This window comes from Tenrec ecaudatus, chromosome 6 (genome assembly GCF_050624435.1).
Source record: "Tenrec ecaudatus isolate mTenEca1 chromosome 6, mTenEca1.hap1, whole genome shotgun sequence".
In the NCBI taxonomy this organism is placed as follows: domain Eukaryota; kingdom Metazoa; phylum Chordata; class Mammalia; order Afrosoricida; family Tenrecidae; genus Tenrec; species Tenrec ecaudatus.
The window spans coordinates 74,631,836-74,703,924 of record NC_134535.1 but is presented as its reverse complement, the minus strand read 5'-3'; the positions used below and the strand labels follow the sequence as shown (position 1 = coordinate 74,703,924).

The 72,089-nt window shown below is 44.1% G+C and overlaps 2 protein-coding genes across 3 annotated transcripts in view; both read right to left on the bottom strand.

The window, feature by feature from the left end:
* LOC142450871 (retinol dehydrogenase 16-like) overlaps nucleotides 1-6,215 on the bottom strand; it is a 9,730-nt gene extending 3,515 nt beyond the window's left edge. Inside the window, exon 1 of the mRNA XM_075552806.1 lies at nucleotides 5,903-6,215. Within this exon, the coding sequence (XP_075408921.1) occupies nucleotides 5,903-6,215 (313 nt within the window). The remainder of the gene's footprint in view (nucleotides 1-5,902) is intronic.
* Nucleotides 6,216-44,213: 37,998 nt separating this feature from the next.
* Nucleotides 44,214-51,191, bottom strand: LOC142450870 (retinol dehydrogenase 16-like). Of its 2 annotated transcripts, XM_075552804.1 has the most exons (5): nucleotides 50,879-51,191; nucleotides 48,039-48,297; nucleotides 46,040-46,203; nucleotides 45,676-45,696; nucleotides 44,214-45,581 (listed from the first exon to the last, which is right to left on the bottom strand). In XM_075552804.1, the coding sequence occupies exons 1-5, from the start codon at nucleotides 51,189-51,191 to the stop codon at nucleotides 45,364-45,366; spliced, it is 975 nt and encodes a 324-aa protein (XP_075408919.1). In that variant the 3' UTR covers nucleotides 44,214-45,363. The 2 variants fall into 2 exon arrangements, with proteins under 2 accessions (XP_075408919.1, XP_075408920.1); XM_075552805.1 differs by lacking the exon at nucleotides 45,676-45,696.
* Nucleotides 51,192-72,089: the final 20,898 nt, after the last annotated feature.

Sequence of the window (72,089 nt, the reverse complement as noted above, 5' to 3'; positions counted from 1 at the left end):
GGGAAGGTCTCTAAAGGTTTGCTCTGTCCCCTCAGTAAGGCTGACACTACTTTGAGGAGGCAGTGCTTCCCCGGTCCCATTTCAGTGTCTTTCAACCTGAAGAGCACATCTTTTGACACCCTATCCATTAATGTTCCTCTGATATCCATAAGGTTTGCATTACCTAATCCCTCAGAAATGTACTGCCCCTTGTTTCTTCCTATTTTCAGTCTGGAGGCTTCGCTGAAATGTGTTCACTAGGGTTGACTCTATTACCGTTTGACATGCCTAGCTTCCAGCATCCTAGTGGCACGTTACCCAGCATAGTATGACAACACGGACAGACATGATGGCTGACAGCCGAGTGGTGGGCTAGCAGATGAGTGGGGTTGGAGGGTAGAATGAATAACTACGTGGTGTCTGTGGGTATTACAGCTCCTGTTAGTTTTCTGAGAACAGTCACTTTGCCATTCTCCTCCTTTTGCTCTACATGGCCTCGTTCAGTGCCCGGTAGATGATGGAGAATCAATATATATATATATATATATATATATATATATATATATATATATATATATATGCAGGAAATAATGTTAAAGAAACAAAGCCTGTCCATTATCACTAGTCTAGAAACACAGATAATAAAGTTTGGGGATTTTTGCTCATTGATGACGATATACTCGTTTACAATTTCAGATAGTTATGAGTATCTTATATTGTGAATGCTCAATAATGATATACTGAAGAAAGAAGAGAAAACAGGGAGAAAGGAAGAATGAGGACCAAGGAGAGTAAGAGAACGAAGGAACAACAACAAAATTAAAGCTAGTATCTGAGCACAATTTGGTTGGAAATGATAGACTTGATGCCCCCTCAAGTCAAGAACTGTTGTATAAATTGATATTTCATGATGCTCACCTTTCTGACTCGATTGCTGAAGAAAAAATGAGTGCATAAGCAAATGTGAAGGAAGCTGATGGTGCCCGGCTATTAAAAGATATAATGTCTGGAGTCTTAAAGGCTTGAGATAAACAAGTGACTATCTAACTCAGAAGCAGCAAAGCCCACATAGAAGAAACACACCAGCCTGTGTGATCATAGGGTTTCGATACGATCAGGTATCTGGCATCAAAGAACAAAAAATCATCGCATTGTGAATGAGGGGGATTTCGGAGTGGAGACCCAAAACCAATCTGTAGGCAACTGGACATCCTCTTCCAGAAGGATCATGGGGAGGAGATGAGCCAGTCAGGTATAGCACTGATCAAACATACAACTTTCTTCTACTTCTTTAATGTTTCCTCCTCCTCACTATCAGGATACCAATCCTATGTTGCAAATCCTGCTAGACCAGAGGATGGACACTGGTAGAGGGAGGAACTGGAAACACAGGGAATACAGGACTGATAAACCCCTTAGGACCAATAATGAGAGTAGAGATACAAGGAGAATAAGGGGAAGGTAGGGGAGAAATAGGGAACCGATCACAATGATCTACATATAACGCCCTCCCTGGGGGACAGGCAACAGAAAAGTGGGTGAAGGGAGATGTTGGACAGTGTAAGACATGACAATAATAATAATAATTTATAAATTATCAAGGGTCCGTGATGGAGGGGGAAAATGAGGAGCTGATACCAAGGGCTCAAGTAGAAAGCAAATATTTTCAGAATGACGATGGCAACAATTGTACAAATATGTTTGACACAATGGATGGATGGATGGCTTGTGATGAGTTGTATGAGCCCCCAGTAACTTGATTTTAAAAAAAAAAAGAAGAAGCAAGAGAGTACTGAGGAGCTGGCTGGTGGGAATTGGAGAGCATTGTGAAGAATATAGGAATAACAGATGAAGAAAACCAAACAAACCCACTGCCGTCACAGCAGTTCCAACTCATAGCAAGCCGGCATTAGGTTTCTTGGACGGTCACTCTGCGGGCGGGGACAGCTCCATGTTTCTGCTGGGCACAGGCTGGTGGGTGTGCTGCCTAGCCCACAGCCCCACCAGGGCTGAAATATTCAACGGAAACAAATGACTATTCAATGAGGGAGGGGAGACAGACTTGAAATCCAATTTTGGCGGGAGGTTGGGGAACAATCCTGCATTTGAAAAACAGGACTGCCTTGAAGCCAATTTGCATAAAACACAGAGCACCATCTATGTAGAGAGCAAGCCTTACCTTCCACGCTGGGATGACCAGAACCAGGCATGCTCACCCCATGCCCTAGTGCCCAGACTACATCCTGAGCTCCAGAAAATGTCACGCTCTGCACCCCCCACTCCAAGCTCAGATGACCACTTTTACCACACTTTGTCCCTAGGCCAACCAGGTTTCAGAAAACCTTCTCTAGAAATTGCTTGGGAGGAAAAGTACACACCCTAAGAACACGCAGTATGACAGATTTAACCGCCAACTGACATTAGAGCAGCAGAGCAGGTACCAGCTGAGTTCGGGTTGAGGGTGGTAGCTGTTGATTTTCGAAGTACTTGACCAAAGAGATGGATGAGCCCTTCCCCTGCTCAGAGACATGCCCCGCCCATATAGAAATGAAAATGTTTTTATTTTGATGAATCTTACCAATGTACATGTTTAGAGCCATTTAGTTTAAAAATGATTTAAGATAATAAAATGTAAGAAACAATTGCAATATGAAACAAAGTGCTGTTCAAATACATAATGCCGAAGTAAAAGAATACAGTTCTGAAAAGCCAACGGAGAAGTTCTCCTCCGGAACACGTAGGGTTGCAACCATTTGCCTGGCAGTGGGATGGGACAGAAAAAAGATGTGGTAATTGTTGTCTGTGGTCAAATCAATTCCAATTCATAGCAATAGAAAATTCTAAAGTATTACGTTTCAGAAGAAGTTTTCATTATATTATAAAACTCATCACTTAAGAATATTTTTATTGGCATGTCCTTTATGTATCATATAATTTAATAGTTTAATCATATAAAGAAGAGTCTTGCAGTCATTGCCACAATCAATTTCAGAACATTTTCTTTTCATTGTTAGCTCTCCATTTACCCCATCTCTCCCTGCCATACGCCCAGGTAGTTACTAATCCAGTTGCTGTCTCTGTAGATCTACCTATCCTGGATTTCATACACAGAAAATCAGAGAAAACACAAACAGGAGCAAGCAAGCAAGTCAACAAACCAACAACAGTGATAGACAAAAAGAAAAACCTCAATCCAAGAGAACAAGAAAAATTAAAAATTTAAAAACAGAAACATTAATATGTGTCAAATGGAAGATCCAATGATAATGTATTACATCTTCCATAATAATGTTACAACACCCTTTATTTAGTTAAAAAAAAACTGTTGACCTCCCTCTACTATGGTTAGAGGGGATTCTCTGGAGGCTTAATCCATGTGAGGACCCTGTGGGTAGTTACATGCTTTCATGTCAACTTGAAGACATGTAAAGTATAGGGGTGGAGTTTAGGTTGTCAAGCAGGTCACAGCCTGATGCGGCCTCCTTGTGGGTGTGGCCTGCTCATGAGGACGATTCTGGGAATCTCCCCTCTCTCTGCATTGCCTTCAACTTCCTGCTGGCTGACCCTGATTACTGCCAGAGCCACAAGCATTAGGTCCACACAAACTTCCACCCACCAGCCTGCGATCTTCCTACATTTCGCATCATTTCTGTGTGGATTTGAAGATGTATGGACTTGTGGACTAGTGTAGGACTTAGGAACTTGAGTTGGATTGGGCTGGGATGCTTACTTGATGTATGACTGCTTCTTGACATAAATCTCCTGCTTGGACACATCAGTGTCTCTTGGTTTGTTTCTCTAGTCAACCTGGGCGAAAACACCCTGGAAATGGATTTTAGGTTTCCACTATCAACCATAGCCTTCTGTAAACCAGATGTTTACAACTTACACTCTAATAGTCTTTCTTTTGGATTTGGACTTTGTTATTTGCAATCCTTGGATCACACAGGCTGCTGTGCTTTTCCATGTGGACTTGGTTGACACCTGACATAGAAGACAGACCTTTAAGACCTTAGACACGTTTTTTTTTTTTCTGATAGCCAGGCACCATCTGGTTTCTTCAGCATACATTACTATAGCACCTATATTTTCAGTGACTTCTTTACGAAGGTGAGTATCGAGTAGGGTCATGTCCTAAGAACAATTTGTTCTTAGATTTGTTAGCTAGAATTAACTGTAGCTAGAATTAAGTGTGAGGCCAAAATCCACTGATATGTCTATGGTCTATATATGTCTATGGTTTATATGTGTCTCTGGTTCACTTTGGGGATGTCACCATCATTTATGATAGAGAATATTATAAATCATCCCCTTGGAGTATAAGGCACTTCTATGGATAATGTCATTAATTTAGGCAATGGTGTAGATTTTAAACAAAGTTGATAAGAGGAAATACAAGTATAGGCTGGCTTGCTTTTTTTACAGATTAAATTTTTAAGTGATTAGACGCTATTTACACAAACCATATAGGTTGGTGATATGGCAAACTCTCAATAACACTCATTCAGAAAGGCGATCCATATGTAACAGATTAAGACATGTCATAAGAAAGAAAGGCAGATATTAAAATAATAAATATATGGTATAAGGCAAGAGATAAAAACTAAAGTCCAAGGACCATCAATTACATAACATTGGGATAGCAGTTATCTGCTTCCTCTCACACTAAGGAGTTTCAGTCTGATGTCCAAGGGAGCGTGTTGGCTCCTTAACTCACAATAGGTGAGTTTGAGGTAAAGCCCAGTTCACTTAGTGGTTTTTCCACATCAAATCTCTCTGGTTTAGCCTATGAAGGACGTTGTGGGCCTAGAAATGAGAAAGTCTAAAGTCTCAGTAGTCCACAGCATGTGGCCTGGGTCAACAAGGGCTGAACAGAAACTAAGTCAAAAATATCCACTCAGGAATATAGTACCAGACATTCCTCATTCCGCTTTAAATGAAAAGGATACAAAATATAATCCCATACATGTCATAATATTAACAGTTGTTATCTCTTGGTGATGAAATAATGATCCAATATTGCTTTGATCTTTATCTCTTACTGTCGCTTGCACAATACTCATGTTTCAGATTTACAGTCAGATGAAGAAGTTAAAGATACCTTCACCTCTCCCTCAAAAAAGGAAGTTCCAAAGTATTCCAAAGGCTCCGGGATCCAGTTTCCAGTCGGTAATCTGGAGTCAGCAGTTAGAACTCACCACTGGACAACGATGAGCCAGTTGAATTTCACAAAGATTTACAGCATTGAAAACAATATGGAGTAGTAGACCTTGTCCTAGAAGGCCCTTCTGTCAAACCAAACTCATTGCCATTGAGTGGGTGCCGAATCCCAGTAACCCCCATAGGACAGGGTAGACTGCGTGTGTGAGTTTTCTAGACTGGAACTGTTTACAGGAGTAGAAACTCCCTTCTGTCTCCCACGGAGTGGCTGGTGGAATTCGTACCCTGCACTCCTCTGAAAATGGGCTTATCTTCATTCTCTGCATAGGTGGCTCCGGTCTTCCTGAAGAACACAGCACTGAGGATGCGAATCCGCCTCCAGTGTGGCCCCCGCAAACTCCCACTGAAAGGTTCTGACAGAAAGTCAGCCTCGATCCCCACCTCAGAGGCACAGACTCAAACAAAACAAGAACTGTAGCTCAGGGGAAGGGAAGAGAAGAGAAGAGATATTAATTGCAAAAGACCAAATTGTCATAAGCACATACTCACTAAAACTACCGAGCCTCAGAATTGAGTTGGAGAGAGAGAGGGAAAGAGAAGGAATTCGGGCTGGCAGGGTGGTGATCTGGATGAGCAAGTATGGATTCACCCTGAAGCACGGGAATTCAGCCATAGGCATCTCTCCAGGCAGCAGAAGAAAGGTCTCCCAGTCACACACAGACAAGAATCAAACTGACACAAACAACAGGAATCTGGAAGGTACCTCTGTCGCCCACACGCTCCTTCACCAACTTGGAGGCTGCTGTGATGCTCTCTGTCTGGGTGACATCCAGGATCACTGTCTCCAGTCTGTCTGACGTCTTGGCTCTCAGCTGCTCGGCTCCCTGCTCCGTCAGACACCCAGCCAGCACCCTCAAACCTCGCAGGTCCAGCTGCCTGGCCAGCTGGTTCCCGAAGCCCGAGTCACAGCCCGTGATGAAGACATACTTGTCTCGCAGGTGGCTCACCACCTGCCTCTCCCGGTACCAGCGCAGAAGGTGATACAGGCCCACGAGAACTGCCAGGTAGAGCCACATGTCTTCCTTCAGGAGACAGACAGGCTGGATCAGAAAGGGGTCCGGGACTCCCAAATCCGGAGGGCCGTGCAGTCAGCTGCTCTTCAGCCTCTTTGGCACAGGATCCTCAGCTATCTTGCTGTTTAATTCCTCTCATATGCATGACTGACCTTGGTCCAAAGTTGTGGACTCTGCTCTACTGATACCAGGTCTAATGTCATTGGATTTCCCAATGACCGCCTTCCTAGCCACCTATCTGTCTGAGAAGCCTTCCTCTTCCCAGCCAATCTCTCAGTATGTCCACTCCTCCCTACTCCCTACCTAGAAACAAACACATCCATACACATCATCATAGATACACGGACACTTGGACACACACAGGTGCACACACACAGTCACATACATTGGAGCCCCTTTGGTTTAGAACTCTGTACATTCACTTTATTTGCTGACCAAGTCCCAGATTCTGGACTCTGACCGAAGTGAACTTTTTACTGGGAGGATACAGTGTGAGTCCAGAAACACCAGGTTTAAAATCTCAGCGTTGCTATCAATTGTCTACTAGCTGTGTGGCCTGGGGCAGATTATTTCTCCTTCTGAGCCAGGGTTTCTTCATCTACCACACAGTTTTACTCTTGTGAAAATTAAGTCACTGTTACTTTCTCTGGGATTCAAAGAGAAGGCGAAAGAATGTGGAGGACATCCAAAAATTGCTGTTTTGGGAAATGTTTTGTGATACAGATTTTTCAAGTACTAATTTAAAAAAGGAAGCGGGTAAAAACACATGAGGTCATGAATGTCCTTCTGATGGTGTCGTTGAGGACAAATGTCCAGGATCGGTAGTTGGCTCTCTATTGGCATCATTCACACATTAAGACAGAGACTGGAATCTGGGCCTGTCTATGTGTCTCCTCTGCCCACTTTGCATGCCTGGTTTCCTTGGGAATCACAATGCAGCTCCTCTTTCCACAGAAAGATGTGTGGCATCACTAAGAGGGTGCTTGACCCCAAACCAAAATCATGGGAGGAGAAATAGAATGGCGCTACAGCACTTGGTAAGGAGAGTTGCCAAGGAAGGTTGAATAGGACAACTTACGCCTATTGTTGTGGGAATTTTACCATGCCCCCTATTAAAAATGCTTTATCTGGACCCCCCCGGGCCTTTGCTCCTCCTGTCTAGTCACAGGTAGAGAATCTGGCCCCTCAGCACTGACGCTCTAAAGGCAGAAACCATCACCGCAGCCTTACTTTCTAAGTAAGTCCTGATGCCACCAGGACTCTGATCATCAAGGACAACGGGCACAGTGTGTCCTAAACCCCCTTAGGCGGAGAGGAGCTCCAGCTCCAACCATCAAAAGGGACCAAGGGGCTTATGGAAAGGAATAGGGAGCTGCCCCCTAGAAAACTAAAGAGAAGACTAGTCAACAGTGTTGACTCTCTGAGTCTGAAGATGGGACCTAAGAAGATCACTTCCATTTCAGGACAGAGGATGGAGCAAAGAGGGGCCGAGAGCTGGGAGAGTGGGGCTGGGACAGGAGAAGGCACGGTTTCTGTGTCCTGGGCATCTCCCCAGTGCACACACTCATCTGAGCTCTGACCCAGGAATAAAGGAAAAGAGGAGATGCATGGCCTGGTGAAGGAGAGTTTTCTCCTGGAAACAGAGGCTCCTAGGCAGGCAGAACAGACATGCACTTTCCAGTGTTAATGGGATCAGCAGGGAGCCAACTACTGCTCCTGGAAAACTGACCTCCATGTGGGAGGCTGCAGCAGCACCGCAAAAGCTCTCAACGAGAAAAACTCATTGCTGCTGAGTCCATTCCAACTCACAGTGACCCTACAGGGCAGGGGAGAGCTAGCCCTGTGGATTTCTGAGCCTAACTCTTTAGGGGAGTAGATATGCCTCATGTTTCTCCCACGCAGCAATTGTTGGTTTCAAACAACTGGCCTTATGGTTAGTATCTCACTGGGTAACCGCTACGCCACCCACCTGGGCTGCAAATGTCACCTTTTGGGCACTTCTTGGAGTACCTGCTAGGACCCTGAGAGGGATGAGAGGAAAAAGGCGGGAGCAGGAAGAAAGGGCTGTGGAAATCCTGAGCAGGCCAGGGTGGACAGGAGCTCCTAATGGGGCAAAACCTCTCGATTTCCCAACCCTGCTAAGGGAAGGGTCATCTTACTTACTTGGAACAAATTGGATTCCCCACCTCCCCAAGAACCCCAATTGTTCTTGGCCCAGGAATGCCTAAGGAGCCCCAAGGGGTTTTGGTCGCATCTCTGACTCTCTCCTGATTGCCCTTGTCTTCGTACTGCTCCTCAACAAATGCAGGACGTTCCGTGAGTGTGCCTGGGTCCTCTGAGGAACCAGGAAAAGGAGGAGAGAAACCTGAGAACCCCCTTCACCAGGGAGCAGCAGAGGGGAGGGGACAAAGAGATACCTGGCAGAGAAGCCAAGGGCATCAGTCTCCTGCACTGGAGTCTCTTGGGCACCAGGCACTCACAATACCCGGGTTAGCACCCCAGGGTGGGCACTGGCTGCACACCTGAGTCCCAAGTGGACAGAGTGGAGGCACGCGCCTTCTGGTGGCATGACGCTCGCTGCACGGGCACGGGGCTGTGGAGACTCCCTGAGTCCCAGCATTTTCCAACAGGAGCAAGTGCTGCCAGAAACACTTGGGACTCATTACATGTTTGATTCTGAATTAATTTTTTGGTCATCCAGCATCCTCAAACTTTTCACTCTTAGTAAAACTTTGGGCTTTCCCGATATTCACACCCAATATGAGGTCATGACCTAGTTTCAGAAGCTTTCTAACAGAACCTCAACTTCACTTGAGGGTGACAGCTCCGCAGAGCCCCTCATCCTCTGTACACGCCCAAGCATAGGAAACCCGCTTGGGAAGAGATTTCAGATGGGAGTTAGCATGAAGTGTACAAATCCGTTTCTGGCACTACCCTGCACACAGCCCCCTGGAAGTCTGGACACAGGAGGGGGATGCGGAGGATGTAGAAAGGAAGGAGACATACACCACATGCCCTGCGGGAACCAAAGATGAGGGCTGTGGGAGGGGGTGAGAGCTGCCAGCGGGCACTCACAGACTCCATGGTGCTCAGAAAGGGTCAGATCAGCAAAGGAAAGGGTGGAAGGCAGCCTCCCTGGGTCTTACACCCTCTGTGGACTCTGCCTCCACTGGGCGTCAGCCCTGCCCAGATCCACCACACACCCTGGCTCCCTCCCGGGAAAGAAGGGGAGGGGCTGTAAGTGGAGGTCATAGCAGCAAGCAGAAATGCAGCCAGCCCACAGTTCTCAAACAGCCTCTGGGAAGGACATCTGTCAGTGAGGCCACATCGCTAACACTGTCTCACAAGAGGGCATAAAATGAAACAGTCATTTTGTTGCTTGCTTGTTTAGTTGGTTGGTCTCCGTGTTCATGTGCATGTGCGTGTGTGTAAGAATATCATTAAGGATGGAGAAAAGTATCTTAAGACATTTTCATTTTATGTGGAACAAAACTCAAAATCATGAGAGACCAGACTTGCTGCTCAAGTAATGACTGGTGGAGCATCCATAAGACCATGGCCTTTAGTCACCCTTCACGTCTGGAAAAGAGCTTCCCCCAGGTGAGAACAATGAGTCATTTAGAATCCATGGGGTAGCATTTACCCAAGGACAAAGGGCAAAAAATTAGAAAAGGAGAAATAGAAATAGGAAACGGAAAATTGAGAGTACACTGAAGGGATTGCACAGATGAGTTGAAACAAAATGTGTGCAAATTGTTGAATGTTGAGATAGTTTATTGTGCCAGCCTGGCCGATAAACAAACACAAGTGGGATTAATTGAAGGACAGAGAGATCAGTGGCTCTGTGAGCCTCGTCTTTCTTGTCTCTCGTTCTTTAATCGTCTAACCAGAGTGCAGCTGCCTTGCTTGTTCTGTGCCTCAATTTAAAGGGCACACTACCGGTGGGAGGCCTAGCCTGTGGACTGTGTCACTGTACGTTAAGGTCCCTTTAGAACCACACGAATGAAATTTACATCTCCAGAGCTGAGGACTGACAGTTGGTGACCTGCCTTGCTGTTTGCTGCCTGTGCTGGGATTGCCTAGCTCTCTCTCTCTCTCCAGAGGACTACAGTGGGCCTCAAGATTTGAAGGACTGCTAGTGTCTCACAACTCTCTCATGGGAGTGAGTCGCAGTGGGCCTTGTATATTGCTTTATAATTAAACTGTTCATTTCTTGTATTATAGATGAGTCTGTTTATAACTTAACTGTTCATTTCTTGTATTATATATTTGTTTATAATTTAACTATTCATTTCTTGTGCTATATATCTATCTTTATAAATATATATATTTATAAAATTTATCAGCAATCTGGTTTTATCTTTCTAGAGAACCCTGTCTAACACAAATGTAAATCATGATCTGCTCTATAACTTTGACCCAATTCACAATAAAACTTCTCCGTTTTTTTTTTTAAGTCTCAGGTGAAACTTGTAGAGCTTGCTTTTCTTTGAGTGGAAGAATATGGATTGACTTCAGTTGGGTGAAATTAGACACTGGTGGACTGAGAGTCTTGAGGACAAGGTCCTGTCATCTTTGTAAGTGTAATTCCCTCAATGCCTCACATCCAATACTCACGACAAGTTCTAGGATCAATGGCAGGATGCTATCTGACCCCAGTTACGCTGAAACCCAGGACTCTGTTGTTTCAACAGCATAGTGTTTCCTAAAGCCTTCATTTCCTAGTGTTTACAATAAAGGAGGGGAGACTAGCTGACTGGGGACGTACCTTTTAACTAGAGCTGGTGCAGTGGTTTCTGCCACTACAGTCTGCTGAGTCCATACTTAAACTAAACCCATTGCCAAGAGTGGGTTTTGACTCAGTGACCCTATATGGAAGAGAAGACATCCATATAAACTTAAAGAATAAATGTATTTCCTTTTGAATGGGAGTTAATATATCATATCATTCCATAGTTCAATCACATCAAGCAGTATTGTGTAATTGCTACCACAACTAATTTCCCAGCATTCCTTTCCTTCCTGGACCCCTTGACATCTTTCCCTTTTATACCCTTCCACCACCACTATCCCCACCCCCACCCCCACCCCTACAAAATCCTTATTCTACTTGCTGTCCCTATAGGTTCACCAGTTCTGAGTTTTATATACCAAGAAACAGAAAAATATATAACACAATTACCAGAGGGTGAGTCCCAATGAAATAACACATCTGCGATAAACCCTAATATGAACAAACAAAAATACAGAAAATGTTGAATACCTGATCAGGTCCAGCATGATCAGAGGGAGGAACCAACTGACAAGGCTTTAACTGTTCAAGTCATATAACATTGTAAAGACGACAAATCCTTATAAAAACAGACTGCCACGTCTTTTACTTGGAAAGCAGCTGGTGGGTTTGAACTGCTGACCCTTCAATTAGCAGCAAAGTGTTGTAACTGCCTGAATGGGAAATTGTGCACCTGGTGATACAGGAACAAGAGTCAGCCTGGCCAAGGCCCCCCACTGCCCCCGGATCAGCCTTCCAGGTTGAGTTCCGTGCCTCTCTCCTCCTTCAGACCATCGTCCTGAGCACAGACTGGTCAACGTCACCCGGGTTGGTGGAAACCCCGGAGTTTCTATCTTGGAAAGCCCAGGACTCAAGATCTTGAAAATGAGCATAACCTGGGAATCTTCCCAAGTAGCAGAAGAGAGTCTCCCCTCTACACAGAGAAAGAAACAAACGGGCACAGCCAGGAATGTGAGTGTGACCTCTGTCACCCCACGCACTTTCATCCGCTGAGTGGCTGAGTCCAGGCTGGATCCAGGCATATGAGGGCCCCTAACCATTGATAATCAGCTGGGCGCACCCTCTGCCCCACCTACTCTACTTATGCGTATAGTTCAAATAGATTATGTGAGATAAATAAATAAATATATATATTAAAAATATACATATAACCTTTCTATGTATGTTAATTATTCATGATGTAACTACTATGAAAATGTGACTACAATGTTAGCAATTAAATGCAAAAGTGGACTATGCAATTAAAGCAAAACGAAGGGAATTAGATCATACAATTTTAATAAAAACAACATTTTCTAGTAGTCACATTTTCTACTGTGCACAAAATAAATGTTATTATTGACAAAATTTAGGACATAACCTATGCAAAATTTTTAGATAGTTCAACGCACCTTGATTGAGTTTACTGCCATGGTTGACTGAGGCATGTCTTGTAGAGTTTTCATGGCATCTGGGCCTGGACTGTCCATTGGTTTTCACCAGAATATTCCAGGTGCAAACACTCCTGTAAGTATCATGCTAAAGGGCATTGGTAGTCTCCTGACTAGAATACATGGATCAGCAGGAGTGAAGTTACATGATGGCTTTCTCAAAGTGGACCAGAGAGTTGTGACTTAATGCAAACCATCCTGGCCCACGCATTGCTCATGGTGGGTCCGGTTACAGATTGGGTGAATGCAGCCTGAGTTCCACTCAGCAGTGCACTCCTACCGCTTGTGTACTAGAAACAAACACTGTACTCCTAAGGGACCTGCGGAGATAAGCTTCAATTACTTGAGAGGTGATGAAGGCGTAGGGACCTCATACTTAACACACTTTTGTGGGGGTGCTTTCATGATTCTGCATGGATTTCATTTCCTGGGGGCATATTCTTATGGGCTGGGGCTTTTAGCTTCTGAATTTAGCGCTTTACCTTTGCACTGTCTTTTCCTTGTGTACCATCTATTAGGCAACTATGGGTGTTTGTTTTGGACAACTGACTCCCTAAGCTTGTGTTTACCTTGCTTATTGGACTATCTGTCCCTGGCTGCCATGATGCTATTTGATATCATTGTGTCCAGGACACTGTATTTCCTTCATATTGATTCTCTCCTGGTTCTTTCAGGTGGATCTAGTTTGTGCATTTTAAGTTAGCCATCTCCCATTGTGAGGTTTGTTTCAATCTTGCAGTTTGGTGAGCCACACTTTTGCCGTTTCCCTTTCAGAAGACCAAAACCAAACAATCATATTGATACAAATGAGGGTTGTTGGAGTGGCGACACAAAGCCTATCTGTAAACAACCGGACATTCTCTTACAGAAGGGTCACAAGGAGGAGACAAATCAGCCAGAGTGTAGTATAGCATTGATGAAACACATGATTCCTGTAGTTGTTCCTTTAATCATTTTATTGGGGGCTCATACAACTCTTATCAAAATCCATCCATCCATCCATTGTGTCAAGCACATTTGTTGCCATCATCATTCTCAAAATATTTGCTTTCTGCTTGAGCCCTTGGTGTCAGCTCATTTTCCCCACTCCCTCCTTGTTCTCCCCTCCCTCATGAACCCTTGATAATTGTAAATTATTATTATTTTGTCTTATCTTACAATGTCAAACATCTTCCTTCACCCACTTTTCTGTTCTCCATCCACCAGGGAGGAGGTTATATGTAGTTCCTTGTAATTGCTTCACCTTTTTCAACCCACCCTTCTTTTACACTCCCGGTATCTCCTCTCTCACCACAGGTCCTGAAGGGATTATCTGCACTGCATTCGTGTGTTTTAAGTCCTATCTGTACCAGTGTATATACTCTGGTATAGCCAGATTTGTGAGGTAGAATTGGGATTATGATCGTGGTGGGAAGGAACCATTTAAGAACTAGAAAGTTGTATGTTTCATCATTGCTATACTGCATCCTGACTGGCTCGTCTCCTCCCAGAGACCCTTCTGTAAGGGGGTGTCCAGTTGCCTCCAGATGGGTTTTGGGTCCCCAATCTGCACTCCTCCTCATTCACAATGATATGATTTTTTTGTTCTGTGATGCCTGTTCCCTCATCCCTTCAACACCTTGTGATCACACAGGCTGGTGTGCTTCTTCCCTGTGGACTTTGTTGCTTCTGAGCTAGATGGCTGCTTGTTTACCTTCAAGCCAGTAAGACCCTAGACAGTATTTTTTTTATAGCCGGGCTCCATCAGCATTTCACCACATTTGCTTATGCACCCAATTTGTCTTCAGCGATTATGTTGGGAAGGTGAGCATCATGGAATGTCAGTTTAATAGAAGAAAGTATTCTTGCATTGAGGGAGTACTTGAGTGGAGGCCTAATGTCCATCTGCTACTTTAATACTAAACCTGTAATTATATGCACATAGATCTGACTGCACAAATCTTAATATAATTGAAAGATTACATTAATATATGTGGCAGCAGTAGTTGTGATAATTACATAATCTGGTGTCAATTTGGGACTTGAGAGAATTTAGAGTGATGGGGTGCACTGTAGTCTGCTAATTAGGTCATAGCCAATAAGGCCTCTGGATGGACATGGCCTTTACCTGAGGATTCTGGGAACTCCTGTATTTCCTCCTTGGAGGCAGGAGACACTCTCTTCCTCTCTTGGCTCACTCCCTGGGATATGCTCTACTGAGAAGACACATTATACTATGCTGATAGACTCCGTGCTCTGAGAACTGGAGAAGCCACATGGAGACCCCTGCCAGTGCCTAGATGCTTACAACGTCACTGGACACACAAGACTCCCCACTAACTGGCCTGTGGCACGTGGCATCATTGCATTTGGTTCATGGGTCTCTAGAAAACTTTAGAGATTGGTATCAGACATATGGGTTAATATCGGACTTGGCTGGGATGTTTTCTCAATATTCAATTCCTCTTGTGTAAAAACCTCTTTCTTATATACATATAAACGTATCTGTGAATTTGTTTCTCTAGTCTACCAAGATTAACACAGTAGTGTATTGGAGTGAATGGTGACTGATGTTAAAATGAGGGCACTGATTGGGAGGAAAGGGATCCTGAAACTTGGGATGAAGGCATATGGGCGGACAATCAGGAAGATGGGGACATTGAGCCCCTAAACTCCATAGAATCACTTTAGCCAACAGCACCATCCCTTTCATAAGAAGAAGGTAATCCATTCATATTTGGTTAGGTATACCCCTAGATATTTCAGTTTATGATAGGCTAAAGTGAAGGGTACTACTTTCTTGATCTCTTTTCTGTAATCCTATCAGTTATAAATAGCAATCCAGTGTGGGTGATAGACCAGCTATCCAATATCAGGCTGCATCTGAAATGAGGCGTGTGGATGAAAGAAAAAAGAAAGAGACATATACAAAGTATGGGATTGGGAGGACAACAGTTTGATGGACTGAAGTCCAGAGTATATTTGAAGCTTGGTTTTTATACTCTTCTTACAAGGGAATGGTTACAAATAAAAAATCAAAGAACTTGCTTTAAAAAACATTCTTAACCTCTTATCTATGCAAATGTTACTTAGGTAGTCACACTGCCTTAACATTTGATTAATAAAAGCTCAACGTTCTAAGATAAGCACAGCGATATGCAAGATTCAAAAGAATCTTAAAGAGGTCTTAAATAACTGAGTTATCTTGCAATGTTTTCAGCTGCAAAGTCATAAATAACTGAGTTATTTTGCAATGCTTTTGTCTGCAAAGACACAGAGGCACAGGGGACTAATTGGTCACCCACCAAGAAACACCTGGACCAGCTGACCTGATGCCTACATCTCCCCCTTCTTTATTTACTAAAAATGAGCAAAGCGGAACTGGGTCCGTCTTAGGTTGGGACAGGTTCTGATGATCTTATCTGTCATTGGGTCTACTGTTATTTAAAAACAGTTTCCTGTCTTAGGTTGATGCATCTGAACTCAATCCTCTTACCCGTTACTGACTGCCAGTCCTTCAGACTTTGCGCAGGGGGGTAACTCCACGAACTCAATTCAACTCAAGGCTGTTCAGATGAACTTGTGACATAATACGTGCCAGCATGGTTTGAAGACATTGCAGAGAACAAGGTAATAAAATGCAAAAATTCCCAAAGTGACACCCAAACTAATAACATATTCCAACCAATTTTTAAACATACTTCCGTCTGGAAGAAGCTTATGTAAAGTGTCCCAAAATTCATTGACCACTTGCGCTGTATCAGAATGTAAGACAGGAGCACGTTGTAAATCTACAATTTCTTTATCAAATTAATAAGATTCAAAGATGCATTTTTCTTATGCCAAATCCCAATGATATGTTTTTGAATATTATCCCACAAATATTGACTTGCATTAAACTATTTTCAAGTAGCACATATTAGTTTATAATTGGCATGACACACAAACTTCTGAATCTATTTCGTTCTCTTAATTTCCTCACCCATTTGTAATACAGAATCATATAACATTTCTAATTTAGCTTCCATATCATGATCTATATCTTCATGTGTTACCAGTGTTTCCGTAAGGTATGACTCAACTGGTTAACATAATGAGCAGTTTGTACATTTTGTACTAAAGCCAGTAACCGCTATAGCTGTAAATTAAGCTATAATCCCTAAGATCGGTGTTACCACAAATCTTTTGGGTCTGTCTAATCCATTTCTCATGTTTCCTAAAATTTTCTCCACCATGTTTGATCCTTTATCTTCATACCAATCCTCTTGTATACTAACTGGAATCATAAGAAAAGGTGGTTGTTTTAAAACTATTACTTGTAGTCCTTCTTCTATAACAATCACACAACTAGTCAATGTACACTTTTTACAGGATACATTAAAATTATTATGGGCAACAATAGATATGTTTACTTTTCCTATTTAAAACACATATGGAGATCCAAGACAAGACTGAATATATCCTTGCAGTTTACAAGCATTATTTAGTAACAATGATTCAATATCACTGAAATTTATAGACGCCTTTGATGACCCATTTGAGGATAAGATCCCTGTCTCATTCAAATACCATTGTAAAATGTGACCAGATGCAGCAGTTATCTTCCACAAGTCTGAACACGTTCTTTATGTTGCCACAGTCCTATTGACAATCTGTAAGGCACAGAGCAGTCGGTCTGTGTAACCGTGTTGTTGCAAGCGGGATTCTTAGGATCATATATGCTTACATTAGACCAGTCCCACAGAGTGGTGTCAAATCCTTCTGCAGTTATACTAGCAGGGTTAGCCATATAACACTGCTGCCAATGAATAATCTTTTCAGGTAAGACTTTGGCTTTAATGCAGGGATGAAAATGTGGGGGAGGTCTCAAAGTTTCTGTTGCAGAATTTGTGGTGACTGGATGCTGTAAAATGGCATATGCAGACCCTTGAGTCCTTAAATTAGTCCTATTCACTAGCATGCATCCTGGAACACGACTATTGAAACTAAACCATATAGGCATGCCTCTTCCCATTGCTTCATAGGTGAAATTAGACAACACTTCTCTGGGCACTGCTCCATGTGGTAGTCCGACGAGACGACTGTCATTTGCCCAAACAGTGATAGCTGCTTCAGTCCAGCAGGCAGGATGTGAAAATGGAGGGTTTGGGACATATACCCAGTAGATACCCTTGCCAAAGATGCCTTCAATCCAGATGATCAGGAGCATCAGGAACTGCAGCGTCTTCATCTTGGATAGTCACAGGTGGTAACACAGGTCTCACCAGTCTTTCTGGCAGCCAATGAGCGTTTTCAGCGTCCTGTGGAACAATACAAACATGTCCTTGTCCCCAAATCAGGACGTGAGCTGGCTCTTGCCATTGTCAAGTAAGTGGATCTTTCCATTTTGCATATGCTTTGTCTTTATGTTTAGAAATCTTTTTCCAAAGGCGGTCAGAAGCAGACTGACCGTGTACATCCAAAATAAAAAAATTTAAAATAAATAAATTATGATTAATTAAACTGCGAGGAGTTGAAGGGTATATCTCCCCCTTCTTTATTTTATCTAATTGTTGCTTCACAGTCCCATTGGCATGTTCCACAATACCTTGCCCTTGAGGATTATAAGGGATTCCAGTTGTATATTTAATTCAAAAAGTGACACAAAATCGAGCAAATGATTTACTAATATAAGCGGATCCATTATCTGTCTTTAAGCATTTAGGTATACCAATGATAGCAAAACAGCGTTACATGTGTTGAATAACTAAAGATGTTTTTATGCCAGTCATAGGAGTGGCCACCATAAATCCAGAGTAAGTGTCCACCGTAGCACGCAAATAACTCAATATACCAAATAAAGGAATGTGAGTAACATCTATCTGCCAAAGATGTCCTGAGAGCAGTCCTCTGGGATTAACACCTAAATGAGGAACTGGTAAATGAGGAGCACAATGAGGACAAGATTTTACTATGTCCCTTGCTGCTTCTTTAGATATGTTAAATCAATGCTTTAAAGCCTGGCTATTCGGGTGATGTAGTTGTTGCGAACGCTGGCCTAAAGTAATTTGATCTTGAGATAAACTGACAGATGCTCCTACAGCTCGAGTTGCCCAATCAGCTAAATTGTTGACTTCTGCCAAAGCCCCAGGTAGTGAGCTCTGATAAGTGCCGCAAAATAAGGATATTCGCGGTTCCAAATTAATTGTTGTAATTCACCAAATAAAGCCAAAACAGGCTCATTTTGTGATTGAATGCAAGCAACAGTTTCTAAATTATTTAATGCGAAAACAAAATATAGACTGTCTGAATAAATGTTAAAAGTTGTTCAGTATGTAGTTGAAAACTGCTGTGATGGCATGTAGCTCCACTAATTGTGCAGACTGAGCTAGAAATTTTTTAACAATAGTATGTCATTTGTAAGAAAGAGTTGCAGTTCCTTTGGAGGAACCAACAGTAAATATTGTAAGGGCATGAGGTATAAGTTTATTTTTCTAAATGCTGGGGAAAACAAATAAATGTTTTTTTTAGCAAATTGTAACAAATTATCTGGAGGATAAATATTGTTCACCAATCCACAAAACCCAGCAAATGCTAATCCCCATGAATCACAACTTTCCCATAACCAAGAAGTTTGGGATCTGTCATAGAGTATAACTATAGAATTAGGGTATTTTCCAAAAATATTGAACAGACTCAGACCTACCTTTCATCACTAATTCAGCTATTTCTTCGAACTAAGGTTTTAGAACTCTTTTTCTTGAAGAAGCTAAATATACCCACAAAATGGTCCTTCCTGCCATAACACACCCGTAGGTGTGTGATGAGTGGGCAAGATGTAAAAGCACCAAAGTTTACCATAATTCATATACGTAATTTGCTGTTTTTGAATACGTAAATGTACTAAATTTAAAGTTTGTTCTGCTACAGGGGAAATTTCCCAAGTCGAATTTGGATCAGGATCTCCTTTTAAAATATCAAATAAAGGGTTAAGGTCTCCAGTACTTATTTTTAAATATGGTCTAAGCCAATTAATATCTCCTAGTAATTTTTGAAAATCATTTAAAGTTTGTAAGTGATCTTTCCTTATTTCTATCTTCTGGGGTTTAACAAAACCTTTTTGTTAAAAATGTCCTAAATATTTGTAAGGTTCTATAACTTGTACTTTTTCTTATGTTATAACAAATCCATGTCTTTTTAATGCTTCTCGTAGTAAGTAAAAAATAAAGAGAGCCTCCTTTTGGTCCCTATGAGCCATCAAAATATCATCCATGTAGTGAATGATATACACCGATGGTTCAGGGTTCTAACTGACTATATAGCTGCAAGTACAAACTTTTGACACAAAGTGGCGCTATTAGACATTCCCTGAGGTAAAACTCTCCACTGATAACGCTCCATAGGTTCTTTAAAATGAATACGAAAAGCAAATCTTTTATAATCTTTGGGATCCAAGGGAGTAGTATAAAAACAATCATTTAAATCGATAATAATTTTATGTGTTACTGGGAATAGCAGAGGAAATAGGCAGGCCAGGTTGTAAAGCTCCCATGGTTTCCCCGGGACAATTAACTTTCCTAAGGTCTTGTACTAATCGCCCTTTACCTGATGTTTTCTTGATAACAAAAATCAGAGAATTCCAAGGTGATTTGAGTGGTTCCATATGTCCCTTTTCTAACTGTTCCTGCACTAACAGTTTGGCAGCTTTTATCTTTTCTTCATCAAGCGGCCATTGATCAACCCACACAGGCTCATCAGACTTCCAAGTAATAGCATCTGCATGCGGTGCAGACTTGTCAGTGGTCGCTATTAAAAATTTCCTAAACCCAATCTGTTTGAGTTTCCCTGGGCTTGTATGGGCTCAGTAATGCCTTGTCCTTTACTTCTGAGCCCGGTACCAGGAACATGTCCTGGGTCAAACATCATATTCGTGACTTGTTGGTTAGGCGAAAACAGCATTACATTCATTTGACTCAATACATCCCTGCCCCATATGTTTATGGGTAAGTGATTAACTATAAAAGGTTTAAAGATACTTTTATGTCCTTCTTTGTATTTCCATTCTAAATTATCAGAGTTTTTACAGGGATGTTGAGCCTGCCCTCTATGCCCTCTAAGTATGTATCTGCAGTAGAAAGAGGCCACTGTACGGGTCAATGTATTTTTGATATACAAGATACATCTGCTCCAGTGTCTAATAATCCTTTAAATTATTTTCCTTTTATGGATAGTATTAATTCAGGCCTTCCTTCTTTAAGGTTTCTGATCCAGTAGGCATCCGAAGAGCCAAAACCTTGGTCTCGTCATTCTTTATTATGTTTCCATCCTCCTTTATGAAAAGGCAATAGTAATAATTATGCAATTCTATTTTCTGGAGACAAAACACTAACTTTAGTAGGTGATGAAGCCATGACCTTAACTTCCTTGGTGTAATCCTGATCTATCACCCCAGGAGAAACTTGCAATCTCTTCATAGTGGTGCTGCTTCTTCCCAAAATGAGCCCTACCGTGCCTGGAGGTAATGGTCCATATACACCAGTAGGAATGGCTTGTATTCCCATATCTCCTGTTAATATGAAGCGGGTGGAGGGACTGAGGTCCAATCTGCACTTCCTGCTGTTGCCTGATAGAGGTCATGAATGGATTGTTGTTGCCTCTCTGCAGTGCCCCGGAAACATTTTGTTGGGCCTTGAGACTGGCCCCGTTGGCAGTTCCCCGAAAGCCCACTTAACGGTTTTCCATCTATATCTGTTTCAGATTTGCACCTGTTTGCTCAATGTGGTCCTCTACTTAGGGAAGTAGAGGGCCTCTTTTTAGGGAAGTATTTTTGTTAGGACTTTTTTTGAAAGGTGTCCTTGTCTACCAGAGGGAAAGCAAGGTCGCATTCCTCCATTATTAGACCTTCCTTGGAAGTGTAAAGATTCCTGAAACGTTTTTCCCTGTACAGCAGCAGCCATAGCCAATCCCTGAATGGATGATTGGCCAATGTCAGTGCAAAGCCTAATCATGTCATTCAGACTATCCTTGTTTTTATACCGCGTATGGCAGATTTACATGGGCCATTAGCATTTTCAAAAGCCAAGTGTTTTACAATCACATTAGTGCCTTCTGACTGTCCTAAAATTCATCTGGCAGCCTGCCAAAGCTGATTAAGAAATTCTGAAAAAGTTTCAATGGGGCCATGTATAACTTTGAACACTTCTTCTGTGTTTCTTCCTCCTGATGGCAGTTTTCTCCAAGCCCTACGATCATCAGCCACTGTCTGAGCGTAGGCTCCTAAAGGATTATTTAATTGATTTGGTATGTCACTATAATTTCCATCACCTGCTAACACCTCATAGTTTATTTGTTGTTGACCATTACCTGCATTTAATTTAGCTGTCATCTTGCAGGATTCTGAAAACTCAGACTTCCAAAGCAAGTAGTCGCCCCTGATAAACACGCTCGAGCTAGCTGCTTCCAGTCTCCTGCACAAAACATATCATCTCCTATTGTGGCTTCTAATAACTCCATAGTACAAGGAGCCACAGGACCATATTGAGAAACAAGCAGATTTTAAATCTTTTATAGTTTTGAATGGAATGGGGGAGAATATTCGTCCCTATTCTTGAGCATTTTGTTCCCCAACCGGATAACATCCTGGAATTTCTAAATCTCCTCCCTATTCTGTTGCTAAAGCTACGGTTTGTTGTAAGGCCGATTTTGGGGCTCAAAAGCCTTTCCTAAAGGGAAACCCCTTTGTTTTCCTATAACTAATTGTGACATAGATTCTTGTAGGGCATTTAAAGTCTGCCAAATTTTTTCCTCTCCTTTTTCCTTGTTTGCTTCACTCCCCTCTTCTTGTGTCATAATCACTTGATCATAATTATCTATCTCATATTTTGCTGTCGCCTCTGCTGAAGTTTGTTCACCGGATGTATCTAATCCATCTGTTTTTAATAATTTCTTATATCTAGGGGCTGAAGGCTCATTTTCATCAATATTATTTTCTATAGTCAATTTATCAACTTCGTGCCGAGGATCTATACAATCTTTTATTAAGCCCCATAAAGTAAAAGCAAAAACTGGAACCTCGGCCCGTCCATTGGTAGAGTAAAAATCCTGCAACATTTTTCCAACCTCTTCTCACGTCTTTAAATCAACTCATCCATCATCAGGATTCCAAGGACACACCTGTTGTATAAAGCAAATAAATTATTCCAATTGTTCTTAACTAACATTAATTCCTCTATTTTTTAATAAATGATATAGCATATTTACATACATACGTTTACTAGAACTCTGTCCCATTATTTATTTCTCCCAACTTTTCACCACTTACCCTTAATTTTCTCTGTAAAGATTCATGGCACTGCTACTCAGTGGTGTCCATCACGGTATCCTCGGTGTTGAAATCCCCAAGTTTGGGTGCCAAAAATGCGGATGATAGACTAGCTCTTCCACATCAAGCTGCATCTGAAATGAGGTGTGCGGATGAAACAAAAAAAAAAGAGACATATACAAAGTATGGGATTGGGAGGACAACAGTCTGATGGACTGAAGTACTGAGTATATTCAAAGCTTGGTTTTTATACTCTTCTTACAAGGGAATGGTTACAAAACAAACATCAAAGAATTTGCTTTAAAAAGATATTTTTAATCTCTTATCAATGCAAGTGTTACTTAACTAGTCACACTGTCTGAACATTTGAATAGTAAAAGCGCTATGTTCTAAGATAAGCACATGGATATGCAAGATTCAAAAGAATTTTAAAGAGGTCCTAAATAACTGAGTTATCTTGCAATGTTTTTAGCTGCAAGGCAATAAATAACTGAGTTATTTTGCAATGCTTTTGTCTGCAAAGACACAGACTAATTGGTCACCCTCCAAGAAACACCTGGACCCGCCGACCTGCCTCCTACAATCCAGTTGACCTCTGCTTGCTGACCTTGTATCCTGCTACTCTACCATATTCCTGCATCAATTGCAACATTCCTATTGTAAAGCCTTTGGGCTTCTCAATAAATAAAATCATATCATCTGCAAATAACGGTAACTTCACTTCTTTACATACTTTAGGCTCAGGAACCTGTACTATGAACCTCCTAGACCCACAGAAGGCTGATGACACACAAAGATCTCAAGAGATGTCAGAAGACCCAAGAGATTCAACAGATGTTGAAAGGAGGTGAGAAAATTTCCCAGAACTGACTCAAAGAGAGCCGCCTGCCCCTTAAGACTTGGACCTGGGGTTTAGACGTTAAACCTCCGACACTATGATGGAATAAATTCTGTCTTAAGTATTCTGTCATACCAGCATTTGATAATTAAGACACATAAATAGGTGATATAATGAGCTGAGGACTAAAGTGGATGGTGACATTGTGAGACAGAAAATATGTATGGAGTCAGGTGACACAGTAGCTAATAGATGGAGCCAAGAATAAAGAGGAAAGTGTAAGATCTCTCTGGGGATAGAATTACACCTCGGTCCTTGGCTCCGCGTGAGAAAGAATTCACGCCGAAGCCTGGCTCGTGATCCAAGTGAGTTTAATGGGAGTTAGAAGAAGTTCTAGGTTTTACGCAGCACCCATAGGATTCCTGTAGACCATGCAGCCTGGCAGAGACTGCTCAGCATCATGCAAAGATTTCTTTCCCAAGTTCTCCTCCAAAGTTCTGTCTCAAGTTTTCTCCCCAGCTCCTCCTCTCTTCCCTGGCCCCTGCCTTTTCAAGGATTCCAGGGGGAGGCATGGTGGACAACCCCAGATCAACCCCATTAGCTGGATTGAATTCACCTGGCCCAGGTGGGCCGATCCTGGTTTAACGCCCACCCATGCCCACCATGGGAAAACCTAGGCCTTTGAGCATGTGCACTGTGCCACCCTTTGTTCTTGTGCCTGACTCTCGTGGCATGCGTTGATAGACATACCATCCCTTCCTATCTGCCTAACATTTCCCCCAAGAGGTATGGACCCAAATCTTTGGGGTACAGGACGACGACATCTCTAGATACTTCCTGTTGGCAAAGGGGGTGAAGTGGGGTTTTGGTCCATACCCTTCCTACTCTGTTAGAAGGGGTTGTCGATTTAGAGTCCAGTATGGATAAGGTCGAGGTGGGTTTAGGAGACGGTGGTCCTGGAGCTGGCACACTTAACTCAGAGGCCTTGGTAACCTGAGAACTGGGAAACAAACAACAGGTGAACAGCTTACGTGAAACATGGGTAAGAGTGTAAGGTGGCAGTGCCCTTGAATTTAGGTTAGTGTCACAGATTTTGGTCATTGTAAACACAGGAATGGAGGAAAGGTATTCACTGGCCTAAAGGCTGTGAGGGGTCTGAGGTAGAATCATCTGTGCAGCCCTCATCTATCCTGGGGTGGCAATGAAATATCATCCTAAGACCATCCAGTGGCTCACAGGAGTATTCGTCTGTCCCCAGGGTTCCTGTGGGGGAATCTGAGGCTTCTCTACTGTGATGAACAACTGGAAGCTGTAGAGGGATGAGGATGAGGTCCGCTGATTATGCAGGTGTGCAGCTGGGCCAGTAGGTCTCGGCCTATGAGAGGAGCTGGAAATTCAGGTATCACTAGGAAGTTATGAGAAAAATAGAAGTTAATCCAAAGACATCTGAGAGGCTCAGTAAAATGTTGAACTACAGGTTTTCCTGACACTTTTAGGATGGAGCAGGTGCGGGGTGCCAGGGGTCCAGGGAAGGAAAGAAGGACAGAGGTGACTCCAATATTAAAAGGAAGTTCACTGATCTTCCTGCCATGCCGATGCCCACCATAGGTTTCAGACCAGTAACAGTTACTTCTTGCTGCTAGGCCGGCCGTGCCGGGTGCTTTCAATACTCCTCCTCTGTTACCAGCTGCACGTTGGCCTGTGGGTGCTTCCCCTTCAGGTTTTGGGCCTTAGGACAGAGGCCAGCCAAGTGGCCTGTGTGCTTGTAATGCTCAGATGCATGGCGTCTGCGGAGGCTTGTTCCGGTTAGGGCAGTTCCTAGCCCAATGACCTGGTCACCGGCAAATGTAGCACTTAGTACCTGATTCAAAAGGCTGGGTAACCTGGGAGGCATTCGACGGGTTTCTCCTATTGAGTGCAGCTAATACCTGGGCATGCCTAATGTCCTTTCTTTTCTCCTTCCCCCCGGGCACGAGCCTCGCTTTCCTGCTCCCTATTGTAAAAAGCCGTATTGGCACAAGTCACCAGCTCCTCTAGGGTAGCTCCCTCAGGCTTTTGCACTAGTTTTTGGACTTTCTTGCGAATGTTGTGTGGCCTGTGTGAGAAAATTGTCCTTTAGCAAGACTTGCCCTTCATAGGATTCAATATCTACAGCAGTATGATTCTTTAGGGCCTCCTTTAGCCGCTCTAAAAAGCTTACAGGAGACTAGGTAGGTTCCTGGTGAATCACTGTCACCTTGGCATAATTAATGACCTTTGTTCCTACCTGACTTTAGTCCTTCCTTGACGCACATCAGGAAATGTTCCTGTGCCCACTTGTCCTTAGGCTCACTATGACTCCAAGCAGGGTCTATTAAAGGTACTGCATTTTTCCCTACAGGGTACCTTTCATTCATCACATGTAACTCCTTTGAAAACTTTCTAGCACCTTTGAGCACCCGCTTTTTCTCAAAATCTATCATAGTCTGTCCCAGTATAATCATTACGTCTTTCCAGGTTAAGTCATAGGCTAGGGTGAGGTGCTGGAAGTGTTCTATGTACTGTTAGGGTTTGGTAGAGTAACTGCCTATGCCACTTTTAATTTGCTTGAGTTTAATCAGAGTAGAAAGCTTGTAAATTGCTTTGGACCAGGAGGTCTGCTGGTCAAGGTGTTTCTTGGTGGGTGACTAATTAGTCCCCTGTGCCTCTGTTTACCTAGCAGCTAAAAGCATTGCAAAGTAACTCAGTTCTTTATGACCTTGCAGTTAAAAACATTGTGAGATAACTCAGTTCTTTAAGACCTCTTTAAGATTCTTTTGAACCTTGCATGTCCTTGTGCTTGTCTTAGAATATAGTGCTGTTATTATTCAAATGTTTGGAAAGTGTGGCTAGTTAAGTAACACCTGCATAGATAAGAGGTGCAGAAAGTTTTTTAAAGCAAATTCTTTTATGTTTATTCTGGAACCATCCCCTTGTGTAAGAAGAGTATAAAAAACCAAGCTTTGAATATACTTGGTACTTCAGTCCATCAGATTGATGTCTTCCCAATCCCATGCTTTGTATGTCTCTTTCTTTTCCTTTCATCCGCACGCCTCACTTCGGACCCAGCTTGATGCAGGATAGCTGATCTAATCCCCCGTCGCGCCCCTGCTGCCTCTACTACAGGTAGAATACTCTGGGCTGCTTCGGAGTTGAGGCAATAGTTGCCCTCTAGTCCACAGTCCCTCAGGGGGTCCTGGGTGCACTGGGAATAAAGATCCCTGTTCTTCCTTAAAAGGAAGAATGCTCTAATAGACGGCATCTCCCACCACCTCTCCATCATTGCACAAAAATGTTCTAGCTGTTGCAAGGTTGGAAGGGAAAGTGTACCATTAACTGGCCACTATTCCCCTTCCTCTAAAACATACTGTGGCCAAATAGAATTGCAAAGTGTCATCAGCTTCTGTTTGTCCAGCTTTTCCAGATAAAATATTCCCAATTGAACAGGATGCATTCTAGGGGGCAATTCCTGGATATGAAGCTGGTCTGTTCCATCTGGAAAGCAAATACACGAAGAATATCAAGAGCTTGATGCCTCAAGGTTAGGTAATCACAGATTCAGCACCCACGTCTGGAGTGTCGTGAGTCTGAAGCCTTAGGCAGGTGCCCCCGCCCAAGGTAGGAAGAGTCGGAGTGTGTCGCGACATTTTGGTCTGACTGCTTTCCAGATCACAAGCTATGAGGGCCACTGTATGGCGTGGCCCCATGGCCTTCAAAGATGGAGCAGACTCTCAAATCTCTGAAGGGAAGGGACGTCTATCCGGCAGCTCGGGAAACCTTTAAAGAATCGGAATTTCTGGCTGGAGCATCCTGACGGTGGAACTGTATTAAGAAGTGTCCCAGAAAGTTCCAGAGGCAGCATCACTGGAAGGCAAAAGTTAACAGTTACTCTGGCTTGGCTTCTGAATGACTTTGACCTACGCCTGGGCAAGGAAGAGCAGCCGGTATCAAGGAACAAGCCCCCAGTGGTAGAACACCAAAGCAGCTTGTTTAGAAGACCAAGGGAAGCTAAAAGGGAATGGGCGGAAAAGGGGAACATTTGGCTCTGGGACTAGAGCAGGGGCTAGCTCCGGGGACCAGAGGAGGGGCTAGCTACCCAGGCACCTCCCCTGCACGTGGTTGGAGTGGTGGGCGCCATCTTGGCAGGGTCACGTGCTCCCTTGACCCGTAGCAAAAATGGCAGACACCAGGTGGCGCCATGCTGCCAGGGCACGGCGACTCACATGGTGCAGAAAATAGCGGCCACCTCTTGCGGCCTAGAGGGAAGCCAGCATGGGGCAATTGAGATGCAAATATGTTTGGGGAATGGCCTTCAGCCCATAGTGTCCATGCTCCCTCCCAGGAAACCAGCCTGGGGAAGACATGCAAACTCCCAAGAAGTCGAGCACAGAGAGAGACAGATTCCAAACACCAAAAGGATGAGAGGGGTACGGGAATACATTTTGATGTCTTCATGGGTCGTCTCAGGGAGCCATCCATCTCCCAGACGTTGCTGGAGAAGTTCAGCCTTACTCCTTCCCATTCATGTACTGTATCTCAGAGGTGGTGAGGTGAAGAGTCCAGAAGGTGCCCCAAACTAGTGAGACCAGGGTGGGAGGGAGCTGTCTTTTACCTTATATATCCGAGTTACACAGCACCACTTAATGTAAGATCTCTCTGGGGATAGAGTTACACATCATTCCTTGGCTTCGCATGAGAAAGAATTCATGCCGAAGCCTGGCTCGTGATCCAAGTGAGTTTAATGAGAGTTAGAAGAAGTTCTAGCTTTTACACACAACCCATAGGATTCCTCCTGACCATGCAGCCTCGCACAGACTGCTCGGCGTCATGCAAAGATCTCTTTCCTAAGTTCTCCTCCAAAGTTCTGTCTCAAGTTATCTCCCCAGTTCCTCCTCATTCTCTGGCTCCTGCCTTTTCAAGGATTCCAGTGGGAGGCGTGGTGGATGACCCCAGATCAACCCTATTGGCTGGATTGAATTCACCTGGCCCAGGTGGGCCGATCCAGGTTTAACACCCACCAATGCTGCCCACCGCGGGAAAACCAATGCCTTTGAGCATGTGCAGTGCACCACCCTTTGTTCTCGTGCTTAGTTCTCTTGGGCATGTATCAATGGACATCCCATCCCTGAGCATCTGCCTAACAAAAGGTATCAAAAATGATTTCAGAATTTGTGAGAATTGAGACTCGCAGAGTATCGGCCTCATCACTGTCATCATTCCCCAAATCCCTTTAAACTTCTGTTATGCACTGCCACCTACTCCTGACATGCCCAATTCCCTGATAGGAAGTCATTTCTGACCAATAGCAACCCGGTGGACCATGTAGAACTGACCCCGTTGGTTTCAAGACTGTAAGTATTGGTGGGAGTAGAAAGCCTCACCTGTTTCCCACAGAAAGGTTGATAGGTTCAAACTGTTGACCTTGTGGTTACCAGCCCAATGCACTACCCACTCTGCCACCAGGGCTCCTTTGAGCATGCAGTGAAGAGTAACCATGAGCAGTTCAGATGGTGAAACAGGGTCACAGGCTGAGCGACAGCACAGCATGGCAGTGTGCACGAAGTCTGTAATTGAGAAGGAGACGAATTCCTCAGTGAGGAATGTGGGAGAGTACAGATTATCTTGGAGAATTTCCTAAAATATTGAGTCCATATTGAAGGTGCCAAGGGAACAGCAAATTGATGCAGAATAACAAGAGTAGTAGGTGAATTAGCCCCTACCATAAACAAACCTGTAAACTGAGGACTTAAGACTAAACTTGCATGGTGTATGAAGTGATTCAAAGATTGTAAATTATAAAATCCAAATCTGAAGGAGGGAGTAGCATCAGTGTTTAAATTGTGAGATTCCGGTGTGCAGAAGCCTATGCATGACAATGGAAGTCCAAAATATATGTGTAGGATCTACAGGGAATAAGCCGCAGGTAATGTCCCTTTAATCATACTTCAGGGATGGAAATAACCTGGTTATCAGACAGAAAGAGTATTGGAAAGATGACTACAGTCGATTAAAATGATAACTCTGACTTGAGCTATTAAAACCTTGTCACTTGATCTCCCTTCTTATCCACTTAGAGCTTGTTATAGTTTTTAATATTTTCTTGGTTTTTCTCATATTGGGGTTTAACTGCTGTATTTTGTCATTGTTGGTACCCTTCTCAAATCTTTGTTATGTATTAAAAATTTTTTTTTGGTATGCAACCCAGGATAGGTAACTCTATAGAGACAATCCTTAGGATACGTCATGTTTTTTGAGGGGAAGGGGACGATGGGGAAGTGTAAGGAGGAGGAGATATCAAGGAGTTCAAGAAGGAAGAAAATGTTTGGTTTTGGTTGCTATTTGGTATCAAGCACATCAATCCTGCTTGATGTGGGATGGTGTGATGTCTGGGGGGAAATAACAGAACAGCAAGAAAAAGTGTAACTCATTGGTGCACGAAGGGCATCCATGCTGCCCATTAGCCCCATTCTGAAAGTGCCCGAAGGCACTCAGCTCTTCTCATTTGGAAGCCTCCTCTCCAAGCAGGGACCCCGGGCGCAACACGGTCCTGGCGCTTCTTTCCCCCGGAAGTCGGATTGTGCTTCTGCTTCTACAGAGACTCATGTTGTAATTAACCACCGCAGTGGCAACACTGACCAATCCCCTCCATCAGGGTTTCGCACACCCTGCTTGCATGGGCCATTCAGTGGTTGTTACAGAGGCCAGGGAGAGAAGATCCGCCTAAATAATTTCACTTCACCGCCTTACCCCAGAAGACAAAGCTGAAAACAACTGCTCGGGGCAGAGGAGCCCCAGCTGTGACAAGGAGACAAGAACACTACCCAGATCTCCAACTCTTAGCACCAGATTTAAACACTGGTAAAGCGGGACACCAGCGGGACACCATTGATAAAACGCATATCCTGGCAAAATAGCCACATGGCAGCCAAAAACCGCATACCCTAGCTTGTCGTGCATTCTTTTCCAAAATCGAGACTTTTTGTAAACGCGGGACATGGGACAAACTGCTAAAATCAGGCCTGTCCCGCCAAAAGCGGGACATCTGGTCATCTTATTTAGGTACATAGTTTAGGGTCACCTGCAACATTATGGGAAGTGTTATCCACCAACACCCCCTCACTTTTCACATTAAAAAATCATTATATTGGGGGCTCATACAACTCATACCACAATCCATGCATACATCCCACTTTTCTCATTAAGTGTGAGGGGGTTCTTCAAACATCCTTAGGTTCAATAATTTACTAGAAGGACTAAAAGAACCCACTGAATGCTATTTTACCGATGGGAACATTTTATAATAGAGATATGACACGGTCTAAAATCACCTAAGGAATGAAAGACAAAAGGCAGCCCAGGAGACATACCAAACACATGTCTCCCACTGTGTTCTCCATGACAGTAAAGATGCACTAATCTCATGGTATGACTGTGTGACCATCTGCATGGAATATTGCCAACCAGAGAAGCCCAGCCACATCTTTGGTAACCTAAGGTTTATTGGGGTTCATTCAGGCCACAGCTCACATGAGTGACCTTTCCCTCTGTGCCTCCTAAAGATGAAGGTGATACTTTCAGTCTCCTGTTCCCTCTGGAACAAGAACTGATGTGTGGGGCCCAAAGCCCCCATGGTGTTAAGCTGTCACGTGGCCAAAGTCATCGTGAACATAAAACTCACTGCCATACAGTCGATTCCAACTGAGAGCGACCTTATAGATCAGGGTGGAACTGCACCTGTGGGTATCTGAAACTGTGACTGTTTATGGGAGTAGAAAGTCTCATCTTTCTCCTGTGGAGCGGTTGGTGGTTTTGAACTGCTGACCTCATGCTTATTTTCACGAGCCCATGCCAAGAGATTCCTATCTTGCAGGTCCTTCCAGAGACCCAGAGATCACCTCACAGCAGCCAAGGGAAAAGGCAAAAATTCTCTTTTAGTGAGGTTAATTCTTGACTTAACACTGCCTTATTCAAACATCACACAGTTAATAATTTGTCATCCATGCCATCTTACAAATATATTTTTATTTAAATCCAGGTAAGTTTATATTACTTCTATTTGAATTTCAACATGTTCCATTTCATGGATTGAATTGTTATCCCATTCCCCTTCTCCCACCTTCCATGGCCATTGTCAGCTTGGTTGGACTATGATTTTCAGTGAATTGGAATTTAGGTAATGAGTTAATATGGCTGTTACACAGTGATGCCCCATGTAATTTCATATTGGGGTATGTGTTAACCAGTAAGAAGATTAAAAGTGTTGCATCACTGATCCCTGATCCAAATGTAGGGGAGTCTATGGTCTACAACCCCTTTCATTGTTAGGTGCAGTCCAGTGCGGTCTGGCTCACAGTGACCCTGAAGACAGCAGAAGGGAACACCGGCCATTCCTGCACCATGCTACCACGGTTATGTTTGAGCTCACTCTTGCAGCCACTGTGCCGATCCAGCTTGCTGAGGGTCTTCCTCCTTTTCACTGACCCTCTACCAAGCATGATGCCCCTTTCCAGGGACAGATGTCTCCTGCTAACAAGTCCACAGTATGCTAGACAAAGTCTTACCATCCTGGATTCTAATGAACATTCTGGCTGTACTTTTTCCAAGACAGATTTAATTGCTCTTCAAGCCATTCATTTTCGGTCCCTAATCTTTGCTAACACTAGCATTCAAACGATCAAGTGTTCTGTGGTCTTTACTGCTTATTGCCCAACTCTCACATCCATACGAGGCCATTGCAAAGACCATGACATGGGCCAGGTGCACCTTAGTCCTCAACGTGATGAAGGAGACCTCAGAGATCGGCGGGCCTACTACCATCAGAAAAGCAGTCAGAAGAGAGCGTGTCCTATTGATCTGGGGTCCTTCCATGCACTGTGAAGGTTCCCAGACACAGAGAAGATTGATCCCAAGACACAGGGAGAGACCTAAGGAATGGTGGGCCTATAGGTCCTGAAAGAAGACAGAAACTTTCCCCCAGAGTCAACACAGAGAGAAGATCATTCCTGGGCACTCTGAGCAGCTGGCACTCTGAAGTTGGACATTTAGCTTCCTGAGTTGGGATGACATAAACTTGTTTTTTAAAGCCATACTGAAAAAGCCTCCAAACTCACGGCCACGCGGTTGGTCCTGACTCATAGTGGCTCCTGAGGGTGGCGTAGAACTGCCCCTGTGGGACAGATTTCTCTTTCTCCCCAGGAACGACTGGTGGTTTCAGACTGCTGACCTGTGTAACCCTCGATGCCACCAGGAACGCTATGGTCTGTTTCTTTGAGCACAGCACTAGACAGAGACACCGGGTTGTTTTTATTATGTGAATTAGCAGAGTAATGACAGTTCACATCAGGGGAGTTCTCTCTGTGCATCTGGACATGGTGAATACGGATAGGTGGAACTTTTATTTTTAATCATTTTATTGGGGGCTCATACAACTCTTATCAAAATCCATCCATTGTGTCAAACACATTTGTAAATTTGTTGCCATAATCGTTCTCAAAACATTTGCTTTCTGCTTGAGCCCTTGATATCAGCTCATTTTTTCCTCCCTCGGTGCTCCCTTCTCCCTCAAGAGCTTTGATACTTTAAAAAAAATTTATTATTTTGTCATTTCTTACACAGTCCAACGTCTTCCTTCACCCACATTTCTGTTGTCCACCCCCCAGGGAGGAGGTTAGATCCTTGTCATTGGTTCCTCCTCTCCACCCCACCCTCCCTTCACCCTCCTGGTATTGGTGTGAAACTTTTATATAAGTTATAAACATTTGTCATCATACTTTGCCAATGTCAATTACTTCATAGATATCAAAATAGCAGTACAGCAAAAACCCAAGTAAATGATTTAGTTTCTTTCTTTTTTCTCTTTTGCGTGTGCCCAAGAAACCATTAATCCAGTGACTGTCTCTGTAGATTCATCCATCCTCAATTTCTTATACCAGAAGGTGTTCAAAAAACAAGAAATCAAAGAAGCGAAACAGCTAAAGACTGTAACAAAATAAAATAGAGAAAAACTTCAATCAAAAGAAAGCAGAAAACATTAAAACTAGCATAACTTTAAAATGGGTCAAAACCTGAATAGTTAAAACGTTGTGACCAGATCCCCCTATGATGCGGGCTGGACCTGATCTGGTTTCCAGAATTTTCAGTGTTTTGATTGTATTGTTTTCTGTAGCGTTTGCTTGTTTATATTAGAGTATATCTCAGAGGTGTTATGTCAATGGAGGTCACCCGCTTGAAGCTGTGTTTTCGGTATATGACACCCAGGATTGATGACCCTATAGGGACAACAAGTAGAGTAAGGCGCCCGGGGGCGGGGGTGGTGGTGAGGGAGGGATACAGCGGTGTTGGGGGTAGCAAAAGGGAGATGATTTCAAGGAGTCCACAGAAAAAAAGAATAGTTGGAAACTGATCGTGGTAGCAATTGTGTAATTCTGCATGATATTTATATATTAAAAATTGCCCTAGCATGTGTGTGCAGTAAAAGAGATGCAGGGCTTCCTAATTCAATCAGTGTCTGACACCTTCGTCTTTTGTGTGTCCCCCACAAACGATCTCCGTGTTCACTGCTGAAGCAAGTTCCCCCTTAGTTGCTGAGGTTGCATTGATCTTTCTGTAAATCTACTGTTGCTGCTACAAAAAACACACAAAAAACCCCAGGTGACGTAATTAAAAATCAGCAATGGATTACCTTAGACTTCTGCATGCCACGTGTCTGACACGGGTCTCACATGGCTTAAATCAAGGTGGCAGAAAGGCTGCTTTCTGTTCTGCAGGTTCGAATGACTTTTTCAGCCTCTCCAGGCTGCACTTTTTCTTTGGCTCGGGGTCCTTTCGTCCACTTTAACAGTGGGGACGAAAGATTGGACCTTCTCACTCCCTCACTCTGACCCCTCTGATGGGAGTCCTCTTTCACTTGTGATTACATTGGGACCACGCTGGCAATTCAATATACAGGCAACCTCCTTATACTACGGAAGTGTTGTGTGACCACCCACGAAATAAATCAGATTGGTTACCATGTTCAAGGCATCCATCTTGATTCTTTTCATGGAATATCCTAAATTCCTGAGAAATGTGTCAAGAGTCAGAAGGGAGTATCCTAAGTATGCTACACTGAGGCCTCCCTTCCTCCCTCTACCTTATTATTATCCCCTAAGCTAACCCCCTCACACAGCACCCCAACCCCTTCCATCACGTACCCCAGTTCTGTCTTCATATGGCCTTGGCAGGCCTTGGAGAGTTCAAGTGGACCATGGTGTCCACCAGGGCTGTGGGCAGGTAGCTCAGAAGAAGGTAATAGAGCTTAGCATCCCAGCCAGCTGAGTAGCGGGTGCGGGGGTAGCAGGCGGTCAGGGCATGTTCCATGCAGTCGGTTACCAAGGACAATTAGAGGAGCATTGTTTCAATGTATGTGACAGACAGTCACATACATTGGAGCCCCTTTGGTTTAGAACTGTGTGCATTCACTTTTATTTGCTGACCAAGTCCCAGATTCTGGACTCTGACCGAAGTGAACTTTTTACTGGGAGGATACTGTGTGAGTCCAGAAACACCAGGTTTAAAATCTCAGCGTTGCTACCAATTGTCTACTAGCTGTGTGGCCTGGGGCAGATTATTTCTCCTTCTGAGCCAGGGTTTCTTCATCTACCACACAGTTTTACTCTTGTGAAAATTAAGTCACTGTCACTCTCTCAGGGATTCAAAGAGAAGGCCAAAGAATGTAGAGGGCATCCAAAAATTGCTGTTTTGGGAATTGTTTTGTGATACAGATTTTTCAAGTACTAATTTAAAAAAGGAAGCGGGTAAAAACACATGAGGTCATGAATGTCCTTCTGATGGTGTCGTTGAGGACAAGTGTCCAGGTTTGGTAGTTGGCTCTCTATTGGCATCATTCACACATTAAGGCAGAGACTGGAATCTGGGCCTGTCTATGTGTCTCCTCTGCCCACTTTGCATGCCTGGTTTCCTTGGGAATCACAATGCAGCTCCTCTTTCCACAGAAAGATGTGTGGCATCACTAAGAGGGTGCTTGACCCCAAACCAAAATCATGGGAGGAGAAAGAGAATGGCGCTAGAGCACTTGGTAAGGAGAGTTGCCAAGGAAGGTTGAATAGGACAACTTACGCTTATTGTTGTGGGAATTTTACCCTGCCCCCTATTAAAAATGCTTTATCTGGAGCCCCCCGGGCCATTGCTCCTCCTGTCCAATCACAGGTAGAGAATCTGGCCCCTCAGCACTGACGCTCTAAAGGCAGAAACCATCACCGCAGCCTTACTTTCTAAGTGATGCCACCAGGACTCTGATCATCAAGGACAACGGGCACAGTGTGTCCTAAACCCCCTTAGGCGGAGAGGAGCTCCAGCTCCAACTATCAAAAGGGACCAAGGGGCTTATGGAAAGGAATAGGGAGCTGCCCCCTAGAAAACTAAAGAGAAGACTAGTCAACAGTGTTGACTCTCTGAGTCTGAAGATGGAACCTACAAAGATCACTTCCATTTCAGGACAGAGGATGGAACAAAGAGGAGCCGAGAGCTGGGAGAGTGGGGCTGGGACAGGAGAAGGCACGGTTTCTGTGTCCTGGACATCTCCCCAGTGCACATACTCATCTGAGCTCTGACCCAGGAATAAGGGAAAAGAGGAGATGCATGGCCTGGTGAAGGCAAGTTTTCTCCTGGAAACAGAGGCTCATAGGCAGGCAGAACAGACATGCACTTTCCGGTGTTAATAGGATCAGCAGAGAGCCAACTACTGCTCCTGGAAAACTGACCTCCAGGTTGGGGGTTGCAGCAGCAGAGCAAAGGCTCTCAACGAGAAAAACTCATTGCTGCTGAGTCCATTTCAACTCACAGTGACCCTACAGGGAAGGGGAGAACTAGCCCCATGGATTTCTGAGCCTAACTCTTTAGGGGAGTAGATATGCCTCATGTTTCTCCCAAGGAGCAGCTGTTGGTTTCAAACGACTAGCCTTATGGTTAGTATCCCACTGGGTAACCGCTTGGCCACCCACCTGGGCTGCAGAAGTCACCCTTTGTGCACTTCTGGGAGTACCTGCTAGGACCCTCCTCCTTGGGCATCCAAGAGGGATGAGAGGGAAAAGGCGGTAGCAGGAAGGTAGGGTTGTGGAAATACTGAACAGGCCAGGGTGGACACGAACTCCTAATGGGACAAAACATTTTGATTTCCCAACCCTGTTAAGGGAAGGGTCATCTTACTTACTTGGAACAAATTGGATTCCCCACCTCCCCGAGAACCACAATTGTTTTGGTCCAGGAATGCCTAAGGAACTCCAAGGGGGCTTTTGTCTCATCTCTGACTCTCCTGGTTGCCCTTGTCTGTGGCCTGGTCCTCAACAAATGCAGGAGGTTCCCTTGAGTGTGCCTGGGTCCTCTCTGTGGAACCTGGAAAAGGCGGAGATTAACCTGAGAACCCCCTCACTGGGGAGCCACGGAGGGGAGGGGACGAGACGCCATGGCCCTCAGTCTGCTGCACAGGAGTCTCTTGGGCACTGGGCACTCAGACCCAGGCAGCAAGCACCAGGGGAGGAAACTGGCTGCACACCTGAGTCCCAAGTGGACAGAGTGGAGGCGCGCGCCTCCTGGTGGCAGGACGCGTGATGCAGGAGCGCAGGGCTCCGGAGACTCCCTGTATCCCAGCATTTTCCAACAGGGGCAAACACTGCCAGAAACATCTCGGACCCATTAAGTGTCTGATTTTGAATTAATTTTTGGTCATCCTGCGTCCTCAAACCTTTCACTCTTAGTAAAACTTTGGGATTCCCCCATATTGACTCCCAATATGAGGTAATGACCTAGTTTCAGAAGCTTTCTAGCAGAACCTCCACTTTACTTGAGGGTGACAGCTCCCCAGAGCCCCTCATCCTCTGTACACGCCCAAGCATAGGAAACCCACTTGGGAGAGATTTCGGATGGGAGTTAGCATGAAGTGTACCAATCCGTTTCTGGCACTACCCTGCACGCAGCCCCCTGGAAGTCTGGACACAGGTGGGGGATGTGGAGGATGTAGAAACGAAGGAGACATACACCACATGCCCTGCGGGAACCAAAGATGAGGGCTGTGGGAGGGGGTGAGAGCTGCCAGCGGGCACTCACAGACTCCATGCTGTTCAGATAGGGTGAGATCAGCAAAGGAAAGGGTGGAAGGCAGCCTCCCTGGGTCTTACACCCTCTGTGGACTCTGCCTCCACTGGGCGTCAGCACTGCCCAGATCCACCACACACCCTGGCTCCCTCCTGGGAAAGAAGGGGAGGGGCTGTAAGTGGAGGTCATAGCAGCAAGCAGAAATGCAGCCAGCCCACAGTTCTCAAACAGCCTCTGGGAAGGACATCTGTCAGTGAGGCCGCATCGCTAACACTGTCTCACAAGAGGGCATAAAATGAAACAGTCATTTTGTTGCTTGCTTGTTTAGTTGGTTGGTCTCCGTGTTCATGTGCGTGTGCGTGTGTGTAAGAATATCATTAAGGATGGAGAAAAGTATCTTAAGACATTTTCATTTTATGTGGAACAAAACTCAAAATCATGAGAGACCAGACTTGCTGCTCAGGTAATGACTGGTGGAGCATCCATAAGACCATGGCCTTTGGTCACCTTTCAGGTCTGGAAAAGAGCTTCCCACAGGTGATAACAACGAGTCATTTAGAATCCATGGGGTAGCATTTACCCAAGGACAAAGTGCAAAAAATTAGAGAAGGAGAAATAGAAATAGGAAATGGAAAATTGAGAGTACACTGAAGGGATTGCACAGATGAGTTGAAACAAAATGTGTGCAAATTGTTGAATGTTGAGATAGTTTATTGTGCCAGCCTGGCCAATAAACAAACACAAGTGGGATTAATTGAAGGGCAGAGAGATCAGTGGCTTTGTGAGCCTCGTCTTTCTTGTCTCTCGTTCTTTAATCATCTGACCAGAGTGCAGCTGCCTTGCTTGTTCTGTGCCTCAATTTAAAGGGCACACTACCGGTGGGAGGCCTAGCCTGTGGACTGTGTCACTGTACGTTGAGGTCCCTTTAGGACCACACGAATTAAATTTACATCTCTGGAGCTGAGGACTGACAGTTGGTGACCTGGCTGACAGTTGGTGACCTGCCTTGCTGTTTGCTGCCTGTGCTGGGATTGCCTAGCTCTCTCTCTCTCTCCAGAGGACTACAGTGGGCCTCAAGACTTGAAGGACTGCTAGTGTCTCACAACTGTCTCATGGGAGTGAGTCCCACTGAGCCTTGTATACTGCTTTATAATGTAACTGTTCATTTCTTGTATTATAGATCAATCTGTTTATAACTTAACTGTTCATTTCTTGTATTATATATTTGTTTATAATTTAACTATTCATTTCTTGTGCTATATATCTATCTTTATAAATAAATAAATATATATATAAATTTATCAGCAATCTGGTTTTATCTCTCTAGAGAACCCTGTCTAACACAAATGTAAAACATGATCTGCTCTATAACTTTGACCCAATTCACAATAAAAACTTCTCTTTTTTTTTTTTTTAAGTCTCAGCCAGGGTGTAGTATAGCATTGATGAAGCACATACGATTCCTCTAGTTGTTTGTTTTTAAAAAAATCATTTTATTGGGGGCTCATACAACTCTTATCAGAATCCATCCATCCATCCATCCATTGTGTCAAGCACATTTGTTGCCATCATCATTCTCACAATATTTCCTTACTTCTTGAGCTCTTGGTATCAGCTCCTTATTTTCCCACCTCCCTCCTCACTCTCCCCTCCCTCATGAACCCTTCATAATTTATAAATTATTATTATTTTGTCATATCTTACACTGTTCAACATCTCCCTTCACCCACTTTTCTGTTCTCCATCAACCAGGCAGGAGGTTATATGTAGATCCTTGTCATTGGTTTCCCCTTTCCACCCCATCCTCCTTCTACCCTCCTGGTATCTCCACTCTCACCACTGGTCCGGAAGGGATCATCTGCCCTGCATTCCTGGTTTCCAGTTCTTATCTATACCAGTGTACATCCTCTGGTCTAGCCAGACTTCTAAGGTAAAATTGGGATCATGATAGTGGTGGGAAGGAAGCATTTAAGAACTAGAAAGTTGTATGTTTCATCATTGCTACACTGCATCCTGACTGGCTCGTCTCCTCCCAGAGACCCTTCTGTAAGGGGCTGTCCAGTGGCCTACAGATGGGTCTTGGGTTCCCAATCTGCACTCCCCCCTCCTTCACAATGATTTGATTTTTTTTGTTCTTCGATGCCTGGTCCCTCATCCCTTCAACACCTCATGATCACACAGGCTGGTGTGCTTCTTCCATGTGGGCTTTGTTGCTTCTGAGCTAGATGGCTGCTTGCTTACCTTCAAGCCTTTAAGACCCTAGATACGATATCTTTTGTTAGCTGGGCTTCATCAGCTTTCTTCACCACATTTGCTTATGCACCCACTTTATCTTCAGCGATTGTGTCGGGAAGGTGACCATCATGGAACGTCAGTATAAAACAAAGTATTCTTGCATTGAGGGAGTACTTGAGTGGAGGCCTAATGAGCATCTGCTACCTTAATACTAAACCTGTAAATATATGCACTTAGATCTGACTGCACAAATCTTAATATGATTGAAAGATTAAATTTTATTATATGTGGCAGGGGTATTTGTGGTAGTTACATAATCTGGTTGTCAATTGGGACTTGAGAGAATTAAGAGTGAAGGGGTGCAGTAATCTGTTAATCAGGTCATAGCCAATCAGGCCTCGGGATGGACATGGCCTTTTCCTGAGGATTCTGGGAACTCCTGTTTTTCCTCCTTGGAGGCAGGAGACACTCTCTTCCTCTCTCAGCTCACTCCCTGAGAGATGTTCTACTGACAAGACACATTGTACTATGCTGATAGACTCCATGCCCTGGGAACTGGAGAAGCCACATGGAGACTCCTGCTAGCGCCTAGATACTTACAACACCACTGGATACACAAGATTCCCCACCACTGGCCTGTGATCTTCCTGCATGTGGCATCATTGCATGCACTTCATGAATCTGCAGAGGACTTTATAGATTGGTATCAGACACATGGGTTAATATCAGACTTGGCTAGGATGTATTCTCAATATTCAATTCCTCTTGTATATAAACCTCTTTCCTATATACATATAAATGTATCTATGAGTTTGTTTCTCTAGTCTACCCAGATTAGCACAGTAGTGTATTGGAGTGAATGGTGACTGATGTTAAAATGAGGACACTGATTGGGAATAAATGGGACCCTGAAACTTGGGATGAAGACATATGTGCAGACAATCAGGAAGATGGGGACATTGAGCCCCTAGACTCCATTAAATCACTTCAGCCAACAGCACCATCCCTTTCATTGGAAGAAGGTAATCCATTCATTTTTGGTTAGATATACTCCTAGATATTTCAGTTTATGATAGGCTAAAGTGAAGGGTACTACCTTCTTGATCTCCTTTTCTGTAATCCTATCAGTTATAAACAGCAATCTTGTTGACTTCTGTTTGCTGACCTTGTATCCTGCTACTCTACCATATTCCTGTATCACTTGCAACATTCATATTGTAAAGCCTTTGGGCTTCTCAATATATAAAATCATATCATCTGCAAATAATGGTAACTTCACTTCTTCTTTCCCCAGATGCATACCTTTGATATCCTTCTGTCACCTTATATTAGCTAGGACCTCCTGGACAATGTTGACTTGAAGTGGGAATAAAGGGCATCCTTGTCTGGTTCCCTTTTTCAATGAGAATGTTTCATCTTTACTTCACTGTTTGTGCCATTGGCTGTTGGATTTTGACATATAGCTTTAATTATACAGAGGTAGTTTCCTTCCAGTCTTATCTTCTTGGGTGTCTTAATTAGGAATGTGTTGAAGGTTATTGAATGCTTTTTCTGCATCTATTGATATTATATGTGGTCCTTGTCCTTTTCTTCTCAATGTGGTGGATAATGTTGATGGATTTTTTTTTAACAATTTATTGGGGCTGATACAATTCTTTTCACAGTTCATACATATACATACATCAATTGTATAAAGCACATCTGTACAGTCTTTGCCCTAATCATTTTTTTCTCTTTTCTTCTTTTACATTTTATTAGGGACTCAAACAACTCTTACCACAATCCATACATATACATACATCAATTGTATAAAGCACATCCATACATTCCCTGCCCCAATCATTCTCAAGGCATTTGCTCTCCACTTAAGCCCCTTGCATCAGGTCCTCTTCCCCCCCCCTCCCCATTCCCCCCTCCCTCATATGCCCTTGGTAATTTATACCTCGTTATTTTGTCATATCTTGCCCTATCCGGAGTCTCCCTTCCCCCCTTCTCTGCTGTCCCTCTCCCAGGGAAGAGGTCACATGTGGATCCTTGTAATCAGTTCCCCCTTTCCAACCCACTCACCCTCCACTCTCCCAGCATCGTCCCTCACACCCTTGGTCCTGAAGGTATCATCCACCCTGGATTCCCTGTACCTCCAACCCTCATATGTACCAGTGTACAGCCTCTGTCCTATCCAGGCCTGCAAGGTAGAATTCGGATCATGGTAGTTGGGGGGAGGAAGCATCCAGGATCTGGGGGAAAGCTGTGTTCTTCATCGATACTACCTCACACCCTAATTAACCCATCTCCTCTCCTAAACCCCTCTATGAGGGGATCTCCATTGGCCGACACTTGGGCCTTGGGTCTCCACTCTGCACTTCCCCCTTTATTTAATATGATATATATATATATACATATATACACATACATATATACATATACACACACTTATATCTTTTTTTTTTTGCATGATGCCTTATATCTGGTCCCTTGGGCACCTCGTGATCGCACTGGCCGGTGTGCTTCTTCCATGTGGGCTTATTTGCTTCTGAGCGAGATGACCGCTTGTTCACCTTCAAGCCTTTAAGACCCCAGACACTATCTCTTTTGATAGCCGGGCACCATCAGCTTTCTTCACCACATTTGCTTATGCACCCATTTGTCTTCAGCGATCCTATCATGGAGGTGTGCAGTCAATGATATGATTTTTTGTTCTTTGATGCCTGGTAACTGATCCCTTTGGGACCACTCGATCACACAGGCTGGTGTGTTCTTCCATGTGGACTTTGTTGCTTCTGAGCTAGATGGCCGCTTGTTTATCTTCAAGCCTTTAAGACCCCAGTCACTATCTCTTTTGATAGCCAGGCACCATCAGCTTTCTTCACCACATTTACTTGTTCACCCGTTGATGGATTTTTTAATGTTGAACCATCCCTGCATCTCTGGTATGAATCCCACTTGGTCGTGATGGATTATTCTTTTTATATACTTTTGTATTTTATTGGCCAAGATTTTGTAAAGTATGTTTGTGTCTATGTTCATTAGAGATAACGGCCTGTAGTTCTCTACTCTTGTTGGATCCTTGCCTGACTGTGGTATGAGTGTTATAAGAGCTTCATACAATGTGTTTGGGAGTTTACTGTCCATTTCTATGTACTGGAAGAGCTTGTGTAGAATTTATGTCAGCTCTTCCCTGAATGCTTGGTAGAATTCTCTTGTGAAGTCATCTGAGCCATGGTTTTTTTCAGTTGGTATTTCCTTGATAACCTTATCTATTTCTTCTTTTGCTATGGGTTTGTTCCAAGTCATTGATTCCTTTATGAGATAATCTGTGGAAGGCTTGCTTTTCAAGGTATTCTTCCATGTCTTCTGGGTGTTGTATTCCTTGGAGTACAGTCTTTCTTGGTACTGAGTAACTAGACGTGATCACCTCCCTAGGTGACAGTACTACAGAGGGCAGCTTTATGGTCCACCCACATGGGCACACCAAGAGGGGAGTGCAACAGTCCAGCATAGGGAACAGAGCTCTGAAGTCTCTGAGGAATCTCGAGTATAGACTCCTTACTCGAGGGGCAGTGTTTAGCACCTCATCTGAACTGATTGAGGGATATTCACAAGGGAGCCACACTGAGTCTAGAGGTGCAACAGGTTAGGGTGGGGCACAAGACCACTTCATCCTTGACTGCAGGAAGAGCAATGGGGTCTTGTAGAAGTCGCACCCCTCAGGCGCAAACACTGAGAACTAAAAGGGTATAAACTCTGTTAGGTAGGCGGGACCTGGGCTAAGGATCCTTGAAAGAAAAGGAGATTGGATACACGGATTATAACAGGGCCTGCTTGCTATTGAACAGAGGGATCCTCATCTATTCCCAGTCAGGACAACAGTTAGACTTAGATCTATTTGTATGGTCTCTTTCTATACCTTTTTTTCCCTCTTGGTGGCTATCGATATAAAATAGGTATAATAAGCAATCCCAAGGAAACAGTGATGGTTCTGGCGAGACATTGGAGAGGAGGAGGCAGGAGGGAGGGGAGCAATGAGCAAATAACGACAGGGATAGGGGACTAGCAAAGGATCTAAAATTGATGGTAAGGAGGGTGGTCATATTTGATCTATTGAAATGTGTCTGAGTGGAATTACTGAGTAAACATGATAGTGGGGCAGGAGGAATGGCAAAAAAAAGGAAAGAAAAAGAAATTAACATTTAATATATATAGGTAGAAATATAAATGTATGTATATATGTATATATAAATTACAAACGTGTATTTGCCTATGTATATATTTATATATGTAAATTAAACAAGGAAGCAGATGGACTTTGGGTCTCTCCTTAAATCTTTCTTCAGTACAAGAATGGTTTGTTCTAATAATGTGGCAATGTGTGATACTCACCTTTCCAACATGATCACTGAAGACAAAATAGGTGCAAAAGCAAATATGGTAAAGAAAGCTGATGGTGCCTGGCTACTAAAAGGTATAGTGGTAATGGGGTGTCAAAGGCTTGAAGTTAAACAAACAGCCATCTAGCAGGGAAGGAAAAAAGTTCACATAAAAGAAGCACACCAGTCTGTGTGATCATGAAGTATCAATGGGAATAGGTATCAGAAAACAAACAAATAAATTGATGTGTAGGAGGGTAGATAAAGTGGAGACCCAAAACCCACCTGTAAGATAACTGGACAGTTGCTCACAGAAGGGCCACATGGAAGGGATGATATATCCAGGGTGCAGTATAGCACCAAGTAAACATATAACTATGCACTAGTTCTTTAATATTTTCCCCCCTTACTATTATGGTTTTTGTTTTACCTTATTAATGTTGTGAGACCTATGTATTTTCATTTGTATAATTAAGGTCGTGCGATGCATGAAGTCCAAGACTGATAAACCCTTTAGAATGGGGGAAATGATCCCCTGAGGGTATGGGAAAAGGGGGAGAAAGGCCAGGAAGGAGGAACCAATAGCAATGATGACTTTATAACCCATTGAGGGGCACAAATAATAAAATTGTAGATAAATGATACATTGGATGTTGTAAGATACAGTATATGTATGTATGTATGTGTACATATATTTATATATATATATGGATGGGGGAGGGAGGAGAGATAAAGGGGAGCTGATTGCAAAGAGTTCAAGAAGAAAGAAGATGTTTGGGAAATGATGGTGATAGCAGTTGTACAATTATGGCTGATCTAAGTGAATTATGGATTGCTAATATCTGTAAGAGCTCCCTGTGAGATGATTTTTTAAAATAAACAAAAGTGGGATCCCAGGACATTCCAAGAGATTTGTGGCTCCCCATTTTCAAACTGGAAATTTGGTTGTTTGTACTAATATCTTCCTGCAAACTAGGCAGGGGTCAGATCAGGTGTTAATACTAAATTGGGAGTTCCCTTCCTCTGCCCTATTTTCATCCCCAACCTCTCCTCGCTCACACAGCATGCCAATTCAGTCCACAAAGCACCCTAGTCCTGTCCTCACACGGCCTTAGCAGGCTTTGGGGAGCACAAGTACATTATAGTGTCCAGGAGGGCAGTGGGCATGTAGCTCATGGGAAGGTAGATGAGCTTGGCATCCCAGCCAGCTGAGTACCGGGTGCGGGGGTAGCAGGCGGTCAGCGCATGTTCCATGCAGTTCGTCACCGAGGACAGATTAGAGGAGCACAATTTCGGCATGTATCCAAAAAACTTCTTATCTGTCCAAAATGGAAAAAAGTCCCAAATTACATTCTAACCTACCACCCACTCTGGGATCAGTTTTGGGAGAAAATATCCTAAAAATTTCCATACCCACCAGGTTATATCTCCCAACTTACTCCTACCAATGGCTCGACCTTGCCCCCAAAGCTGCTGGGACTCAGTCTGAGAATTCCTGGTCAGCATGAAGGAAGGTCTAAGTTAACACTGTCATCTATGCAAGGGAAGACCGCCTCTCTTATTTGTCAGCTGACTTAATTGTCATGGGTTTCTTCCCTCTCTGGTTTCAGGTTCCTTCTCAAAACAATGAGGGTTCGGAGAAGAAACAGGAGCCAGAGAGGAAGAAGTCTTATTGGACTTATTACAAGGTCCAGATCATGGGACTGAGGAAACTCGTGAAGGGCTCAGTCTTCCAGTCAGGGTTTGTTTCTCTGCGCATAATCCATACCCTACTCACAGGTTTCCAGGAAGTTCTCTCCATAAATCTCCTGGACTTCTGGACTGGCCTTGTCCCACACTGCTAGGATGTTTCTCGAATAAACATCATTAGAATTCATGCCAGTTCTGAACCCACCAGGCTCAATGACAGCCACTTTCACCCCAAATAAGGAGAGCTCCCTCCTGCAAAGCAGACAAATATAAGGGAAAAGACCTCAAATGAGCTGGGAAAGAAAGAACAAAAATAGAGATAAATAAAAGATAGTCAAGAAGTGGACAGGAATTGACTGGAAGCTTGAGGAGTTGGGTCGGAAGCAGCCAGTGGGAGAGCATTATGGACCATGGCAGTACCTCTAAATAGTTTAAGTAATTAAAAAATTTTTTACACTATGAGTTCAGTAATTCTCAATCCTACCTATCCTGGGGCAAGACATCACAGAAATGCTGGCAACTATTATTTTCCCTATGTGCAAACATCACGAGACCTTGTGTATTTTGCCTCCTGCTTTTTCTTTATCCCCTTCCTGCCTTGTCCCGCCCTGGTCAAGCCCAGGTTGTCGCTCAGCAGAACGTCTGCACCAGTATTCCAATGGGTGTCTCTCTGTCGTCAGACTTACCTCCTGGGGTTCAGGGTCATCCTCGGTGCAGCCAATGGAGGGGTCCCCAGAGGCTGACAGACCAAGTAGCTCTCCTATTCTACTTTCCAAGAGCTTCCAGGGCCAAGAGTACATAGTGCCAATGGTTCTTTAGGGCCCAAAGGATCTCCCCAACCCAGCTTTGCCCAGCTTCTCTGCTACCTGAGCAGGCCCAGCTACATGATTCCTCTTTGGCAGCTCCACGGTACAGGTAGAACCTTCATCCTTAACCTCTGTCATGTGAATCCCTCAGGCAGATAGCCATTTCTGGAAGCCCTTTTTGACCCAGCTGTCAGGCTGATCCCTCTCTTTCCATCCTTTCCTGAGACCCAGCTTCAGGATCCTTCCCTCAACCAGAGGCGGCTGGGCTAATGGGTCCAAGTATTACACAAAAGATAATACAGTGTTTCAGGATATGGTGTCCTGTAAACAGCTATGGGAGTCTGTATGCTAAAAAATGTTCAGGGAATAAACTTCTGAATTAGGACACAAAGTACCTGTGCTCTAATTTGGTCTCAGACAATTTTCAACTATGATCCCTGCTCGAGGGTAGGGGCATGTTTTACTAAAATTTATGGGACTGGTACCCTCCTTCTACTCAGAACATTGAAAAGTGGTCACCCAATTCAAGCAAGGGAGAAATCTCCAAGAGGGGGACCTATAGCAGTGATTATATGAATCCCCTTGTGGTAGTTTGGTCTTGTGTCAACTTGGCTGGGCCAGAATTCTCTGTGGTTTGGCATTTAAGGCTTAGTAATCCCCCATGATGTGACCTAATGCAATAGAATCAATTTCATAATGACATTTGCTGTGAGTAGCCAATCAGTTGTAAGAATTAAAAGGGACTACACCCCCTTACACAGGTCACCAGCTTGAAGTGATTGAAAGGAACTTTCCTTGGTGATTTGATCTACTTCCTAAGGAAATGGACACTGCAGAAACACCTATATGCTTTTTGCTGGGTCTAGATCCCATCATCAACTGCTGGTTCTCTTGACTTGTGCCAACAGCCTGACAAACTGCCTCCTGACCTTAGGAGCTGGCAGCAGCCTGTTCTCTGACCTGCAGACCTGGATGCATCTGCCTCTATAGTTCCAGCCAGTACTTTTCCTATTGCTCAAGGGTTTATCATTGTCCAAGGCTTCACAACTCAAGAGAATCTCCAGTTTAACATCTGACCCATGGACTTGAACCTGCCTGGACTTGGGCTGGATTTGTCCACTTCTACAACCGTGTGAACCACTTTGTGGATATAAATATCTCACTAGCTCTCTCACTGATTCTGCTTCTCTAGAGAGCCCAGCCTAAGGCAGCCATTAAAACATTCCCACAAAAGAACAGGCGCATGAAAGCTAGGGAGAGGTCTCAAACCCAGTTCCATACCTTAGGGAATCGGAGAAGGCCTCAATACCATACTTTGAGATGGAGTAGCCTCCACCAGTAATGGTCAGCCTGCCCAGGACACTGGCAACATTGACCAGGCGGCCCCTTGCCTTCCTCACTAGGGGTAGCAGGCTCAGGGTCACCTCAATCACTCCCAAAAGGTTCACATTCAGTAGCTTCATAAAATCCTGTTTGGTCAACCACTCATTTGGTGCCAAGGGCACTGAGACACCAGCATTATTCACCAGTCCCCAGAGACCTGGTAACAAGGGGAAATTAGAGAAGAGACATTATGAGGGTATACTCAATATAGACACAGCGATAGTCCAAATTCACATTCCTATTGAGTGCAAGGATTCAAACAGGTGTTGAATAGGGGGTGTGGGGCATAATTAATAACCACAAAGTATGTGCTGGGTATGGAGGGTTTGTAGAGCCTGTAATCTGTTGGAGGTAGTAACTATGTCTTCCTCTTCCTTTCATTGGTCATGGTTCAGCCCATACCTGGTAGGTAATGGGTAATCCCATATATTTAATGAAAGTAAGAACTGGTATTAAAGAAATAGAATGCATCTATTAGTCTAGAAACACTGATGATAGTGCTCAGATTTTCTATACAGTAATGACATCCTATCTTCCACCTAATGTTTGGATTGTAGGTAGGGTAGGTGGAGGTATAAATTTCACTCACCTTATTTAGTGAGTGTCCAAGAGAGAGCAAGACTTAGGAACAGAGAAAAAAGAAGAGTGGAAAAAGTAGAAAGTCAATATCCTAGCACAGACTCACTGGAAAAAAACAGACCTGAAATCCCAGGGTGGGGGGACATTGGAGAAGCATCCTCTAGTGGACATCAAAGGACTGACTTTAAACCTCTTGAGTCATTACTGAGCAACACTCAACCGGAAAGCAAAGTTCACCCTCTGTGCTGGAAGTCTGGCAGGCTTACTTCATACCCCAGTGTCCAGAGGACCTTCTCTGTCCCAGAAAATGCCACCATCTCTCCTTTCCTTCCTAGATGAGCACCCTTACCACATCTCCCTTGGTCCCCAACCAACCAGCTTTCAGGAAACTTCTGGGAAAATGCAGGTGGTGAGGGGAGGACCACAACAAAAGAAAAAAAATCAGAAAATGCATTGATGAAATATTTAACAACTGAGTTCAAAGAAGCCAGAGCAGGCTTAAGCTGAATTTGTGGGGTGAGGGGGTGGATTTGGAAATATTGGTCTTAAGAGATGGAAGGATTCCACTTGCTGGCAACTGATATATGAGTAGAATAAAAAGATGTCATTTGTGGTCACCTGTATCTGGCAGCTTGGTGGTGAGGGATAGAATTCTGAAATGAACTTCAGCCTCCCTCTTTCACATTGGATTCAGCAGGGGGAAGAAACCAGGGAACTATAATATTCTAGAAAATCTGTTAAATGGTTTGAAGTTTACAGATTCCCAGGAATGGCAATCCTCCTGTTTCTAATCCCAACTATGGGCATTCTCAGAGCAAACTTCTCCAGGATGTTCGAGCCCAGCCCCAGGAAGACCCGGGAGAGGAAGAGTGCTTTCATGATTCCTGAGACTCATTTGACAAGGAGCAAGCAGGAGTACATAAGGCTCAGGAGCAACCTTATGATGACGGGATTTCCTCTGAACTAGATGAAGAGTCTGTAATAGAACTGGAAACACGTATACGGTGAAGAGAAACAGAACAGAGATCACTGGACTGAAAGAGGAGGGAAATGAAAGGAGATTATGTAAAAGTTGAACGTGCTTCTACTAGAATCTTCGCACATACCCTTACTGCTTCCAAACAGGTGTGTTCTGTTTTAAATAGAGCTTCTGCAAGGATGAAGGAGACAGGAAAGAGACTGCAGTGATGTCAGCAAGGCAATTCAGTTACATCAGGGCAACACTGAGGAGAAGCAGGTGAAAGGGGAAGATAGAAAAGTGGGGTGAAACCTGGGAAGACTCTACATCTATATTAGGAAAAAAACCCATCAGCACATCAAGCAAGAGACGCTCCTATAGGATTCCTGAACAAACTGAAGAATGTCACGAAACCCTAAGGAAGAGGTACTAGGTAAACCGAAAGATCTTAGGAACTTGGTTCTCTAACATTTCACAGAAAACTTCCTGATCAAGCAGGATTCCTCTACTGGCTCCTACTCCATCGATTTTATTCAAAATCCAAATAGTAACAGATATTAAGAGATAGCAAGAGCTTTAAAGAGCTGCAAAAGGGAGCATTCATTCTAAAGACCTACCAGCATTCATTCTAAAGACCATCTTGTCTACAAGAAAGGCTACTCAAGAGCTGCGTGTTCCCCCACCCTCTTGTTTTATGATAGGGTGAAATGCAGTATCCTCAGCTGAAAAGAGGGCTTATCTTCATTATTTCCATAGGTAACTTTGGAGCACCAGGAAGATTGGGGTAAAGTACTGAATCTGGCCCCAACATGCTTCCTCACACACCCACTCGATCGTCCAGTTTTTCAGACCTCAACCAGAAAGTCAGCTTTGATCTCTAATGAGGAGCCTCAGACTGAAATAAACCAAGAACTTTAGTGTCAGGGGAAGGGGAGAGGATAGATGTGAATTCCAAAAGACCAAATTGTCATCAGCACATACTCACTAAAACTACCAAGCTCCAGGATTGAGATGGGGAGAGAGAGAAGGAAAGAGAAGGGGTTCGGGCTGGCAGGGTGGTGATCTAGATGAGCAAGTATGGATTCACCCTGAAGCGCAGGAATTCAGCCATAGGCATCTCTCCAGGCAGCAGAAGAAAGGTCTCCCAGTCACACACAGACAAGAATCAAACAGACACAAACAACAGGAATCTCGAAGGTACCTCTGTCCCCCACACGCTCCTTCACCAACTTGGAAGCTGCTGTGATGCTCTCTGTCTGGGTGACGTCCAGGATCACTGTCTCCAGTCTGTCTGACGTCTTGGCTCTCAGCTGCTCGGCTCCCTGCTCCGTCAGACACCCTGCCAGCACCCTCAATCCTCGCAGGTCCAGCTGCCTGGCCAGCTGGTTCCCGAAGCCCGAGTCACAGCCCGTGATGAAGACATACTTGTCTCGCAGGTGGCTCACCACCTGCCTCTCCCGGTACCAGCGCAGAAGGTGATACAGGCCCACGAGAACTGCCAGGTAGAGCCACATGTCTTCAGGAGACAGAAAGGCTGGATCAGAAAGGGGTCCGGGACTCCCAAATCCGGAGGGCCGTGCAGTCAGCTGCCCTTCAGCCTCTTTGGCACAGGATCCTCAGCTATCTTGCTGTTCAATTCCTCTCATAAGCATGACTGACCCTGGCCCCAAGTTGTGGACTCTGCTCTACTGATACCAGGTCTAATGTCATTGGATATCCCAAGGACCGCCCTCTTAGCTACTTATCCATCCAAGAAGGCTTCCTCTTCTCAGCCAGTCTCTCTCAGTATGTCCACTCCTCACTCTCTACCTATAAACACACACACACACGCATGTTAAGCAATCCTCAACACTTGGGCTCTTCAATTCAGAACTGTATGTACTTTTGTTCTTGCATCCTTCAACCAGAACTGTATGTACTTTTGTTTCTGACTTAAGCCCCAGATTCTGGTCTCTGTGACCATGAGGATTTCTTGGGAGGACAGAAACTGAATTCTGGATACATACACCTAGATACAAAACTCAGTGGTGAGACCAACTCATGTGACTGCGGGCAGACTGTGATCCTCTCTGAGTGTGGGTTTCTTCATCCAGCTTAGCATACAGAGTTTCACCAGGGCACAAAGGAAGGCTCTATCACTGCCTCTGGGATTACAAAGAGAAGGCTAAACTCTAAAGGGGCCCTCTTGACCCAGTAAATCTCTAGGCACAAAGATGTCAGAGATCAGTAGGAGGAGTTACAGCAGTGGTTCTCAATCTTCCTAATGCTTTGGCCCTATAATACAGTCCCTCATGTTGTGGTGACCCCCCCCAACCATAAAATTATTTTTGTTGCTACTTTATAACTGTAATTTTGCTACTGTTATTAATCGGGCGACCCCTTTGCAAGGGTCGTTTGGCCCCTAAAGGGGTCACGACATAAAGGTTGAGGACCACTGAGTTAGAGAAAGCAAATAAGTGTAAAGGACATGAAAAATATTGTTGATTTGGCAAATATTTTTCCATGTAAATCATAATTTTTAGAAACCTCAAACTCATTGCCATTGAGTCAAATAAAATAACAGAAGAGTGGAAAAAGTGGAAAGGAATAAGAGCCCTCCTGGGCGGCTCTTGATGGGCAGGGAGGTGTAAGGGATCAGGGTCTTCCCCAATGAGCAAAGAGAGGGCATGGTGCTAGAGCACCTGGTAAGGGGGAGGGGGAATAGGAGGATTGACTGGAACAACTTGGGCAAAAGTACAACATAAAAACCCACTGCTGCAACTCATAGCAACCCTCTAGGACATAGCCGAGCCGCTCTAGGGTTCCTAAGACTGTAAATTTTGAAGGGGGCAGATAGCCTCATCTTTTTTTCTGGAGAGCAGCAAGGGGCTTGAACTGCCAACTTTATTATCAACAGCCCAACATCTAAACCAGTAGCAGTATGTATAGGGGTTTTACTCCTTTACCTCCTAAAAATGCTTTATCCAAAAAAAAAATGTTTTATCTCACTCCCTGGGTGCCTAGCCACATTACCTCTGCTCCTCCACCATGCAGATTCTTCATGTGTAGAACCTGGCCCCACAGTACTGAAATTCTAAAATAGAACCCATAACTCTACAAGTGCAGAATCTGGCCCCAGGGTACTGAGATTCTAACATAGAAACCATTCCCCTAGCTTTACTTTTTTAGTAATGCCACCAGGATTCAGATCCACAAGGACATCAAGGACAGTTGTATAAACTCTCTAAACCAGCAGTTCTCAACCTGTGCCTCATACCCCTTTGGGGGCTGAAAGACCCCATTCACAGGGATTGCCTGATTCATAATAGTGGCAAAATTATATCAATGAAGTAGCAATGAAAATAATTTTATGGTTGGGGAGGGGAGTCACCACAACATGAGGAACTGTATTAAAGGGTCGAGGCATTAGGAAGGTTCAGAACCACTGCTCTAAACTCTAGCAAGTGGAGAGGGCTGGAAGTCCAAATAATTGAAAGGGATTCCATCAGTTGGGACCAGAGGGTGATGAAAAAGAGAAAGGAGCTACCCTGAGGTCTAAAGAAAGCACTAGAGACTCAACCCCATAGACACGTAACTGAGGAGGTCTGGAGGTGAGACTAAAGTCATCCCTACTTGAGAATGATGAGGGCAATGAATATACAAATGTGCTTTACACAATTGATGTATGTATGGATTGTGCTAAGAGTTGTATGAGCCCCCAATAAAATGATTAAAAATAAATAAAATGAAATAAATAAAGTCATCCCTACCATTTCAGGACAGAGGATGGAGCAAAGAGGAGCTGAGAGCTGGGAGAGTGGGGCTGGGACAGGAGAAAGCATGGTCTCTGTGCCCTGGGCATCTCCCCAGTGCACACACTCATCTAAGCTCTGACCCAGGAGAGAAGAGTGTTGGTGGAGGCGAACTTTCCCATGGAAACAGAGGCTCAAAGGCAGGCAGACCTGACAGGCAGGCAGGCACAGATTCCCAGGCTCTGCCTTCCTAGTCCAGGAAATTTGCCTTAAAGTAGGAGGCTGCAGCCCACCTTGCACAGGTTCCTGGAGTCCCTGCCAGCACCCTCCCCCCAGTGTCTCAGAGAGGGAAGGCCAAGGAAGAGAGGAGTGCTAGAATTCTGAACAGGCCATGGGCTTGGCAAATCTGACTTTACTTGTTTGCTGGGTTCCAACTTTACTTGTTTACTTGAAATAAATTGGATTTTTTAAATGAATGAATATATATATTTTTTCATTACAGACTCCCCAAAGACCTCTCATGTTCCCTTTCTTTCCCACCTGCTGATTTTCGTCACCGTGGTTTCTGCGTCCTTGCAGGGCCTCCAGGGTGCTTTCTCGGGGCTGCAGAAAGTCCAGGAAGATCCCTAGAATGCCTCCTCCGTCCTGTCTGAGGGGCAGGCCAGGGAAGGAGGAGAGAACTTGGAGGGAGCCTCACTCCTCACTCGCCTGAAACCCCTGCAGGACACACAGAGCCCGCGCACAGGCTCCTGAAGAAGCGCCCCGCCCGACGGTGGGCGGGGCCTGTGCGGGACCGCCCACTGCGTCCCGCGCGCGTGCGCGGCAGGGGCGGCGCCTGCTGGAGGGGCGATGGCCGCGCCGCCCGCGCTGTGGGAAAGCCGCCAGCGCTTCGTGGAGGAGCTTCCGCTCAGCTGTGGTGGGTGACGCTCCCTCCAGGGCCAGGGTGTCCGCACCCAGCCCCTTCTCCATTCCTCACGGGTCCTTTAACGATGCAGGAACCACAGTGGGAGCTGGAACCTTCCAACCGGAAGTGGTGGGGGCGGGCGTAATCGCGCAAACTAGGTTTGTGGCAGGCCCTCCTGGTATGCAGCGCCCAGCAAAATGGAGGGAGCAGGTTGGGGTGGAGAGGTGATGTGGAAACCCGAGATCTGGGCGGAGGGGGCTGTGGGGAGCTGCCAGCGGGGAGTCACCGACTGTGCTGCTCTGAGAGGACCTGGAGGACAAAGGGAAGTGTGGGAGGCGGCCTCCCACCCGACTGGGCTCCATCCAGCCCCTGTCTGCACCCACCACATTTCTCCTGGTTTCTTTTTCTCTGTGGCTGTTGATCGCTCCACAGACAGGCCCTTCCTCCTTACTGTTACTACCCCCCCTCCACACACATGCACACACATCCCGGGAATGTCAATATGGAGCTCAAGGATTCCTAACTGTCAGGAAGTGGTAGCCGCCAACAGGCAATTAGTTCTTTGATACCCTTTGTACAATACTTCTAGAGGTAAGTTTTCTATATCTTCCATATTTTGAAGTTTTCTGTAGGAGACTAAAATGAAGCCCAAACTGTTTTATGTTTGATTTATTGGTGGGTTGGTATATGTGTGTGCTAAAAGATGGTCATAAAACTGAAGGTTCGTATTAAACTTTTGCAAGTGATCTGAGTAGATAATTCAAGAAGAACACATGCAAATGACCAGTAAATTAATAGAAAGATGCTAAAGGACATGCTCTGTTCCCATCTAATCTTTCTTGGTGGTAGGGAGTCTGTGCTCCACTCACTGCTCCCTATTTTATCTCGGTAAAAGTTGATGCAGGCTACACCCCAGGGAAACTACCCTTACATCATTCAGGGCTTATCAGGGTTAAGGGCGGCGATTTAAACAAGGGTGATGCATCTCATCCTAATCTTACCTCATTAACATAACTAATACAACCTGTTCATTAGATTTTCGGTGGTGAATTCCTCAGACACAGCTTATTCCTTCTTCGTAGCCTATTCTTAATCTGGAAGCTCTGTTGAAACCATCAGTGACATAGCTTCCAGAATTACAGCAATACATGCTACCACAATATGACAAACTGATAAACAGGTGATGACATATGATCAAGAACAAATAGTACTGAGGGAAGGAGACCACGCTGCACTGAAAGCAATGAAAAATACCGACTGAAAAGTTTCAACAAGCTTAAGAAGCATTGGAAGCACTCATCTATGACAAGTTTGGAAGACAGCTACCTACCCAATCCACTGGAAGCAGTGTCTATTTGTACCCATTACAATGAAAGGCAACTCGACGATGCTCTAATTACAGAATAAAAAATTGATATTACATGCAAGTAAAACTTTACTCAAGGTCATTCAATAATGTTTGAAGCAATAAAATCCAAGCCGGATAGAATGTGGAACAAGGGATATCATTGGGAGTGTCAGATGGATCTTGTCTGAACACAGAATACCAGAAAGATTTTTACTTCTGTTTTATTGACTATGCCAAGGCATATCTGTGTGGATCATAACACCATAGTCTTGAAAACAATGAGAATTCCAGAACACTTCATTGTGTTCATGTGGAACCTGTACATGGATCAAGGAGTCATGTGAACAGAATGGGGATACCGCGTGGTTTAAAATCAGGAAAGGTAACAAAACAAAAAATAAAAACAAAAAAATCAGGAAAGGTGTGTGTCCAAGTTGTAGCCTTGCACCATTCTTACTCAATCTTTTTTTTTTAACAAAAGCACTACTGCTACTCAATCTTTATGCTAAGCAAATCATCAGAGAAACTGGTTTTTACAAAGAAGAATGTGGCATCAGGATTGGAGGAAGTCTTAATAACAACCTTCAGTAATCAGCTAATAGAACCTTGCTGACAGTGAGGAAGACTTGGAGCACTTATTGATGAAGATCAAGGATTGTAGCCTTCAATATGAATTAACATCTCAATCTAAATAAAACTAAAATCTTCACAACTGGACTAACAGGTAACACCATGATAAATGGAGAAAATAATAAAGTTGTCAAAGATTTGTATCTTGCTTAAATCCACAATCAATACTCCTGGAAGCAGCATTGCTTTCCGGAATTAAATGATGCATTGAATTAGATAAATTTGTTGCACGAGACTTCTTTAAAGTGTTGAAGAGCAGGATGTCACTTTGAGAACTAAAGTGTACCTGACCCAAACCATAGGATTTTCAGTCACCTCAAATGCATGTGAAAATGGGACACTGACTAAGGTAGACTGGAAAAGAATCGATACATTTGAATTATGGTGCTGGTGAAGAAACTTGAAAGTACCATGGATTCCCAAAAGAACAAACAGATCTGTCTTGACAGTACACCAGTGTTCCTTAGAAGCAAGCATGGTGATACTTTGTCTTAGGTACTTTGGATGCATTATCAGTTGAGACCGCGTTATTCCAGAAGACTAGAGATCCAAATTCATAGACACTAATGTGTATAAATAGTAATTGTATATTAAGAAAACATACCAGCTGAGTCTACTTCAAGTCCATAGCCCAATATTAGCCCATGTCTGATAACAGTCTTTGGAGGGAGGTCAGACGCTTACAAACATCCTCCCTGAGAGCAGTTAGTCACCAGACTTCAGGGTAGGCCTTGATCCCTGCTGCTGGGGACAATAAACTATTTCTCCCTGAGGCCTGCGTCCAAGCTTTCACACCCTACCAGTAATGGTCTCTATCAGTTGAGCCAGGGAACAGGTCAAACCGGCTCTGTGCCATCCAAAGTTAAGTTGCCATCCTAAATCTAGGATCCACCCATCTTGTCACATGTGTACCCCCAATCCCTCCTCTTCCTATTATGTGGATACCCCTAGATCACCCCTTCCCATTACTGTATTACCTATAGCAGAATCCCTTCCTGTGACGTATATCTTCACCTGTAATTAGGGGGCTTGCAGGTCCCCAGAGACTATAAAAGCCTAGACTAGCATTAAATATCTCTCTCTCCCTCCACGTGGACCACCAAGTGCGGCTGAGGTGAGCATGCTACCATGACTTGTGTCTGATTCCATTTATTTCAATACGTCTCTTCTATCTCTCATGCTCTCTATAACGTTACTATGATCTTATTATCGCTGTACAATTGCGCCTACTGGACCCGTAAAGATGTGTTAGGGGCTGGCTCCCCCTGACAACAGTCTGTAAATTCCTCTTCAGACTCATGCAATATATGCCATGATGCCAAATGCATGAAGATCACAGCCAGCTAGGTGGAAAGTCTTGTGGATCCAGTGATGGTGGAAGCATCTCGTGCTGGCATGGTTTCCACGTGGCTCCTCCAGCACCAGGATTCTGGCTCCATAGCGTAGCTCCATGTGGCTTGTCATCAGGAATATGAAGCAGAGAGAGTGTGTGTGTGGCCACCAGTGAGCTACTTATCTCCTTTGTGCCTCCAAATGAGGTCATACAGCTGCGACCTGATTGACAGGCTAGACTCCACCCCTTTACAAGTTGAAAGGAGATTGTGTAACTGCCACAGTTACCTAACCTGCCTGGATTTCATATAAAGAAAATCATATATATATTCCAGTGTTATATATATATATATATATATATATATATATGAAACAACAGAATTATATATATATATATATAAAAACAACAGAATAAAACACTGAAAAAGCACAATCCAAAGAAAGCATCATATAATAGAAACTATAACATTTAAATTGGGCCAAAAGGAAAAATAAATGGTAATATATTAAGTTTTAACATATCTATATCTGCAATAAGTCACTTTACAAATACACTGTGTCTTAGGCAGGGCTATTCACATCTTAGTTTATGGTCTCAAGGAACTCAATATAGGCTTAGTGTACATGGGAATTCTGCAAATGGATTTGGGGCGTTTATTGTCATCTATAGCCTTTTGCAAAACTACTGCTCAGAATTTAAACACTAATACAACTCCCTCCTCTGATCTTGGATTTTATTGTTTGTAGTCCTCGGATCACACATGCTCTTGTGCTCCTTCCATCCGAAGTTAGTTAACTTATGGTGCTTTTTTTTAAGACAAGTCTTTAAGACCCTAGACATTATTCTCTTTCATACTTGGGCAGCATCTGACTTCTTCACACTTTGCTATAGTGTCCATATCTTCAGTAATCATTTATTGAGGGTAAGTATTGACCTCCGCTGTTCTTGAATGAACTATTGCTATGAGGGGTGATTTAAAAAAATGTTGCCCCAAATCATGGTACACTTCATTAAATAAAAATATCAAGCTCACCTTCCCAACATGAAACTTAAAAACAAAATGGGTGCATAAGCAAATGTGGTGAAGAAAGCAGATGGTGCCCACCTATCAAAAGATAGAGCATCTGGGGTCTTAAAGGCTTGAAGATAAAATGTGGCCATCTAGCTGAGAAGCAACAAAGCCCACATGGAAGAAGCACACCAGCCTGTGTGATCATGAGGTGTCGATGGAATAAGGTTATCAGGCATCGAAGACCCGGAACAAAATCATACCAATGTGAATGGGACGGGGTGGGGGTGGGGATGAGGAGTTGAGACCCAAAGCCCCTCTGTAGATAATTGGACATCCCCTGACAGAGGGATCATAAGGAAGAGATGACGCTAGTCAGGGTGCAGTATAGCACGAATGAAACATAATACTTTCCTTTAGTTCTTTGGTGCTCCACACACACTATCAAGACCTCAATTCTACCTTACAAATCAGATTAGATCAGAACATTCACACTGCTACAGATAAGAGCCAGCAACACAGGGAATCCAGGATTGATAAACCCAACAAGGAGAATAAAGATACCAGGAGGAAAAGGGGAAGGTTTGAGGAGAAAGGGGGAATTGATCACAGGGATCAACATATAATCCCTTCCCAGTGGGACAAACAACAGAAACATGGGTGAAGGGTGAAAGAGGTCACGATGTTAGATATGAAAATAACAATCTGTAACTTATCAAGGGTTCATGGGGGGGGGGGAAATGAGGAGCTGATACCAGGGGTTCAAGTAGAAAGAAAATGCTTTGAAAATGATGAGGGAAACATATGTACAAATGTGCTTGACACAATGAATGTATGGATTATGATAAGAGGCCCCAATAAAAGTATTTAAGTATATATCAATCAAAACATGAAGTTGTGGTTTTCTGGACATTTCCTGTAGCTAGATCTATGTACTTTTGCAGTCTGTGTTTCCATCTTACTAATCCTTCCCTGAAGAATTCTACAATCTTTGATTGACACCCTGTCAAAACAGCAGTTTGGGCTTCTTCTAGGAACTCAAGCACTTCCTCTAGGGACTCCTTGCTTGTCTGCCAGATTGTTGTACTGTGGTGGCTTGTGTTGCGGTGATGCTGGAAGCTATACCACTAGTATTTCAAATGCTAGCAGGTTCACCCAAGAACAGGTTTCAGTAGAACTTTCAGACTCAGAAAAGACTATGAAGAAGGAATCGCTGCCTACTTTGGAGAAAGTAACCATTGAAAGCTTTATGCATGATCAGATGCTGGAGGCCTAATGAATTGAAGCAGAACATTGTCAGAGATTGTGCCAGAGGTATAGGCCCCTTGGGTCAGAAGGCTCCCCTGATTTTCCTTCAACCTCCTGTAGGGGGCCTCCAGGCATGGAGAGGGACATCCTCTCTAACCTGCTACCTAACATGTGGATGTAATGCAGCTAAAGCCATCTAAAACTTACTGCATCATGCTCACCCATTTGTTGAAACAACAGGGTATAGCAATAACAAAAAGAAAAATGTAAGGTTTTCTATGAGAAGTAAAAAGTACAATTCTTGGTTCCCTGAGGAAGAAACTTTAGATCTAGGGTCCTGGGAAAAGGTCATTACAAACTTAAAGAAAGCACACAGAGAAGGGGAGAATATCCCCCATGGAAACCTGGTCTCTGGGGACAAGAGTTAAACTAGTTTCTGAACCTCTGCAGAGAGGGGAAGAACAGGAAGAGGATCAGCAGGGAACCCAGAGAAGACAAGGCTTTAGAAGAGGATTACCATAAAGACAAGACTCGGGCTGTGGAACAGAGCCAAAGAGCACCTTCACTTTCAAGAGGAGAGAGGGAAAATGCTTCAACCGGGGGGAAAGTCAGACATTTTCAGAGAGAATGCGGGCAATGCCCATCCTCAAAGAGAACCACCAGGAATGGCCCAGGCTCGCTAGGTTATGGAGAACCTGGACTCTGCCCCCTTGTAAAAAGGGGGTCCCCTGGGCCAGCCAGTGTCGCTGGAAAACCACCAGCAAAGGGGTTCCACTAGTGAACGCTGCCAGCCAGGACATGGGGAGTGGGTAATGCTCCCAGCCCCGCCCAGCTGAGCCCGGGGAGCTTAGTGTCAGTCCGACTGGATGTACAATCCTATTAATCAGCCGTATTACTTAGTCCCGCCACCAGGGGGAACACAGCAGTAGATTTAACCAGCCAAGAACTTCCACTGGTTCCAGGGGACCCCCAGCAATTGTAAAGACGGGTGTTGGGACCCCACTAGAGGTAACAGGTCTGTTATTAAGAAACTCTAGCCTAAAATCTCAAGGTGTTCACGTTTTTACTGCAGTTATTGATCAAAATGTTGAGTAAGTTAACCAAGAAAAATATGGCAAAGTAGAAAAATCCAAAAATGTATCACGACTAAAAAGCAGTAGTTTAATTAGGCCTATAATCACACTTAAGCCTATAAACCTATAGGAAAGAGATTGGTTACATGAATTAAATCAGAAAAAGCAAAACCAAAAAAACAAGGCCATTTTTTGTGTTTGGAATTCTGTTTCCAAAAGGTTCAACATCGCCATCTTGTGTCAGTAAAAGTTAAATTCCCTCTTTTCTGAAAGTGAATCACCAAAATGCACATAAAATGCAGCCTGTCTGACTGGTTACTAGCTTTCAAAGGAAGCAAAATAGCTGGGATTACTCAAGCCACTTTAACATCTCCGCTACTAAAACAAAAGGGGGAGACAAAGAGAGGTTCTATATGTGACTAACTTCAGTCGACTTTATTAGTTCTACTTTCTCTCTCCCTCTCTAACAAAAACTTAAAATATCTAGAGCAAAAAGATACTTTTGTACCCCTAAAAAGCAAACTGACCACGAGAAGATCTGGTGGATGGATGGAAATCACGATTGGGATCGGGGTTTGCTCAACTGCCCATGAGAGGAGCCATTTGTCTTTGTGTTTTCACTGGGGAGGGGCCATGCAAATGAGCCTCTCCAGTGAATGCCGCCCAGGGAAGAAGAACAGCTGAGGATATGACTTGGGTGGGTGGGAAGAAAGCTCAGGGATCTCTTTTCTGTCACAGACATTATCAGAAACATCAAAGACCTCACCTCCTGTTGCAGGCCTTATCATAAAGACGTCTCTTGGGGGGTGGGAAGGGGGGTGGAGAAAGACAGCTGTTTACTCCTTAGGCAAAAGAGACAGGACCACTACCTTCCACAGTTCATGGCCCATGAGGGAAAGCTGATGGCTCAGCCATGGGAGCTGATGAAGCAATGGCTGGCCTGTCTCTCCACCTGAGATAAACAGACACTTGCTCCCTGACTAAAGCTGCAGAAGGCAGCAGTCTGCAAACTTATCAGTTACTTCATATTCCTAGCCGTATCCTCCTGTCCCATCTGTGAATAACTTGGCTGATGTGTAATGATCCTTTGTAAACCTTCAAATTGTAAAGTTTGTGTGTCATCCTAGCACATGATGCAAGCTATGTAACAGGAAGAGTATTTAAACCTGCACCTAATAAAGTCCGGGGCTCTGAAGCATCTATGTTTCAGGAACCCCCACACCTCAACTGCATCTGACCTTTTGTCTATAAATTTTCTCATCCAACCCATTGTAATGTAAGGTAAGAACCAGTTTCTACATTATTTTACAGCCTCTGGTTCTTGAGAATGGCAATTGTTGCCTTTTTAAGACTTATAACAATTTCTGCCACCGCTACTGTTGCCACCAAGACTCTAGAATTCTATTGAAACTGAACCTTTTATGCAGACTCATCTACTCTCAGGCACTCAGGCAAAGGTAGACAATGAACTGGTAGAGAAAATAGCTGAGTTACAACAAATTGTTTTCAAATCATGGGCTAGCAGCAGCAATTGATGCTGAAATATGACTGGAATATTGCTGACTTTTGTGTAACCCTTTATCCATATAATGAAACCTTGCATGATAAGTCCTTAATTAGAAACCATTTGCAGGGATTTAAGGGAACCATATCATTAGATATAAAACAGCTTAAAAAGGGAGATTTAAGGATGAATTAAAAACATGCCCTAGCAGAGATGCAATTAAACAGTTGGTAGATGGTTTTGAGGGATTGCATTCACATGCCTGGATTCAAAGTCTTGTTGCATAGTCTGGATGAACTATTTTGCTTATTGCCATCATTTCAGTCTTTGTAACTACTTGCTGTTTCTGGAGAAAGCTTCAGCATACGTAGGGAACTCAGACTGTTTATGTAGTTAACGGAGGCACTGGATGAAAATGTAATGCAGCTCAATCCTCTATCTATGCTCATAATTATGGATCTGGATACTCAGCTCCAGTGAGGGAAGACCCTCACAAGTATGAGCTATAAATAAATCTTAATACACATTCTCATGACTGAACACAGTTCCTCCAATAATCCCCCATGAAGGAATTGTCATCAAGGAGCTATCATAAAAGAAGTCTCATTCCTGCATCTGTGAAATCATTATGCCTGACGGTTATCCATATATAAGAGTAATGAGGTTCTATTGTCCAACCCACCATAAGATGTAGCAAACACTCTTCTGATGTCTCCTTCTGATACTGATCATAGAATGCTCCCCTGGAGAGGACTCGGGGGTGTTTCAAGGTCAACTAGCACTGGGTCAAGACACTGAGACATTTCATTGGCTATTTGCTATGTTACCCGCTTGTGATGTTAACCATTGACTATGTAAACTCTGCTGTATCAAGTGTGTCTGCCTTTTGAAAGATTTGTAGGAGCCATGATTATAAATACCCTTTGGAAAATGCATTCTCTCTCTTGGCCTTGACATAGGAACAAGGGTTCCCTGTGCTCTGCTGTTTTTCTGTCTGGATGATTTTTCCATAATCGCAAAGCCTCTGCTCAGGACCCATTCTATTGTTGGGGACCTGCACCCTGCCAACCAGGATTCAGAATGTTCAGCAAGGACAACTGTGAAAGTGTGGACTGAACTTTCAAGATGGGAGGGCTACTCAAGGTCACAATGCTAGTTGGTAGCAGCTGAGTGTTAAATCCAGATGTGCCTGGATTTCTTGTTGTTGGGGGCCACCGAATTGGTTTCTGCATCCAGCAACTCTGTGCACAACAGAATGAAACTCTGCCTGGTCCTGGCCATCTTCACAGTTACTGTTCTATTTGAGCCCTTTGTGGCAGCCACTGTGTCAATCCATTTCAACGAGGCCTTCCTCTTTCCCCTGCTCTTCTGCTCTTCTCCTTCACTCTTTTGCCTGCGCTTTGGTAGCATAGTGGTTACATGTTGGGCTGGGATCTGCAAGGTCAGCAGTTTGAAACCACCAGGTGCTTGGAGGGAAAGAGATGGCACTTTCTAATCCCATAAACAATTATAGCCTTGGAAACTCACAGGGGGCAGTTCTACCCTGTCCTATAGGGTTGCTATGAGTCAGCCTTGATTTGATAGCAGTAAGGGTTTTGTTTTGTAATTCCAGAGAGAGCGATAGAGTGAAACAATGTGTGTTATGCTGAGTGAAAGGGATCCTATCAGTTGGCATCAGGCTAAAGAAAGAATGAAAGACAAGACCCTCACAAAGCTAAAGAAAGAGCTAGATATTAAGCCTAATAAAATTATTGACTGGGGCCTCAGGGTGAGGCCTAAAATCACTACCTTGGATTGAAAAACATTGTGGTTGTTGATGGGCAAAAGTCTGATTCACTCCAAGTAAACAATGTCCTTAGCTGGGTTGTATCCCCTATTACATTTTAAAGGGGCAAAAACTAGGAGGTGTGGCAAAACAGAGCAGAGCTAGGAGAGTGGGGCAGGGACAGAAGAGGCAGGGTTTCTCAGGTCTGGGCTTTTCTCACTATGCACATTCAGCCAAGCACTGACCTGGAAGGAAGAGAAGAAGAGGAGATACACTGGGTGTGGTGAAGCAGAGGATTCCCATGGAAAGCAGAGGTTCAAAGCCAGGCAGAACTGGCAGACAGGCACAGAGAACAGCCTCAGGCTTAGCGTGTTCGTGTTAGCAGGACTACTGGTCCTGGAAGTTTATCTTCAAGGTAGGAGGCTGCAGCAGCATGGCCAAGGCTGGACTCGCACAAATCATGCTTTACCCATTTACTAAGTTGAGGGCAGTGATGGGGCCAAGATGGACTGACACAGTGGCTGCAACAATGGGCTCCAACATCAGAACAATTGTGAGGAAGGTGCAGTGCGAGGCAATGTTCTGTTCTGTTGTACGAGGGACTCAGAACCAACCCATGGCACACAGCAACATCAGCAGCAGCAGGTGAGCTGTTGGGAGCCCCTCCCAGGGCTTTGGACCATGATGGGGAATGAAGAGGGAGAGGGGGAAGGAAGGAGTATAGAAATTCTGAGAAGGCCAAGGATGTGCAAACCCTAATCTAAGAGAAGGGTGTTTACTTGGAAGAAATTAGATTTTTCCCCCCTCAATGACTACAAATTTTTTCAAACCAAGAATACCCATGGAGTCCTTGTCTGCCCTTTCTTCACACTTAATGATTCCCTCTGGTTTATTATGATCCCTTCAGAGTTCTTTCCAAAATCCGTAACAAATCCAGGAGGTTCCAGAAAATGTCCCTTGGTCCTTTCTGAGCAACAAGAAAAGGAGAGAGGAACCAGGAATGCATTCACCTGGGGCCCGGGGCTCCAAACCAAGCTCACTGCCGTGGAGTCAGTCGCAAGCTCATGACAACCCTATGGGACACGATAGAACTGCTCCTGTGAGTTTCTGAGACTGGAGCTTTTTTTAAAAAAAAAATCATTTTATTGGAGCCTCATACAACTTATCACACACAATCCATATATACATCCATTATGTCAAGCACATTTGTACATTTGTTGCCATCATCATTCTCAAAATGTTTGCTTTACACCTGAGCCCTTGGTATCAGCTCATTTTCCCTTCTCCCTCCCTGCTCCCCACTCCATCATGAGCCCTTGATAATTTATAAATTATTATTATTTTGTTATATCTTACACTGTCCAACATCTCCCTTCACCCACTTTTCTGTTGTCCGTCCCCCAGGCAGAAGGTTATATGTAGATCCTTATAACCGGTTCCCCCTTTCCACCCTACCTTTCCTCCACCCTCTAGTATTGCCACTCTCACCACTGGTCCTGAAGGGGTCATCTGTCCTGGATTCCCTGTGTTTCCAGCTCCTATCTACCTGTGTACATCGTCCGGTCTAGCCAGATTTGTAAGGTAGAATTGGGGTCATGATAGTGGTGGGGAGGAAGCATTTAAGAGCTAGAGGAAAGTTGTATGTTTCATCATTGCTACACTGCATCCTGACTGGCTCATCTCCTCCCCAAGACCCTTCTGTAAGGGGGTGTCCAGTTGCCTACAGATGGGTCTTGACCTGGGTCCCCAATCTGCACTCCCCCTCATTCACAGTGATTTGAATTTTTGTTCTTAGAGACTGGAACTTTTTACGGGAGTAGAAAACCCCTCTTTTTGCCCAGGTGGTTTCCATCTTGCAGCACAGCAAGTAATCACTACACCACCAGGGCAGGCTCTGTAACCTTAGAGGGACGTGAGATGTGGGGACAGAAATCCAGTGATTCCCAAGGGGGTGGGTGGACTGCATATTCCCCAGTCTCCAGCGGGGGCGGTCCAACACGGACACCCCTGCCGGGTCTGGGAAGAGACCAGGGCCGGCTTAAATCTACAAACCTGCATCTCCTGCAGCCTGGAGCTCAGTGCATGCCTCCCGTGATGCGCTCAAGAATCTAGACCTGGACTTGGGCTGAGTTGTCTCTCGTGGGAACCTCATCTCAACCTAATGGTGTCCCCTCTCTTTACCCTTTCCCCCTTCTCAATCCATGATGGGGCCTCTGACGATGCCAAGGTGCAGGAAAGTAAAATGGAAGGTCCTGAGCGCCGTCATTCAAACTTGAACTTACTACCATCCAGTGGATGCCAGCTCATAGCAACCCTATTGAACAGAGGAGAACTGTGCCGGAGTAGACTGTAATTCTGTTGTTGTTTTCAGGTGTCGTCTAGTCGGTCCCCAATGCCATCTAAAGCAAGGAAACACTTAACTGGTCCCGCACCATCCTCAAAATTGTTCTGTTTGAGCCCATCAATGCAGCTGCTGTGTCAATCCACCTTGCTGGTCTCCCTCTTTGTGGATGCCCCACTACTTTACCATGCATGGTGTCCTTCTCTAGGTACTGGTCTCTCTTTGTAGGAATAGAAAGCCTCATCTTTCTCCTACGGAGCACCTGGTGGTTTTCAAACAGCTAGCCTTTCGGGTAGTAACCCAACAGGTAGCCACTTGGTGGTGATTAATTGCACAAAACTATTTCCAGAAGTACCCTGCACACAGCCCCCTGGAAGTCTGGACACAGGTGGGCAATGTGGAGGATGTAGAAACGAAGGAAACATACACCACATGCCCTGTGGGAACCAAAGATGAGGGCTGTGACAGGGGGTGAGAGCTGCCAGCGGGCACTCACAGACTCCATGGTGCTCAGGAAGGGTCAGGTCAGCAAAGGAAAGGGTGGAAGGCAGCCTCCCTGGGTCTTACACCCTCTGTGGACTCTGCCTCCACTGGGCTCCAGCCCTGACCAGATCCACCACACACCCTGACTCCCTCCCTAGAAAGGAGCTTAGAAGGAGCGGGAGGAGGCCCTAGCTGAGGACCTCCTGTGAGGGCTGGGTGAGGACTTGGACTGGCTTATACTGCAGTTCTTTTAAAGTGCCTTTCCTGCTGCCCCCCAGCAAGTCAGCACCCTGGAGTGGCAGCTCTGGGTTAGATCATACATATAGGCGGTTGGCCCCTAGCATCAAAGCCAGGGGTTCCTAAACTTCAAGAGGTAGTAGCACAAAACAGAGAGCCAGCCAACCAGAGTTCATACTCCCCAGTTGCCTCTGGGGAGAACGCCAGAAAGCATCCACATCTCTAGCACCTTCCCACAGAAGAACATTAAATGAAACAGCAATTTTGTTGCTTATTGTGTATGTGTGTGTTTGGTTCATTCTCTTATGTACATCGTGTGTTCCTTCCTACCTTTGTGTCCAATCCAGTGATAACCAGCCCGTTGGCGTAATCCTGGGAAAGAAACCATTGCCCCTCACCTCTGATGTCCAAAAAATACATAGTATATAATTTAATTGTTTGATTTTGATCAGTAATATCAGAGAATGTGAACGATGCCTTTCTTTACAGAGATCTTTACCAAGACATTATTTATGCCAGGTACACTCAGGAATGATTTCAGCATGCAAAAATATAAGATTGCTTTTAAAAATATAGTAGCTGTTCACGTACCGGAACATCGTGCTTTGGAAGGGACTTAAAATGATTGCAGTGTGCATCATCTAGAAAACAACGCTGAGTGCTGCGAGAGGAGTGGGTTATTCTTCCCCTGTCCTTTCCTTTCTAAAATGATTACATACGCAATCTGAACCAAGAAATCTACCTTTTCACAAAGAGAACAAACTGATTGCAAGATGTCTTAGTTTCCTAAAAAAGCAAAACTAGATAGATATTTATAACAAGACAATGGCTCATGTGATAGTAGCTATGGGAAAATCCAGTCCAGTAAACGTCTGTGGGACAGATGTTAAACTGGAAGCTTTTCTTGACTCAAGGAGCTGCAGCAGCTGACAAGCCAAGAAGCAGGAAAACTATAGGCTGGTGGCTGCAGAGGCAGATGAATCCAAGGTCGCAGGTCAGATGAGAGGCCATTGATGGCTCCCTGGGGCTTTAGACAGCATCATGGGTCATTGACTCAAATAAAGTCAGGTCAAGAACTGGAGCTTGATGAGCCAAATGGAAGATCCAGACCCAACAAGAAATAAACAAGCTCTTGACTGGGATTGCTTATATAGACCATACCTTCGAGGAAACGTCTTCAGGAGTCAGACCTAGGGAGCTCACAGCAGATCCCATTAGGGACTCTGTTATTACATTATTACACTGTGTTAGGAAACATCATGGGGGATTACTAGTATTAACTGCCTAGCCACTGAGAATCTTGGCAGGGCTAACTTGACACAAATGTAACTATCACAATACCTTTATATCCTAGAGATCCATCTACAATGTCCTTAAGTGGAGGTGACCTAATGTCCTTGAGAGAGAGGGGTGCTTCAGGAAGCCTGAATGGGAAATTGTGCGCCTGGTGATACAGGAACAAGAGTCAGCCTGGTCAAGGCCCCCACTGCCCCGGATCAGCCTTCCAGCTTGAGTTTAATGCCTCTTTCCTCTTTCAGACCATCGTCCTGAGCACAGACTGGTCAATGTCACCAGGGTTGGTGGAAACCCTGGAGTTTCTCTCTTGGAAAGCCCAGGACTCCAGCTCTTGAAAATGAGCATAACCTGGGAATCTTCCCAAGTAGCAGAAGAGAGTCTCCCCTCTACACAGAGAAAGAAACAAACGGGCACAACCAGGAATGTGAGTGTGACCTCTGTCACCCCACGCACTTTCATCCGCTGAGTCACTGTGTCCAGGCTGGATCCAGGCATATGAGGCCTCTAACCACTGATAATCGGTGGTGCCCACGCCCCCCCACCCCCCGCTTATGCCCACATTTCCATGGGATATATAGGTAATATATATACACATCTGTGTGTGCGTGTGTGTGCCGGTGCATGCACGCACAGTGTTTTGGTGGTGTGGGTTTTCAGTCAGACTAAACGCAGAGTTGGTGGTTCAAGGCCACAGCTGCTCAAAGGAGAAAGATGTGCTTTCAGTTCCCATAAGGAATTTACAGCCTCAGAAACCCGTGGGGTCAGTTCTGCCTTGTCCTTAGAGGATCCATATAAGTCAGATTCAGTTTAATAGCAATAAATTTGATTTTTTTGCATATATGTGGGGTGTGGGCGGGTTAGCTATCCGTGGTGTAGCTTCTTTTCAAAAGCAGCTATTATATTAGCAGTGGAATAAGATGAGGCTCTCTACTCTCATAAGGAATTATAATACTCGAAATCCACAGGGCCAGTTCTGGCCTGTCCTAAAAGGGGCTCTCCAAGAATCTGAGCTGACTCAGTGCAATACATTTGGGTCTGTTTATTTGTTTATAATATAACTCATTGAATGCAAAAATCCACTATGCCATTTTAGCAAATGAGTTGACCTAGATTATAAATATTTTCTTGGATATAGGGTACTGAGATATTTTCTATATACTACATTTTCTGCAAACAAGCATTCTACCTATTCTACAAGAAAGATAATGACAAATAAAAAAAAAGAAAGATAATGAATCAGTAAACCTAGTTGTTTCAACAATCAATGTAAAATGCTGTTGATCTCCTACACTGCAAATTTGACTTTCACCAATTTCGCTTGAAATGCCTTATGAAAATAGCACCAGGGTAGCCTCTGACCTTCACTGGGTGGCTTCACAAGGAAGAGAAAGAATCAAAATCTGCATCAACCACCCGTAGCTGGTTCCTATGAAGCTCGGTCAATGTAACTCCAACCATCTTTCCCAAAGCACCCCCTACTTCTCTGCTGAGTTTGAAATCCATTGCAATGACTTCAGAGACCTCACAGACAATACTCACAATTATGTGCTTTATGAAGGAAGTAGCAGGTTACAATTTATGTTCAGGGGTGCTCAGAAGTCAGTTCTTCCATCTGGTCAGCCTCCTTTCAGTTGAGCCTACTGGCAATGCCTCCCCTCAGTCCCGCAGCCTGGCTCAGGCAAGTGGTGAAGGGCTCTTTTCAGAGGCACCCCACTTCACCAGCAAGCCTCCTGCCCCAAAGTACTCAGCTATTTGACTCCAAAGTCCAGCAACCTATCTGCTGCCAGTCTTGTGGTCCTGCTGCCTCTGCCCCTCTGATTCTCTGCCACAGGGTCTTGCTGTGTCCTCACTTCCTCAGTGTTACAGCGTTCTGTCTTCTGGATCAAGGAAGTTCAGCACGTGAATCTTGGGTCCAAAGGACATACCGTATATACTCAAGTATAAGCTGACCTGAATATTAGCCAAGGCACCTATTTTACCACAAAAACAGCATTAAAAATATGCTGAAAAAAACTCGGTGTATACACAAGTATATACAGTACTCCACTCCTGCCTTTGCTTTCCTGACAGTAGTGAGAGTTCCCCTTTTTGCCTTAGGGATGGCTCATTTTAGGCCAATTGGGATAACAAAACTAACAAATCCCCTGATTAGGATTCCACACATCTTGTGAGTCCCAGTCCCACAAGAATGCCAAGTACCTTATTTACATCATTAGCAAGTTTCCAGTCCCTTTGTAATCTCCAAGAATCTCTCATTTGCCTAATTCTATCCAGTTATTAGGTGGGAGTAACAAAGACTACAGCTAGAAGAACCAAATTAAGGAACTCACTGCACCCCACGGCTCATACTTCAATTTTGATGCTTATTCCATATTAAATGCTATAATTTTAAATGAGCAAATGAAAAGATGTCATAAAAGATAATTTAATGATAAGAATATAACAAATTTTCAGTTTTTGCATTACGTACATATAGCTATTTCCCATATTTGGGAACATGTACTAATTAGCATCATATTATTATCCAGGTCAGTATTATGGTAAATGTTAGGATGTGTCTCTGCATATGCCAAAAATATGTTATAGCTAAAGTTATAAATATTACTATATGCAAAATCTAGAACATCATCTGTGCATGAAGGTTACACAGTTAAAAGTAACTAGATTGACTTCATTGCAATAGCTTATTCTTGTCCCCTCGATTTTGCAGGGCAGCTGGGCCTGGAGTTCCCATCAGTTTGTATTTTTGTTTTTGTTATTTACCAGGAGGCTCCTAAGAGAATGCCCTTGTTTTTATATCATGAAGAAGAACATTGCCAGCCCTCGTGAAGAGATCGCTGAAGATATGGGTGCTAAGCAAAGTGTGGCGAAGAAACCAGATGGTTCCCAGCTACCAGAAAGAATAGCATCTAGGGTCTTAAAGGCATGTCCTCCAACAAGCAGATCTATCTAAGTGAGACTCCAACTAAATCCACATGGAAGAAACACTGGTGTGATCTAAGGATTATAAATAATAAACTCAAAATCCTAAAGAGAGATTGGTATTAGAGCTTAGATTGTGAGCACCCAGGTTGGAGAAGCCTATAAATGATTATAGAAGCTCAAAATTCATTTGCAGTGTCTACACATAGATTAAGCCTCAGGAGCATCCCTCTGAACACAGTCCAGGGATGTGATAGCCTTGCTCTCAGACAGAAAGCATCATAAAGTTGATAATGACAGATGTAGTTCGATTAAAGCGTAATATCTCATCATTTGATCTCCTTTTTGACCAATCTTAAAGTTGCTTCAGTTTTGAATATTTTCAACTTTCTCTGTCATTGTTGTTGGATTTTTGTTATTTGTTTCCTGTTTGTGTTTTACATGATTTTCTGTATGTGAAACCCACGATAGGTAAGTCTATAGAGGCAGTGACTGGATTAATAATTACCTAGGGACATGGAAGGGGAAGATGTGGGGAAATGGGGAGCTAACAACAATGAGTGCAAGAAGAAATTGATCTGAAATTCA

What these genes read in the sequence shown, in the direction of transcription:
- LOC142450870 (XM_075552804.1), bottom strand. Translation starts at nt 51,191, where the DNA reads ATGTGGCTCTACCTGGCAGTTCTCGTGGGCCTGTATCACCTTCTGCGC. An exon ending in GGAGCGTGTGGGGGACAGAG is followed by an intron (nt 48,298 to 50,878) that starts GTACCTTCGAGA and finishes CCTTGTTACCAG; the next exon opens with GTCTCTGGGGACTGGTGAAT. An exon ending in TGGGAGATATAACCTGGTGG is followed by an intron (nt 45,582 to 45,675) that starts GTATGGAAATTT and finishes CATTTTGGACAG; the next exon opens with ATAAGAAGTTTTTTGGATAC.